General features: G+C 35.9%; 1 pseudogene; it reads right to left on the bottom strand.

Moving 5' to 3' along the window:
- Positions 1–20,474: 20,474 nt before the first annotated feature.
- On the bottom strand, positions 20,475–64,374 carry LOC122755021 (annotated as a pseudogene).
- Between the last annotated feature and the right edge of the window lie 7,715 nt (positions 64,375–72,089).

Raw genomic sequence — 72,089 nt, 5'->3', positions numbered from 1 at the left:
AATAAAGAATGCATTGATTTTTTTAAAAATCTAAAAAAAAATGTAACATTCCATCTTTTACAGGTAGTCCTTCCCGTAATTCTAGTGACTTCTCTCTGTTAATTATTTCTTATTTATTCTGTATATAGCTTACTTGTACATATATGTTCACTTGTCTCCCCCATTTTGTGAGCTCCTTAAGAGCATGACTGTTTTGTGTGTGTGTGTGTTTGTTTTCTTTTTTATCCACAGCACTTAGCACAGTGCTGGTACTTAGTAGATTCCTTTTTATAAAAGTGTTTGTTGACAAAATAGTTATTCTATCCTTCACTACATGACTTTATTTTCTTTTTATTTTATATTTTTCCTTGACTATATTTTTTTACCATTCTTTTCACTATTGGAAATAGATTATAGCTTATTTGAACCTAACAGGCATCCTTCCATTATCCCCTTTGAGTCATCTATAATGTTAATTCCTCAGAGACAGTTATGTTCCAAGATTCATAAGTATACTTCATCTAGAGAATATATGTATATATTTATATATGTGTATGCATGTGTGTTTATTTGTATATGGGTGTCTATGTATGTATATATACTTTTTAGTTTAGTTCAGTTATTTTTCTGAGAAACAGCATGGGATCATTGAAAACATAGCACAATTTCCCAGATGCAATTCCGCCTGATTTCTTTTTTACTATTCAAGATTTCATCCAACTCATTCGGTTTTTGCTGGGAAGCAGCCTGAGATCATTGAAGACACAGAACAATTTTCCAGATGTAAACCAGCCTGATTTCTTCTTTCTATTCAAGGCTTACCCCAAATCTATCTGTAATGCCTGAGTCAGATAAATATTTATCCGTGTATTAGTTCAATAGGCTGTCCCTGCAAATGAATGCACATTCATTTTTCATACATTAGGTTTAAATCTTTTGAGTAATCATGTTTCTCACTGAGGAGGTCTTGCAATTTTCTGGGACTTGATGGAATGAGATAACAGGAAAATCTTGAGACCTGTCACTATCCATTAGAAATCACTCTTTAATTTGTACCTCCTATAGCTCATCTTCTATGATAATGGTAAATAACTTTAAGAAGCATGAACCTCTCTGTTATTCCTTTCTTGATGGTAATAATGAGAGAGTTATTGAACACTTATCACTGTTATACCACCTATCAAGGAATCTTGCATGGTTTTTTAACATAGGTGCATGAGAGTCCTTAAAGAAGGAAATCCTTTAAGGCTATACTCTGCTTAACAAGTCAAGTGTTTTTAAAAAATACGAACAAACAATAAGCAGAGAGGGATTTTATATTTTTTAACTTCTTAGGCAATTGTGTACTTTTAGATATTTTGTATATTGTAGAAGATTATATGTAAAACATATATTTTCCCATCTCATAATTTCATTAAGAATATTATCAGGGGGCGGCTAGGTGGTGCAGTGGATAAAGCACCGGCCCTAGATTCAGGAGTACCTGAGTTCAAATCCGGCCTGAGGCACTTGACACTTACTAGCTGTGTGACCCTGGGCAAGTCACTTAACCCCGATTGCTCCGCAAAAAAAAAAAAAAAATTATCAACATGTTTGTACATGATTCTCAGAATGACTTTATAAATATTAGAAAGGAGACCACTATGCAGATATTCCTTTCACTTTTAGTTAATATCTTCTCTAATTTTTTCCCCATTAGTTTGGTATCATACCTGCCTTTGAGTTACCTTATAAACAAATCTCTTATTGCTTTCAGGACTATGCCACCAGCATGGATTTCTTCAGTGAATACTTGATCTTGGTCCAACTTCTTTCTAGGACTTTATCTACTTAAGATTTAATTTTTTCATATGTCACAAATGGTGTTGAGTCCAATCCAAGTAATTCTACTGATTGTGAAAATAAATAGCTGTATGATAAAATGGGAAAATGACAAATGTTAGAGGAGTGGTGGAAAAATTGGGACACTAATACACCGTTGGTGGAACTATGAACTGATTCAACCATTTTGGAAAGGAATCTGGATTTTTTCCAAAAGAGGTATAAGACTGTGTATACCCTGTGATCCAGAAATACCGGTATTATATCTGTTTCCAAAGGTGATCAGGGGAAAAGTAGGAGGGCATATATATACATGCATACATACATATAATACACACATGCATATATATATGTATGTGTATACCCACATACCCCCCTATATATATTCTCTCTTACTATATATACATACATACACACTGATGATGCAGAACCAGAAGAACATTGTACACAGTATCATCAACATTGAGTGTTGATCTACTGTGATGGACTATATTCTTCTCACCAATGCAATGGCACAGAAGAGTTCCAGGGAACTCATGATAGAAGATGATCTCCAAATCCAAGGAAAAAAAAAAAAAAGAACTGCGGAATATAGATGCTGAATGAACCATACTATTTCTTTTGTTTTTGATGCTGTTGTTTTTTTTTTTCTATTTTGAGGTTTTTCATCATTGCTCTGATTTTTTCTCTTATAACATGTCTAATGCAGAAATAGGATTAATGTTATTAAGTGTATATATATATATATATATATATATATATATATATAACCTATATCAGATTACCTGCTGTCTAGGGGAGGAGGGAGGGAGAGGAGGGAGGGAGAAAAATCTGAAATTGTAAAGCTTGTATAAACAAAAGTTGAGAACTATCTTTACATGTAACGGAAAAAAATAAAATACTTTATTAATTAAAAAAAAAAAGATGGTATGTTTCTGTCAAGGCTCACACACTAAGCTTTTGTAGTCTTAGTTTTACTTCCAAAATTTTATTTTGCCATTTTATGAGTGAATAATTGCTTCTAATCTTTTGCCATTCTGTTAAAAAATAAGTTTGTATTGTCTATGTTGGAATAAAACAACACAGAATGCCCTTCCAACTCTGTAATTCTGTATTCTAAACCAGTGCTCTATTTGTCTGCTATATCTCTGGTTGGTAAGGAGATCAAATGCTTGCTGGCTGAGGTGCATTAGAGGCTCTTTGGCCTTCTTCACTGTGGATTTTGTGGTATTAAATTATTGTAGAAAATGGCCTTGGTCTAAGAAGTCGGTAACTTTGCCAATTTAAATATATTTCCTATAAATAAACCAGGCTGAAGTTATTGTAGTTGTTCACAGCATCTTCTCTTTGTTCTCCTAATTCTGTATTTTGATCTTTGCCCTAGTCATCAGTGGTCTGACTATAGACCACTGATTCTTATATGGCTCTCACATCAGTACTCGGTCATTTCAGTCAGTCAATAAACAATTATTGAATACTTTCTATGTACCAGGTGCTATGCTGTTATTTGTTCTGTGTCATGCCCAGTCCCTTCCAATTCTTTTGTGTTTTGGAAGAAAGGATTCATTACACATAGATATGGATCCAAAATAACAGAATTCCTTGGGCTGCTGGGAAATCAAAGACTTCTAGTAAATCAAATGGCAGTTGAATTAATTGAGAGGAGAAAAAAAAATAACTTCCAAAACCATGCATTATTTTTTGATTGAATAATTAATGACTAGTAAGTCATATAGTGGATATATGTTTAATCTACTTTTATAAAGAAAGTTTCTAGAGTAGAAAACCAAGGTGATATAAGTGATTTGTATTTATTTATTTATAAAATTTTTAATTATTTTATTTATAGTTTTCTATTTCTATCTCTATCCCTCCTTCCCTCTCTCCATTGCTCCCTCCCTGTGGTGGCAAACAGTCTGATATGAGTTATAAATGTATGATCATGCAAAACATCACCACATTTGTCACTTTTTTTTGCAGGGCAATGAGGGTTAAGTGACTTGCCCAGGGTCACACAACTAGTAAGGGTCAAGTGTATGAGGCCAGCTTTGAACTCAGGTCCTCCTGAATCCAGGGCTAGTGCTTTATCCACTGCACCACCTAGCTGTCCCCATTTGTCACTTTTTACAAGCAAATTAAATAATTTTAAAAATGTAAAAAAAAATACAAGAATCTGAAATATAGCATGCTTCAGTCTGTTCCACCAATATCTGTTCTTTCTTTGGAGGTGGATATTATGTTTCATCGATAGTTCTTTGGGATTGCCTTGAATCATTGTGTTGCTGAGAACAGTCAAGATATTCACAGTTTTTCATCAAACAATATTGCTCTCTGTGTACAGTGTTCTTTTAGTTCTGCTCAGTTCCCAATACATCATATCATACATGTCTTTCCAAGCTTTTCTAAAATCATCCTGCTTCTCATTTCTTATTTCACAATAATATTCCATCACTATCATATAACACCAATTGATGGGCATTCCTTTGATTTCCAATTCTTAGCCACCACAAAAAGAGCTGCTATAAATATTTTTGTACAAATCAGTCTTTTTATCTTTATTGGGATGTCTTTGGGATATAAACCTAGTACTGGTATTGCTGGTTCAAAAGGTATGCACAATTCTATAACCCTTTGAGCATAATTCCAAATTGCTCTTTTCACAACTCCACCAACAGTGGATTAGCATCCCAGCTTTCCCACATCTCCTCCAAACAACCAATATTTTCTGTTTTTATTATATTTGCAACTCTGATACGTGTAAGGTGATACCTCAGAATTGTTTTTTTTAATTAATAAAGTATCTTATTTTTTTCCTGTTACATGTAAAGATAGTTCTCAACTTTTGTTTATACAAGCTTTCCAATTTCAGATTTTTCTCCCTCCCTCCCCTCCCTCCCCCCCTCCCCTAGACAGCAGGCAATCTGATATAGGTTTTAAAATATATACACATAATAACATTAACCATATTTCTGCATTAGTCATGTTATAAGAGAAAAATCAGAGCAATGACGGAAAACCTCAAAATAGAAAAACAACACCAAAAACAAAAGAAATAGTATGGTCCATTCAGCATCTATTCCACAGTTCTTTTTTTTTTTCCCTGGATTTGGAGATCATCTTCTATCATGAGTTCCCTGGAACTCTTCTGTACCATTGCACTGGTGAGAAGAATATAGTCCATCACAGTAGATCAACACTCAATGTTGATGATACTGTGCACAATTTTCTTCTAGTTCTGCACATTTCACTCATCATCAGCCCACACAAGACCCTCCAGGTTTCTCTGAACTCCTCCTGCTCATCGTTTCTTACAGCACAATAGTATTCCATTGTATTCATATACCACAACTTGTCCAGCCATTCCCCAATTGATGGGCACTCCCTCAACTTCCAATTCCTTGCTGCCACATAAAGAGCAGCTATAAATATTTTTGTACATGTGGGTCCCTTTCCTCTTTCCATTATTTCTTTGGGCAAAAGACCCAAAAGTGGTATTGCTGGGTCAAAGGGTATGCACAGCTTTATAGCCCTTTGGGCATAATTCCAAATTGCTCTCCAGAATGGTTAGATCAGTTCACAGCTCCACCAACAATGCATTAGTGTTCCAATTTTTCCACAACTTCTCTAACATTTATTATTTTCCTTTTTTGTCATTTTAGTCAATCTGATAGGTGTCAGGTGGTACCTCAGAGTTGTTTTAATTTGCATCTCTCTAATCATTAGAGATTTAGAACATTTTTTCATATGGGAATAGATAGTTTTGGTTTCTTCATCAGAAAACTGCCTGTTCATATCCTTTGACCATTTCTCAATTGAGGAATGACTTGGATTCTTATAAATTTGATTTAGTTCCCTATATATTTTAGAAATGAGGCTTTTATCAGAAGTAAGGGCCATAAAGATTGTTTCCCAGGTTTCTGCCTCACTTCTAATTTTGGATGCATTGTTTTTAAATTTAATGTAATCAAAATAATCCATTTTACATTTTATAATATACTCTATCTCTTGTTTGGTCATAAACTGTTTTCCTTTCCAAAGATCTGATAGGTATACTATTTCTTTCTCTCCTAATTTACCTATGGTATCACCTCTTATGTCTAAATCATTTATCCATTTTAACCTTATTTTAGTATAAGGTGTAAGATGTTGGTCTATGCCTAATTTCTGCCATACTATCTTCCAGTTTTCCCAGCAGTTTTTGTTAAATACTGAGTTCCTATCCCAGAAGCTGGAGTCTTTGGGTTTATCAAACACTACATTACTAGTGTCATTTACTACTGCATTTCCTGTGCCTAGACTATTCCATTGATCTTCCACTCTATTTCTTAGGCAGTACCAGATAGTTTTGATGACTGCTGCTTTACAGTAAAGCCCCAGGTTTGGTACTGCTAACACACCTTCCTGTGAATTTTTTTCATTATTTCCCTGGATATTCTTGATTTTTTGTTTTTCCAGAAGAATTTTGTTATTATTTTTACTATCTCTATAAAATAATTTTTAGGTAGTCTAATTGGTATGGCACTGAATAAGTAAATTAATTTAGGTAGTATTGTCATTTTTTACTATATTAGTTCTGCCTATCCATGAGCAATTTATATCTTTCTAATTATTTAGGTCTGACTTGATTTGTGTGAAGAGTGTTTGATAATTGTGTTCATAGAGTTCCTGGGCTTGTCTTGGCAAGTAGACTCCTAAGTATTTTATATTATCTACCGTTACTTTAAATGGAATTTCTCTTTCTATCTCTTGCAGCTGGATTTTGTTGGTCATGTATAGAAATGCTGATGATTTATGTGGATTTATTTTTTATCCTGCTACTTTGCTAAAGTTGTTAATTGTTTCAAGTAATTTTTGAGTTAATTTTCTAGGATTCTTTGAGTATGCCATCATATAATCTGCAAAGAGTGATAGTTTTGTTTCCTCCTTGCCTATTATAATTCCTTTAATTCCTTTCTCTTCTCTGATTTCTAAAGCTAACATTTCTAGTACAATATTAAATAATAGGGGTGATAATGGACATCCCTGTTTCACCCCTGATCTTATTGGGAAGGCCTCTAATTTATCTCCATTGCATATAATGCTTGCTGATGGTTTTAGGTAGATACTGTTTATTATTTTAAGAGAAGCTCCACCTATTCCTAAGCTCTCTAGTGTTTTTATTATAAATGGGTGCTGTATTTTGTCAAAAGCTTTCTCTGCATCTATTGAGATAATATGGTTTTGGTTAGTTTTCTTATTGATGTGATTGATTATGTTAATAGTTTTCCTAATGTTGGACCAGCCCTGCATTCCTGGTATAAATACCACCTGGTCATAGTGTATTATCCTGGTTATCACTTGATGTAATCTCCTTGCTAATATCTTATTTAAGATTTTAGCATCAATATTCATTGGGGAAATTGGTCTATAATTTTCTTTCTCTGTTTTTGCTTTGCCTGGTTTTGGTATCACCACCATACTTGTGTCATAAAACGAATTTGGTAGAACTCCTTCTTTACCTATTTTTCCAAATAATTTGTATAATATTGGAATTAATTGTTCTTTAAATGTTTGGTAGAATTCACCTGTGAAGCCATATGGCCCTGGGGTTTTTTTCTTAGGGAGTTCATTAATGGCTTGTTCAATTTCTTTTTCCAATATGGGTTTATTTAAGGATTTTATTTCCTCTTCAGTTAACCTGGGCAGTTTGTATTTTGGTAAATATTCATCCATTTCATTTAGATTGTCAAATTTATTGGCATACAGTTGGGCAAAATAATTCCTAATTATTGATTTAATTTCCACTTCATTAGTGGTAACATCACCCTTTTCATTTTTGATACTGGTAATTTGGTTTTCTTCTTTCTTTTTTTAGTCAAATTAATCAATATTTTATCTATTTTATTGGTTTTTTCATAAAACCAACTCTTAGTTTTATTGATTAATTCTATATATTTTTTTTGCTTTCAATCTTATTAATTTCTCCTTTAATTTTCAGGATCTCTAGTTTAGTATCTAATTGGGGATTTCTAATTTGTTCTTTTTCTAGCTTTTTAAGTTGCATGCCCAATTCATTAATCTTCTCTTTCTCTTTTTTATTCATGTAAGCATTTAGAGCTATAAATTTTCCCCTAAACACTGATTTGGCTGCATCCCATAGATTTTGGTATGTTGTCTCATTATTGTCATTCTCTTGGATATAGTTATTTATTGTTTCTATGATTTTTTGTTTGGCCCATTCATTCTTTAGAATGAAATTATTTAGTTTCCAATTGAATTTCATTCTACTTTTTCCTGCCTCTTTCTTACATGTAATTTTTATTGTATCATGATCTGAGAAGGATGCATTTACTATTTCTGCCTTTCTACATTTGACTATTATGTTTTCATGCCCTAATACATGGTCGATTTTTGAAAATGTGCCATGTACTGCTGAGAAAAAGGTATATTCCTTTCTATCCCCATTCAATTTTCTCCAGACATCTATCATGTCTAACTTTTCTAGTAATCTATTCACCTCTTTCACTTCTTTCTTATTTATTTTTTGGCTAGATTTATCTAATTCTGAGAGGGGGAGATTCAGATCCCCCACTAGTATAGTATTACTGTCTAATTCCTCTTGTAACTCATTTAACTTCTCCTCTAAGAACTTGAATGCTATACCACTTGGCGCATACATATTTAATATTGATATTACTTCATTATCTATAGTACCTTTTAGCAAGATGTAGTTTCCTTCCTTATCTCTTTTAATGAGATCTATCTTTGCCTGCGCTTTGTCTGAGATAAGGATTGCTACTCCTGCTTTTTTTACTTTAGCTGAAGCATAATATATTCTGCTCCAGCCTTTTACCTTTACTCTGTGTGTATCTTTCTGCTTCAAATGTGTTTCTTGTAAACAGCATATTGTAGGATTCAGATTTTTAATCGACTCTGCAATTCACTTCCGTTTTATAGCAGAGTTCATCCCATTCACATTCACAGTTATTCTTACTGACTGTCTATTCCCCTCCATTCTATTTACCCCCTTTGTACGTTTCCCCCCTTCTTTCCCCCTATTCCTCCTCATCAACGTTTTGCTTCTTACCCCTGGAGAGGGCTCTTTTTTGCTTCTTACTCATTATTGCAGCTTATTTATTTATTTTTTAAGTTGAGGTCTGCTCTGGGGGCATGAGGGTCCCTGTTTTGGGCTTCTTTTGCAGGGGTATAGGTGCTGTGTGACCAGCTTTTTACTCTGAGGCCTTTATAGTGTGTGCAGTTCACCTCCCTGCACTTCCTGTCTGTGCGCATTCGGCCAGGCGCCTGATCCTGCCTGTCCCGTTCATGGCCCTGCAGCTGGCATCCTGCCCTCCCAGCTGGTGCAGGTAGGTTTTTCCATTGTCCTTCTTGGCCACCAAATTTTTGTGCCAGGTTCCAGGGGCCTCAGTTGTTTGGCTGTGGCCTGCAGCTCCTGCTGACTTGCCCTGACCCCCTCAGCGTTGGGCTACTCCCCTGTGCTGGGCCTCCCTTTTGCCCGAATCAGAGTGACCTTTCCCTGAAGTCTTCTAAATTATCTCTGGTTGGAAGACTGTGTCTCTCTGTCTCTTTGCAGGTTTTGTAGTTTCAGAATCTGTCCAGAGGCTTTATTTAATGTTCTTTTTGAGGGAACAGAGGGAGAGCTCAGGCAGCTTGCTGCTTCCTCTCCGCCATCTTCAGAATTGTTTTAATTTGCAGTTCTCTGATCCATAATGATCTAGAACATTTTTCATCTGATTATTGATAGCTTTGATTTCTTTGAAAACTGCCTGTTCAAATCCTTTGACCATTTATCAACTCGGGAATGACTTGTATTTTTATAAATTTTATGCAGTTCTTTATATATTTGAAAAATGAGGCCTTTATTTGAGATACTTGTTTCAAAAATTCTTTCCCAGTTTTCTACTTCCCTTGTAATCTTGGTTACATTTGTGCTGTTTTTTGCAAAAGCTTTTTATTTTATATAATCAAAATGATCTATTTTACATTTAATTTTATTCCTTATATCTTTTTGGTCTTAAATTCTTCTCTTGTCCATAAATATGACAGACAAAAAATTCCATACTCCCTTAATTTTCTTATGGTATCATCCTTTATGTGTAAATTATGTATCCATTTTTACCTTATTTTTGTATATAGTGTGAGATGTTCGTCTATACCTAGTTTTTGCCATACTGTTTTCCAGTTTTCCCCGCAGATTTTCTTAAATAATGAGTTTTTGTTCCAAAAGTTTGGGTCTTTGGGTTTATCATACTAGATTACTATAGTGTAGTTTCTACCTATTTATTCTATTCCACTCATCTGCCTCTCTATTTCTTAGCCAGTACCAGACTGTTTTGATAATTATCACTTTATAGTACAGTTTAAAATCTAGTACTGCTAGACCATCTTCTTTTGTAATGTTTTTTCATTGTTTCTCAAGATATCCTTGAACTTTTGTTTTTCCAGATGAATTTTGTTATTTGTTCTAGTTCTATAAAATATTTTTGATAGTTTAATTGGTATAGCACTAAATAAATTAATTAACTTAGGTAGGATTTTCATTTTTATTATAATGGCTCTGCCTACCCATGAGCAATTAATATTTTTTTCCAGTTGTTTAGATCTGACTTTATTTTTGTGAAAAGTGTTTTGCAGTTCTGATCATATTGCCTCCCTGTCCCAAGTATTTTATATTGGCCACAGTTATTTTAAATGGAATTTCTCTTTTTATCTGTTGTTGCTGGATTTTATTGGTTATATATGCGTGTGTGTGTGTGTGTGTGTGTGTATATGTAAATGCTGATGATTTATGTGGATTTATTTTGTATACTGCAACTCTGCTAAAGTTGTTAATAATTTCAAGTAGATTTTTAGTTAATTCTCTAGGATTTTCTAAGTATAACATCATATCATCTGCAATGAGTGATAGTTTCGTTTCCTCATTACCTATTCTAATTTCTTTAATTTCTTTTTCTTCTCTTATTGCTATAGCTAACATTTCTAATATAATATTAAATAATAGAGGTGATAATGGGAATCCTTGCTTTACTCCTGATTGTATTGGAAAGACTTTTAGATTATCCACAATTACATATGATACTTGCTGATGATTTTAGATAAATAGAACTTATCATTTTAAGGTAAGTTCCTTTTATTTCTATGCTTTCTAGTGTTTTTAATAGGAATGGATGCTGTACTTTGTCAAAGGCCTTTTCTGCATCTATTTAGATAATCATATGATTTCTATTGCTTTTGTCATTGATATGGTCAATTATGCTGATAGTTTTCCTAATACTGAACCAGCCCTGCATTCCTGGAATAAATCCCACCTGCTCATAGTGTATGATTTTTTTTATATATTTCTGTTTGTTCACTACTAATTCTTAGGCAATTATTTTCTTCACAGCGGTTTTATATCAACTTTTCCATTTAGCTTTTCAAGCTGTTGATTTTTTTTATGTCTTTCTTGCATTGCTCTCATTTCCCTTTCCATTTTTTCCTCTACCTCTCTAAATCTTCCCTCTATCTCTCATACTTTCTTCTCAAAGTCCTTTTTGAGCATTTCCATGGCCTGAGACCAATTCATATTTTTCTTGGAGTATTTGGATACAGGAGCTTTAACTTTGTTATTATCTTCTTCTGAGGGTGTATTCCGATCTACCTTGCCCCCAAAGAAGCTATGTATGGTCCGCTGCTTTCTCTGCCTACTCATCTTGATGGCCTATTTCTTGGCTTTTAAAACTCCTTCTTAAAGAGTAGCACTGGTTCCAGGATGCACTGTCCCAAGCATGGCCCAGGGGTTGATTGGGCTCATTCTCAGCCTGCCTGGCCTGTAAGTAACTACTGCCTACTTTCTCAATGACCTGGAAGCAGATGTCTGATTGAAATCTGATTCTCTCCAGTCAGAAGCTTGGCCTGCCTGTTCCCCTCCCCGACTGGGTGACTGCTGCTAGAGTTTGCTTGCTGGTTCAGAACATGGGTGCCCTGCTCCAGTTCCAGCAGAGAATGTTATGCTGCTCTAGGAGTTTTCTTCTGGTATTATTTTTGGAGTGTGTGAGAGTGGGAGGAGTCACAGCCTTTCCTCTGCCATCTTGGCTCTTCCCTTGTGATATATTTCTATAATCTATTTGTTATTATTCTATTTAAAATGTTTGCATCAAATGGTACAGAAGAGTTCCAGGGAACTCATGATAGAAGAGGATCTCCAAATCCAAGAAAAAAAAAAAAAGAACTGTGGAGTATAGATGCTGATTGAACCATACTATTTCTTTTGTTTTGGGTGCTGTTGTTTTTTTTTCTATTTTGAGGTTTTGCATCACTGCTCTGATTTTTTCTCTTGTAACAGGATTAATGCAGAAATAGGATTAATGTTATTATGTGTATATATATATATGTGTGTGTATATATATATATGTATATAGATATATAGATATATAGATATAACCTATATCAGATTACCTGCTGTCTGGGGGGGGGGAGGGGAGGGAGGGAGAAAAATCTGAAATTGTAAAGCTTGTATAAACAGAAGTTGAGAACTATCTTTACATGTAATGGAAAAAATAAAATACCTTATATATATAAAAAAAATGTTTGCATCAATATTCATTAGAAAAATTGGCCTACAATTTTCTTTCCCTGTTTTGGATTTTCATGGTTTGGGTATCAGAACCATATTTATAAAAGGAATTTGGAAGGACTCCTTCACTTATTTTTCCATATAATTTGTATAGTATTGGGATTGTTTTTTAAATGTTTGGTAGAAATCACTTGTATATCCATCTGGTCCTAGGGATTTTATCTTAGATAGTTCATTGATGAATTGTTCAATTTCTTTTTGTAAAATTGAGTTACTTAAATATTTTACTTCTGCTAATCTGGGTAATTTATATTTTTGTAGAAATTCATGCATTTAATTTAGATTGTCAAATTTATTGCCATATAATTGGGCAAAATAATTCCTAATAATTGTCTTAATATTCTCTTCTTTGGTGGTTAGTTCACCCCTTTCTTGTTTCATACTAGTAATTTGTTTTTTTCTTTTATTTTTTTGATCAAATTAAACAAATATTTATTTTATTGTTTTTTTTTTCATAAAATCAACTTCTAGTTTTATTTATTAATTCCATGGTTTTCTTACTTTTGATTTTATTAAACTCTCTTTGATTTTCAGGATTTCCAATTTGGTGTTTGGTTAGGGATTTTAAATTTATTTATTTTCTAGGGTATTTTTTTAGTTGCATACCCAAATCATTGATCTGCTTTTTCTCTATTTAATTGATGTAAATAGTTAGGGATATAAATTTTACCCTAAGAACTGCTTTGGCTGCATCCCATAAATTTTGTTACATTGTCTCATCATTGTCATTTTCTTTAATGAAATCATCAATTTGTTTCTATGATTTGTTCTTTGACCCATTTGTTTGTTTTTTTTAAATTTCAAATTGGTTTTTAATCTCACTTTCAATTGTACATTATTGAATGTAATTTTTATTGCATTATGATCTGGAAAGGATGTATTTATAATTTCTCATTTTCTGCATCTGGTTGTAAGGTTTTTATGCCCTAATACATTGTCAGTTTTTGTGTATGTCCCACGTACTGCTGAAAAGAAGGTGTATTCCTTTTATTCCTATTCAATTTTCTCCAGAGATCTATCATATATAATTTTTCAAGAATTTTATTCATTTCCTTAACTTCTTTCTTGTTTACTTTTGGTTAGATTTATCCAGTTCTGAGAGGGGAATGTTAAAGTCCCCCACTAAGATAGTTTTATTATCTATTTCCTCCTGTAACTCATTCAACTTCTCCTTCAAAAATTTAGATGCTACACCATTTGGTGCATATATATTAAGTATTGATATGGCTTCATTGTCTATGGCACCTTTCAGCAAGATATAGTTTCCTTCTTTATCTTTTTAAACTAGATATATTTTTGCTTTTGCTTTTGCTTTTGCTAATCCTGCTTTCTTTGCTTCAGTTGAAGCATAATAGATTTTGTTCCAGCCTTTAACATGTACCCTATGTGTATCTCTCTGCTTTAAATATGTTTCTTGTAAACAACATATTATAGGATTTTGCTTTTTTTTTTTTTAGCAACAAACATTTATTTTATTTTCCATTTACACATAAGGGTAGTTTTCAACATTCATTTTCATAAGATTTAGAGTTCCAAATTTTTCTCCCTCCCTCCCTCCCTTTCCTCCCCCTTCCACAAGATCACAATCAGGTTATATATGTACAATCCACAAGTGTTCTTTTTATCAGTTCTTTCTATAGGGGTGCATAGTAAGCTTCCTCATTAGTTCCTTGGGATTGTCTTGGATCATTGCACTGCTGAGAGTAATTAAGTCATTCACAATTGCTCACTGAACAATACTGCTGTCACTATGCACAATGTCCTCTCAGTTCTGCTCACTTCACTATACATCGATATTCATTAGTCTTTCAAGGTTTTTCGGGGATCATCCTGTTTGTCATTTCCTGTAGCACAACTCCATTCCACTACAATCATATAACACAGCTTTTTCCATCATTCCTCAATTGATGGACATTCCCTTGATTCTCAATTCTTAGCCTCCACCAAGAGTTGCTATAAATATTTTTGTACAATTTTTCCCCCTTTTCTCTTTTTCATGATTACTGTTGTTAACTGTTTCCCTTCCATCCTATTCCCTTCCCCATGATATTTATTCTATTATCTATCTTCTTTCATCCTATCACTCTTCAAAAGGGATTTGCTTCTGTCTGTCCCCTCCCCCACTCTGCCCTTCCTTCTTTTGCCCCCTCTCTCTTTATCCCCTTCCCCTCCTATTTTCCTGCTGGGTTATAGAGATTACTCCACCCAATTCAGTGTGTACATTATTCCCTCCTTGAGCCAATTCTAATGATATTGAGGTCTTTGAGCCAATTTTGATTGGTGTTAGGCTCATTTACTGCCCAGATTAAATAGATTACTCCACCCAGTTGGGTGTGTCTGTTAGTCCTTCCTTGAAGCAGTTCTGATGAGTTTAAGATCTTTGAGCCTTTTCTGATGAGTGTAAAATTCATTTACTGCCCTGCTCCTCTCCCATCTCTTCCCCGACTCCATAAGCCTTTTCCTGTTACTTTCATGTAAGATTTCACTTCTACCCTTCCCCCGGTGAATTCCCTTCACCCCTCAATTTAACCCTAAAGATGTTATCATCTAGCTAAGTGACACAGTGGACAAATTATCACCCCTGGACCCAGGGGGATCCCAGCCAAAACCCAGCCTCAGACACAAGATAGTCGCCACTGTTTGACCCCAGGTATGTCCCCCAGCTCCAATTTTTTATGGTTCTCTAGGGTCTTGTATTTGAAAGTCAAGTTTGCCATTCAGTTCAGGTCTTTTCATCACAAATATCTGAAAGTCTTCTTTTTCATTAAAGTCCCATTTTTTCCGCTGAAAGATAATGCTGAGTTTTGCTGGGTAGGTGATTCTTGGTTATAATCCCATTTCCTTTGCCCTTTGTAATATCATATTCCATGCCCTCCGGTCTTTTAATGTAGAAGCTGCTAGATCTTGTGCTATCCTGACTGGGGCTCCACAGTACTTGAATTCTTTCTTTTTGGCAGCTTTCAATATTTTCTCCTTGACCTGAGAACTCTGGAATTTGGCTATAATATTCCTAGGAGTTTTTTTTGGGGGGGATCTCTTTCAGGAGGTGATCGGTGGATTCTTTCAATTTCTATTTTAGCTTCTTATTCTAGAATTTCAGGGCAATTTTCCCTGAGAATATCTTGGAAGATGGTGTCTAAGCTCTTTCCTTGATCATGGTTTTCAGGTAGACCAATAATTTTCAAATTACCTGTCCTGGACCTATTTTCTAGGTCGGCAGTTTTTCCCAGAAGATATTTCACATTGCCCTCTATTTTTTTATTCATTTGGATTTGCTTTATTGTGTCTTGGTTTCTCATAAAATCACTGGATTCCATTTGTTCAATTCTAATTCTTAGGCAATTATTTTCATCAGAGAGCTTTTGTACTTCCTTTTCCATTTGATTTTTCAAGCTGTTGACTTTTTTCTCATGTCTTTCCTGCATCACCCTCATTTCTCTTTCCATTTTTCCTCTACGTCTCTAATTTTATCTTCAAAGTCCTTTTTGAGCACCTCTATGGCCTGAGACCAATTTGTATTTTTCTTGGAAGCTTTAGATATAGGGGCCCTGATGTTGACATCTTCCTCTGAGGGTGCCCGTTGGTCTTCCTTGTTACTGAAGAAACTTTCTATGGTCCTCACCTTTCTCTGTCGGTTCATCTTGCCTTTCTTTTACTAGACTTTTAGCTCCTTAAAGTGGGGCACTGTTTCCAGGTTGCAATATCCCAAGCTTAAGAAATCCCAGGTGGTATGATTTAAGGAGAATCAGGTTCTTCCCTCACCTGGCCTGTTTCCTGGTCCTAGATGATCCCAGACCAACTTGCTAATCAACCAGCTTTGTGTGTTGTTGTTACTTGGGCCACTGCTATTTGAGCCTACCTCCTGGTTCTCTGCAGGGGTGTAAAATCCAAGTTCTGCCTTAGCACCAGCATAGACCCCTATAGTCTCTCCCCTGCCCAGGGCTCAGCCCACTCACCAGACTGTGAACTTAGTTCCAGACAACACTGGTGCTTCAGCTGATTCAGAGGCTCTGGGGGTCTCCTTCTCTGGTGAGGACTTACTGAGACTAGATCTGTGTCAGGGTGACTGTGGGGTTGGACCCGACTCCTGTATCAGCACAGTAGCTCCCTCCTTCTGACCTTCTAAGCTGTTCTTGGTTAGAAGATGATTTCAGCACATTCTTCTGTGAGTTTTGCTGCTCTGGGCATTTTCCTATGGTGTTATTTGGATGTTTTTTGGAGTGATCGTGTCATGAGTTTGGGAGCTCACTGCCTTTCCTCTGCCATCTTGGCTCCAGGATTCTGCTTTTTAATCCATTCTGCTGTCTGCTTCCATTTAGTGGGTGAGTTCATCCCACTCCCATTTATATTTATGATGACTGTTTATTTCTCTCCATGCTATTTTTCACCTGTTTATCCCTCTCACTTTCACCCCCCTACCCTATCCCTTCCCACAGTTGTTTTACATAAGATCACTGCCTTCCCCAATATCCTTGTATCATTTCCCCCTCCCCCTTCTATTATCACTTACCCTTTTTTTAAATGAACTTCCTTATAGGGGAAGATAGATTTCTATATCCAACTGAGTGTGTTTGTTATTACCTCTTTGAGCCAACTTTGATGAGAATAAGGTTTCATCTTTGTCCATGTCACCCATCTTTCCCGCATTATATTAGTTCTTTTATGCCTCTTTGTATGTATGCATGTGTGTGTGTTTGTGTGTTCACCCCATTCAGTTTTTCCCCTCCTTCTTCAATTCTTCCATTCAATTTCTTTTTACTCTTTTATTTTGTTTTCTTGGGTGTCATACCATCAATGTCACCTTATGACCATACTCTCTGTCTACATATATTCTTTCAAATTATTCTTATAGTACAATTTATAAAACCTAAAAAAATTATCATCCCTTCAATATTACTTTATGTCCTCATCCTCATTACATATACTTCTAATTGCTCTAATAATTGCTCTTATAATAGAGTTATTGAGACTTACAAATGTTATCATATGGAACTAGGAACAGTTTAACCTTATTTAAATGTCTTACAATTTTTCTTTCTTATTTATTTTTAACCTTTTTATGTTTCTCTTGAACCTTGTATTTGGAATTCAAATGTTTTATTAAACTCTGGCCTTTTAATCACAAATGCTTGAAAGTCCTCTATTTCATTAAATGTCTTATTTTCCCTTGAAAGAATATATTCAATTTTGTTGGGTATGTGATTCTTGGTTGTAAACTTAACTCCTTTGCTTTCTGGTACATTATATTCCAAGGCCTGCAGTTCTTTAATGTGAAAGCTACTAAATCCTGTGTAATTCTGACTTTAGTTCTGTGGTATTTGAATTGTTTCTTTTTGGCTGCTTGCAATACTTTTTCTTTGATTTGTGAGCTTTTAAATTTGGCTAAGATGTTCCATGGAGTTTTCATTTTGGGGTCTCTTTCAGGTGGTGATTGGTGGATTCTTTCAATTCTATTTTGCCTTCTGGTTCTAAAATATCAGAGCAATTTTCTTTGATAATCTCTCTCTCTCTCTCTCTCTCTCTCTCTCTCTCTCTCTCTCTCTCTCTCTCTCTCTTTTTTAGTGAGGCAATTGGGGTTAAGTGACTTGCCCAGGGTCACACAGCTAGTAAGTGTTAAGTGTCTGAGACCGGATTTGAACTCAGGTACTCCTGAGTTCAGTGCTCTATCCACTGTGCCACCTAGCCACCTGATAATCTCTTGAAAGATATTGTTTATGGGTTTTTTTGTTTTGGTTTGTTTTGGGTTTTTTTGGTCATGGCTTTCAGTTAGTCCAATAATTCTTATATAATCTCTCCAGAATCTATTTTCTAGATCAATTGTATTTCCTATGAGAAATTTTACATTTTCTTCTATTTCTTTTTGTTGTTGCTTTTTTGCTTTTGTTTTATTCTATCTTGGTGTCTCATAGAATCATTAGTTTCCATTTGTTCAATTTTATTTTTAAAGAATTATTTTCTTCATTGACTTTTGTATTTCTTTTTCCATTTGGCTAAATCTGTTTTACAGAGAACTATTTTCCTCAGTAATTTTTTGTATTTCTTTCTCCAATTTGTCTTCTAATTTTCTAATTTGATTTTTAATCTCCTGGTTAAGGAATTCCAGGAATTCAATTTGGGCATGAGACCAATTTGTATTTTTCTTTGAAGGTTCACCTGTTGCCATTTTGTTACTGTTCTCTATATTTGTGCCTTGATGTTTCCTATCACCAAAAGTAACTGTCAATAGTTAAGCTTTTTTGTTGTTGTTTTTGCTCATTTTTGTGCCTTGATATTTTTATATTGATTTGGGCTTACTTCCTATAAGTGTCCCAAGTTTTTTGCTGAGGTTCCAGGTCTTATTGGTGGTTTCCCTGGGCTTCAGGGTTTAGCTGCTGTGAGAAATTATTAATAATATGGGTTTTGGGACTTCCAGGCACCACCCGCTGAGAGAGCCTGGCCTGACCTTTCTTAAGGTCAGCTCAGAGTCAGGAAGTTACCTCACCCAAACCACAAGTACCTGAGAGTTTGGCCCTCAGGGGGTGTGTTCTCTGAACTCTGGCCTCAGACACATTCTGCTCATGGATTGCCCTCAAGTCCAGTGAACCAATGGATTTGGGTGATGCTAGCCAATTTACCTTGAAGCAGTGTGTAAGGACTGCCTCCTGTTGGGAACTGCAGGAAGCTTCCAGTCACACGGGAAGAGAGACTTCCAATTTTGGCCTAAGACTCATAGGTGAAGGTACCTTTTTCTCTCTTCTTCCCTAAATCCTAGCAAGGCTTTCCTAACTTTCAGTGCAATGTGCTCTATCTTTACTAATACCTAATATGCTCTAATAAATTCATAATGCCCCAAAACTGGTACTAAAGCTTCTAATTTATAAGTAATAAATATATTAAAAACCCCAGCTAATTTTCTCTAAACTTGGGACAGAAATAATCTATTCAATTCCATAATTCAGTATCCCTTTTAATTGCCCTGATAGAGTTACTTTAGCTACCCCTGTGAATGTAATTCTACTGCAAAATCTAGGACCAATCATTAGAGCCCTACACATAGGAGCCCTACAGTCACTGTTCTTTCCTGTTTCAATATATATGATCTTCACGTTTTCCCAATAACCAAACTCCTTCTTTATATGCAGGTACAGTGATTACAACCTTACTTTGTCGACTAGATTGTAATAGTAAAACACTCAACTGACCTGGTGTCAGTCTCCGATATACTTTAGAATTTGCTTTTTAAAAATCACTATCAACTACCAAAATGACTGTTAACTTTGGCAACACAGTAGGCAGTGTGGAGAGTAAAACTATATGTGGTTGCCTTATTTCTGTCCCAAGTTTGCAATATTCTTATGCTGCAGGGAAATCCTTTGCCTTTCCTCTTATCAAAGTTAACCTGTTAAATGACTAAACAACAATGACAACAACAAATATTAAATTTGGACATGTGATTAGAAAAAATAAAATGCACTCTTAGGGAGGGGGGGTGATGGAGGGAAGGAGAAATATTTGAACATGTATTTGGGAAACAAGGTATGCCTGCTGTCTTTATTTTTAGTAGAGTCTTGAGATTTACAGTAGGAGGGGAGGTCCACCCAATTTTTTTAAAGGGTTCAAAAATTGCAATATCATTGTGACTTTATTGTTTTCCAGTGATCCTATGCACTCATCCCCTTCCCTTGACCCCCACCCCCCCCAAAAAAGAATTTTACTTGGAAGAGCAAAAAACCTTAATAGATTTCCTACAAAGACTCTCTTGTATAAATGTTCAAATCATTCACATTCTTCATAAATGTTAACATACAACTCTGTTCAGCTTTTCAATGGCTCTCTAATTTATTGCCATCAAGAAAGATATAACATAATGAGATGTATGCTTGCCGAAGGTATTCATCACTTTAATGGAAGGTATCCTAAGTTAGATGTAAATAGAAGAGAGATTGCTTATAGATCATGAAAGCTTCAAGATGCTTCTGTTTGTGAACAGTAATGTCTTGATAACAAGTTCCAGATCTTTATGAGACCTCTTAAGCAAGTTCCATGATTTGAGAGGCAGTGTTTTGTTTTTGTTTTTGTTTTTTCAGAAGTCAAAGAGCTTTATTCCAATGCAACAAACTTTAGGGAGCAATGGTGGGGGCTGGCACTTAATCTTCCTCTCGTCAGCGCCAGTGCCGGCCTCTCCCTGGCCCTTCTTGGCATTCTTCCTCTTGACCCTGCCTGCCCAGCCCCCTCCGTAGGGTGAGCGCAGGGAGAAGTCGATGTGTTTCTGGGAGTCGAGTCGTAATATGAAGGAGGGGGATGTTCACCCCCAGCTTTCGGACCCTGATGTGCCTCTGGCGGATCAACAGTCGCGCGTGGTGGATGGACTTGGCCAGGCCCAGCTTGAAGACCTGCGTCTGCAGGCGCCGCTACAGAAAGTCCTTGATCTTCAGGCCCAGCGGTAATCCAGGTTCATCTTGCCCTCATCCAGGACGCCGATGCGCACCAGCCTCCGGAGCAAGGCATTGCCTTCGAACAGGCTTCGCGTGTCCTTCTAGTCCAGCGTCAGCAGCTCCTGCGCGGCCTCGCGGATCTTGGCCAGCGTGAACTTGATCCGCCACACCTCGCGCTTCTTGCGGAGCCCGTACTCGCTGATCAGCTTCAGCTCCTAGTCAAACCGCGACTTCTCGAAGGGCCGCCGCGGTGTCACGTACGTCTTGCGATACACCTAGGCCTAGCAGGGCGGTCTGGCTCGCGCCTCCCGCACGTTTCAGAACCGGCTGGTAATGCGAGAGGCGGTGTTTTATAATCGAGCAAGCTAGCAATAATTTTTTATTAAGTATTTACTATCTGCCATGTTTGTGCTAAATGCTGAGGATACAAAAAGAGGCAAAAGTCAATCTCTGCCCTCAAGGAGCTTAGAACAAAATGGGGGAGACAACATACAAATGAATATATGCAAAGTGAGCTATAAACAGGATAAATGGGAAATAATTAACTGAAGGAAAGTACTCGAATTAAGAGGGCTTAGGGAAGGTTTCATGTAAAAGGTAGAATCTTAAATGGGATTTTGTTTGTTTCTTTTATTTTTTTTTAATTTTTCTTTTCTTTTCTTTTTCTTTTTCTTTTAAATGTGATTTTAAAGAAATCAGGGAGGTCAGCATTCAGAGTTAGGAGGGAAAGCATGCCAGGAAAGGGGGACAACTAGAGGAAATACTGGGAACCAAGAGATGGAGTGTCTTTTTTGTGGAAAAGCCAGGGGGCCAGTGTCATCAGATTGAAGAGTAAAACACTGGAAATACAGGAAGCAAATAGGTTATGAAGGGCTTTGAATTCTGAAAAACATTTTGTATTTGCTCCTGGAGTCAACAGAATACCTCTGAAGTCCATTGAATATTGGGAAGTGCTTTAGGGAAATGACTTTAGTAGCTGATTGGAGGATGGATTGGAGTGGGGAGAGACTTGAGGTAGACTCACCAGCAAGTTATTGCAATAATCCAGCTATGAGGTGATGAGGGATTGTAGAAGAGTAGTGGCAATGTCAGAGGAGAGAAAGGGATATATTCAAGAGATGTTGCAAAGGTGAAATCAATTGGCTCTGGAGACAGTATGAATATGGTGGGGTGAGAGTGAAAAATCCAGGATGAAGGATGATTTCAGGTTGTAAATTTGAGGGACTAGGAGTATGGAATTATCTTCTACAATAATAGGGAAGGTAGGAGGGCAGAGGGTTGAGGGGGAAAGTTAATGAGTTCATTTTCTAGACATAATGAGTTTAAGATCTCTACTGGACATCCATTTCTAAATTTCTGAAAAGAAGTTAGAAATCCAAGATTCAAGGTCAGCAGAGAGATTGAGGAAGGAAAGATCAATTTGAGAATCATCAGCATAGACATTATAATTAAATCTATGAGAGTTGGTGATATAGATCACCAAATGAAATAGTATCCAGAGATGGAGGAGAAGGCCCAGAACAGAACTGTAAGGGATACCTAGAGTTAGAGGTTGTGATCTGGATGAGCATCCATTAAATGAGAAGGGAGTATCAAGGAGGAAATAGTGATCAACAATGTCAAGAACTCCATAGAGATCACAGATAATGAGGACTGAGAAAAGGCAATTGGATTTGACAACTAAAAGATTGTTAGTAATTTTGGAGAGAGCAGTTTCAGTTGAATGCTAAGGTTAGAAGCCAGATTATAAGGCAGTAAGAAGAGAGCCAGAGGAGAAAAAGTATAGGCACCTATTGTTAATGGCCTTTACAAAGAGTTTATCTACAAAGGGCAGAAGAGATATAGGATAATAATTAGCAGGTATGGAAGAAGCAAGTGAGGATTTTTTTTTCCCAGGATAGGGGAGACCTGGGCATTTTTGTAGGCAGGAAGAAATGAGTCAATATTTAGGGATAGATTGAAATAAGTGAAAGACTTGGGATGACAGAATGCAATCTTTTGGAGATGCAATAGAATGTATAGGGCAGTGGCCTTGTGGTCAGGAAAATCTGGGTTTAAATTCTGCCTCAAATACTTATTAGTATATGACCTTGGGAAATGACTTTACCTTTTGTGCCATATTTTCCTCATCTGTAAAATGAGGGGGTTTTGCTTAGTGGCCTTGTAGGGTCCCTTCTAGCCCTAAATCTATGATCCTATGAATCTGGGTACTTTGACTCCTAATTCATTGATATTTCTACTACAGCATTACTTTCCAGCTAGATGGCATTTTTCAAAGTAATTTGCCATGCTAGGCACCATTAAGGCTTAATGAATAAAAACATCTTAACTTGCTGATCCAGGAATAGTTGTATTTGAAAAATTTGACTCCATGAGACAAAAATCCTTGCTCCCAATGGATGAACCTCTGTTAGTGGAATTCTACATACCACAAGTAAACCAGTAAGAGAGAAATATTTGGATAGAGGAAGCCTTAACAATGTCGTTTGAACCATATCACATAGTCATGCACTTAGGCATGAGATCAGTCCTGACGTTATGGCATGTTTTGCACAATGTGGAAGCTCTCATCTAGTCAAAAACTCACCATGATTGAGGGCAGATGTCTATGTCCTCAAATTCTCCTTCAGGGCCTCTTTATTTAGCGGGATGTCCAATAGCATGCTTTATGCCGCAAATAGCAGTATGTAACAGTCCACAATTACAATTATAGTCATAGAGTAGATCAGAACCAATGTGCCAAATATGGTAATGTTGATATAACATTGAACTTAGAGTCTTGGATGAGAGGTTTCTCAAAATTGTATCAAATCAAAGTTGAATTTAGAAGAAATCTCATCTATTCCCTCATATGGCACCATGCAGAGATGCACATTAAGAGAAAGAAAATCAAATCAGGAAGATGTCCTTTGGAGACACCCAGGTAGTATCAATGAAAAATTCACTAAGTGTAGAGTTTGATTAAACTTTTCATCTGGTAATTAATGAGGAATGAAAATACAGTCTGAAGAGAGAGATTTATGATTTTGTTTTAGTCAAAGAAAGGAAAAAAACATTTATTAAATACTTACTCTGTGCCAGGCACTGTTCTTAGTGCTGAGCATACAAAGGAAGACAAAAAATTGTCCCTACTTTACTCAAATCATGGTCTAATGGTAGAGAAAATACACAAACAACTATGGAAAACAAGCTATACAGGATAAATTAGAGATTGTCTCAGGTCAAAGGTACTAGCATGAAGGGAAATCAGGAAAGGCTTATTATAGAAGGTAATATTTTAAGAATACTTGAAGAAAAAAGCCAAGTTGCCATGAAGCAGGGATGAGGAGGTAGTAGGGATAGCCAGTGAAAATATCTGGAATCTGGAAATATAGTGTCTTATTAGGCCAATAATAAGCTTAACAGCCTCTTTTCCACAAATGAATCAGGTTTTATTAATGGGAATAAAATACACAGAAAAGGTGAAATGAATAAGGTCAAAGATGAGGGAATAGGGAAAAAGACAAGTGGATTATCCCCTAACTATAACAAAAAGTCTATACAATCCTCAAACTCGCTTCCAGCTCAGCTAATTTCAAAGAACCGGGCTTATTAACTCACCACCTGGGGTCTGTAGCTTCAATGGGAAACAGGTATGCAGCCAAGGCCCACAGGACAAACTGCCAGGAAAAGCCTTTCTCTCATCTGCTCCCGCCACCTCACCCAACCAGAAAGAGACTGAGACCGGAAAAAGACTAAGCTCCCCTCAGCAAGCATTTACTCTCTTTCCCCCAAAAGGGGAGGTCCTTCAAACTGCCTGTGGAGAGTGGTTTCTCCTGATGACATCAACAGCATACATCACTCAGGACAGGCCAGCTGTGGCCCATCCCAATCAGTCTGCCAAATTCCATTATTTTACCACATTCCCTCCTTTGTTTCCTCAAGGAACACAGAGTGTTTCCTTGATGAAACAGTAAAAGATAACAAAATAGAATACCCTATGCTAACAAACAATATGTTTATAGCAATATAGAAAAGGGAGAAAGGGGGAATTTTGTCCAGAGGGGTGGTCCCTCATGAACCCACACTTTGACACTGTCTACAGAGGGAGGGCCTTTGCAGAGAATACATATTACAAATGGTGTATATAATAACAGAAGGAAAAAAAACAAAACAAAACAAAACTGTTCATTTAAAGTCTTTGAAATCTTGTCTTCTCTGAGCTAAGATGCCAGTGTCACTGGTTTGTAAAATATATGGAGGGAAATGAGGTATAAGAATCTTGGAAAGGTATGAAAGAGCCAGGTTATGAAATTCTGTAAATTTTAAAGGATTTTATATTTGATAGTTGAAATAATTAGCCATAGAAATTTATTGAATTATGGTGATAACATGATCATGTCTTCACTTCAGGAAGATCACTTTGAGAGCTGAGTGAAAGATAGATTGGGGTGGGAAAAGACTTGATGGAGGGAGAAAAACAAGTTTTGCAGTAGTTGTAAGGTGAAGTGATGAAAGTTTGTATCAAATTGGTAGCAGTTTCAAAGGAGAGAAGGGAGTATAAACAAGAATTGTTAGTAAACATAGAATTTATAAGATTGGCAACAAATTGGAGACTTGGGGGTGCATGGGAATGAGAAAGAGTGAAGAGCTGAAGATGACATCAAGGTTTCAAACTTGGGTGACTGGGGGGATAGTGTGATCCTTAAAAGTAGAAGGGAATTTTGAAAGGAGAGAGTGTTTAGGGTAGAAGATAGAGTTCAGTTTTGGACATGTTGAGTTTAAGATGTTTATAGGACATCCAGTTTAAGATGTACAGTAGGTACTTTGGAATGTGATACTGGGAATCAGGAGAGAGGCTAGGGCTGAATAAATAGATCTGAGAATTATATCTATCTAGATATATTTTTGAAGAAGAGAAAATGAAAAAATATATACTGAACTTATAATTAGATCTGGGTTCAAGTTTTGCTGTTCCTATTTATTAAGAAGCATCACTAATCAAGTCAACTATGAATTACTATTTCTTCCTTTGTAAGATAGGAACAGATGCCCTATTGACCTCACAAGGATTATTGAATCAGATGAGATTATGATTATGGACATGCTTTTTAATAAATCATTCAATAAACCTTTATTCAGCATCTATTCTGTGTCATGAACTAGATTCTTGGGATACAAAGACAAAAATGGAACAGTCCCTGTCCTCAAAGAGCTTCTATTTTATCAGGAGATGACATACATATAAATATTCATTCAAAATATATAGCAATAAAGTATTGAACCAGTGATTTCTACTTTGGGTTTCTCCTCCTTCCTCCATCATTCAGCAGTCTCTTTCTTTGCAGTTCATTCTATTCATGTCTACCACCTTATCAAATTCCTTATAGCTGTTGTCTATAGAACCTGAGGTCATTCCTCTTCCTTCCTTCTTCTATGAACCCCATACCTGGCTTACAATTTTTCTCTCCTTCTCAATTACTGTCCTCATACTGCAGGATTTCAACATACATATTAATTGTCTTTCAAATACTCAATTCCACAACCTATTCACCTCCCATGAGCTACCCCACAATCCAACCTCAAACACCCACAAAGATGGTCATACACTTGATCTTGGCATCATCCACCCATGAAAATGCTACCTTTAGAATCAAGTATTCTGAACTGCCCTTATCCATCCATAATCTTTTGCATTTCACTTTCCCCGCTGCCTCATTCCAATCTTCTAGGATTCCTATTCTTGGGACATTCTCCTCCTCCATTCTGACTACTGACCTCCCTAGGTCCTTTTAAATACAGACAAAATGCCTGGAGCCACAAGATGGAATGTTTTGCTTTTGGAACAGTCAGGACACCAGTGTCACTGGATCAAAGAGGACATGTTGGGGAGTAAGGTGTAAGAAGACTGGAAAGGTAGGACAAAGCAAAACAAATGCTTTTTTGTCCTCAAGGAGTTTGCATTCTAGTGGGAGAAACATGTTTCATATGAGACAGCATGACAGTGGGAAAAGTGCTAGATTTGGAGATATAACCGAGGTTCAAATTCTAGCTTTATCACTTACCAACTATGTTACTTGTCCTTTCTGCTTCTGAGTTTCATCTTTTCTCTAATGTGGGAATTGAACTCAATCATCTCTATGGTCTTTTCTAGCTCTGTATCTACAATCTTATGAACACAAAAAACCTCAGAGAGGTGACTAACTGGTCAAAGTTACACAGTCAATTAGGTAGCAAAACTAAGATTTGAACCTAGATCTTTTAACTATAAAGTACACTGTATTTCCACTGTATTATAAAATGTCCCCCAAGTGTCATTTCCATTAAAAAACCCACTGTTTATAGAGAACTCTTTCTCTTCAGAACAACCCTATAAGAAAGGTAAGAGATTCTGTAGAGCCAGTGGAGAGAACTCTGAATCAGAAGACCTGGATTCAAATATCAGTTCTGACACTTTTCTTTGTAACCTCGGGTAAGCCACTTAATTTTCTTGGACCTCAGGCTATTAGGATCATAGAATAAGTTTGGAGGTGGAAAAGACATTATATGCCATCAAGTCCAGAGTCCAAATCCTTTTTTGAAAAATTTTAACAGATGAGGAAAATAGGGCTGTGATAAATTATGTGAATTGCCTAGGGTTAATTTATACATAGAAAGTGCTTGTCACTAAGTGTAGTGAGCTAGTAAATGTCTGAAGTAGGATTTGAACTTAGATGTTCTGGGCTAACTTCAAGCCCAATTCTTGAAGCCACTAGCAGCTTCTATAACTGTACTATTGGGGTGTAGGACTAGATGGTTCCTAATATTTCTGCCAAGTCTAGATCAATTATCTCATAGTGTTATTTTCCTTATTATATTGATGAGAAAACTAATCTCAATGGAGTTTATTACTTATCCACCAGATATTTACACACACACACACACAAAAATCATTGTAAAAGGACAGCTGGTAAGTGGAGTTGCTAATGAGATATGGGTCTCAAATTATTTTTCAGGAATTGTACCACATTGCCTGTTACTAAACATTGCCATGCCTTTACACTATCAGTCTTTCCATGCCTGAAATGCCATTCTATTTCAATTCCTCCTGGAAGAAACCCTCTCTTCCTTCAAGATCAAATGGAAGCATCACCTTCCTCATAAAGCTTTTCCTCATCCTAGTTGTTAATGTCTTTCCTCTAGATTATTTAACTGCCTTGTATTTATCTTCTTTATATTTATTCAATTTGGACTTATATATGTTCTTGCTGTCTTCCTCATCAGGATGTAAGCTTCCTCTGAGTAGAGAATGTTTCTATTTTTGTTTTTCTAGTATTTTGTATCTCCAGTGCCTAGCATAGTACATGTTACCTAGCAAGTGCTTGTTTGTTTGCTTGATGTATATGGGGGTTCATGGTCAAATATAACATCAACAACCTGGTTTAAAGGCCGCTTATACAGGTGCTGATCAAACCTCAAGGCTTCCAAAAGTGACTTTGTGTTCCCTGATGGATGAATCTTGTGACTTTCGTCTCCTCTCCTTTTCAGATGGAAGTAGAATTTTCTATTTGAAAATAGGCCATTCTCATCTTCTCATTGCCTCTGTCCTTTTTGACAAACTTCCTATCTCCCCTTCAGGGAATGGAAAACATTTTAGGACTTTCATTTTCAAACTCCGCTGGGGACCTTGGTATGTCTGCTGTTGTTCTCTATTTCAGTGCACTTTAAATAGTTAAAATATTGACAAGAGAAGATGTTATGTTAGAGTTTAAATCAGTTTGACTCAGAATCTGGGTTTTGCTGAAGCCCCTTCAGAATTCCATTGTGAACTTAGTTTCTTATGTCATGATTCTTCAGAAAGAGAATAAAAATACACAACTAGAAGAATATTGATTAAAAAGGCTGCATATTGTGCTGGGAAGGGCACTGGATTTTGGAGTCAGCAGACCTCTTTCAGCCTCAGTTTCCTTTTTCATATTTTTGTTTGCCATCTATGTAATTCCATCACTGTTAGGAAACCTCCCCTACCAATGCAAAGACATAACCTATTGAATGATTTATAATAAAATATAATAAAAAATGGTGTATCTTCAGTAGTTATGTATGTCTTAAATGATTCCATTGTATTTTGATCTTAGCAAAATCTACTGACTAGTCTTGTATCAATAATTCCTTCATACCTGGGATTTAACATTCATATATTTTCCTCCTATATCCACCATGAAAAGGAAGGTTATATCATTTTACTTGTGGCATTTCCATATATTTATGGGTTTTGTACATTTATGTTTCTCTCTATGTATGTGTATTCCATACACTTTTAATTTTTGTAAAGCAAAATATTTGCTTTAGTGTACTTGAGTAATAGGAAATGCAAGTATTATAATAATCATTTTACAGATAAAAAAACACCCAAGTTTCTGAGAAATTGGGTAACTAATCCAAGATCACACAGCTAATCATTGTATGAGGCATCATTCAAACCCAGCTCTCTGGACTCCAAGTATTCTCTCCTAGCTATGTTCTTCAAAACCATTATGGTTCTGGTGCTCTGGTCACCTATAGGCACCCAATAAGTTTTTTTTTTTATTGCTTCTAAAGGGTAAAGTCATGTCTGGGGAAGTTAATGTTGAAGAATAGAGCACTAGCTGCAATGAGATAGAAGACAGTATGATGCAGTTTGGCTCAATGTGGCTTCTGTATCTGCCCCTGCCCTCCAGTGTGTCCCTATGGGACCTTGTTTATTTAGGCCCACATACTGGTAAAGAGATGCCACGTAGCAATTCTCCAGTTCCTTTAGAGGAAGGGAGTTTCTTCTCTCTCTTCTACCCAGATGTTGCCATCCTCTTTCCTTTCTTCCCCTGGGGGTTGGAGGTAGTCAGAACCACTGAATATTTTCTATCTCAAAAAGAATATCAGATGATGATATTCTTTAACCAGCATGGCTTATTTTTGTTTACATGCATTCATATGTTTAGCTTCCATATCTAGGGCCATATTTAAAAATAATTCTCTTCTACTAAGTTTTCTCAGTTAATTTCCTGGTTGCTTAAGAATATTTGGCAGTTTTTCCTGCTCTCAAAAAGCTAGTAAATTCCTGGTGCTCAGTTTTGCTGGGCTCTTAAAATTTATTATCATGATTTTTAGATGTTCTTTCTGTCCTATTTTTATGTCAATATTGCATTTACTTTCCCATCACTAATACTCCTTGCTACATTCTGCTTGGTGTATCACTGCTGGGGCCAATAAAAGGCATTCTTTTGCTAACAGATCCCACTCCCCAGCAACGAAAATAAAGCTGCCTAAATGGAAGAAGGATTCATAACTAAAAAGAACAGTCTTCTGTGTAAGATTTCCCAGTGAGGGGCTTATTAAATGACCAGTTTTGCTATAGCGAGTCATGCTAGATAGAAGATTGCTAGTCAGGGGAGAAGAAAGTTGAGCTGCATTTTGGCATGACCAAATCATTAGCTTGGCAATACACTTTTATGAGTATAGAGTGAAAGATTCTACACTCTTTTAGTCTAAACATCACTTTGAGCTCTAGTGCCATAAATAGACATGAGTCTTTTCAAAGGTGGGGTCTAAAGAAGACCTAGGCAATCTTATTAGCTGAAGCAAAAAAATATCCTATTTAACCAATAGTTGTAATAAGCATTTGGTTTTTTGTTTGTTTGTTTGTTTGTTTTGGTTTGGTTTTTTGTAAGGCAATTGGGGTTAAGTGACTTGCCCAGGGTCACACAGCCAGTAAGTGTTAAGTGTCTGAGGCTGGATTTGAACTCAGGTCCTCCTGAATACAGGGCCAGTACTCTATCCACTGTGCCATCTAGCTGCCCCATAAGCATTTATTTTTGAAACAAATATCTACAAAATTTCTTAGTTTAACCAACTCACCATTTGGAAGGTATCGAAAGTCAAGATTATCAAATTTTGTCCTTTTTAGTACTGAGTAGCACAGGAAACAATGAGCGCAGATGCACTTGACCTGGATCTCTTTCATCATCAAGATTAAAATATCATTTTGGAAATTATCTCACAAATTGTATAGTAAAATATATGCCTGAAAATTAATCCCTTCAACTCAATTCAACAAGTATTTTGGAATGAAAGGATTTGGGTTCACACACTAGCTCTTTCACTTATTAATAGTATGATTTTGGGCAAAGCATTTAATTTTATTAGTCTTCAGTTACCTCATCTATAAAACAACAACATTACAACAGATGAATTGGAAGGTCGTCAGTATTTATTGAGTTTATTGAGTGATTGTTATGGTCATACCTGTGATTTAGGGAAATCGTTTTGAGAATAGTGAATGGAAAGAATTGGCATGAAAAGAGACTTCAGATAAGGAAATTAATTAGGATGCTATTTCAGTAGTACATGTGAGAGGACTGAGGCCTTGAAGTAGGTGGCTGTGTGAATAGAGGAAAAGACAAAAGATTCTTATCAGATAAAGGAAATTCCGTTTTTTATCAGAGAAATAGAGTACCTCTGGGACAGACAGACAGAGAGACAGACACAGTCAGACACAGACACAGAACGACAGAGACAGAGTCTAGGGGCACCCACAGTAAGTGAGCTAGTGAGTATTACATGGATTCAGATCCCACCAAAGAGATTGAGAACAAAAGTCAAATGTGTAGGAGAAGAATAAAAGAGAACAGAATCATGAAAACCCAGAGAGGAGAGATTGATTATTCAGGAGGACAGGATTATCAATAGTATCAAAAGCTGTACATATGTTAAAAGGACAAGGAATTAGACAACACAGTCAAATTTGTCAATTAAGAGATCACTGAAGGGCAGCTAGATGGTGCAGTGGATAGAGCACCGGCCCTGGATTCAGGAGTACCTGAGTTCAAATCCGACCTCAGACACTTAACACTTACTAGCTGTGTGACCCTGGGCAAGTCACTTAACCCCAATTGCCTCACCAAAAAAAAAAAAAAAAAAAAAAAAAGGTCACTGGGAAGGAGTTTAAAAGAGAGTGAGAAGAGAAGAGGAGATATTTACCATAAATGGCTTTTAAAGTAATTTAGCTGAGAACGGGATGAGGGATACAGTATGTTAGTTGGTAGACATAGTAGGATATGGTAAGTTTGTTTAGTTTTGTTTTTTAAAGTAGGAGAAACTTCAACATATTTGTTGGTAGGAGTGAGAGAACCAGTATGAATGGAAGGATTAAAGATTGTAGAAAATTGCGGGATGATGTTAAGAGCAATATAATAGAGAAGATAAGAAGAGATGTGATCAAGGGTCCATGTAAAAGGGTTGACCCTGCCAAGCACAGAGACATCATCAGAGATGTGAAGGAGGGTATGGTAAGGGCAGTGTATGACAGATATGAGACGAAGAAGACAAGACAAGGAGCTCTCTATAAAGAGCCCCAATTTTTTTCTACTAAGTGTGATTTAAGGTCTGAGTAGTGATATGGAAACCCTCAAGAGAGAAGAAAAGATGTGGAATAGCAACTGGAGCATATGCAAGTGAAAAATTATTTAGGGATGAGCAGTAGGATTTCCTTTTTGCAGTGACGGCTCTGTTTAGATTGACTAGCATAAATATGTAGTGGACGTAGCCAATGTGGTTTCATAATTTACTCCAGTTCCATTCAGGAGAACATTAGTATGTTCATAGGCAGCAGATGATAACAGTATTCCAGGGTTGAGGTTTGGCAAGGATTGGTCAGTGATAGGACAAAGGAAAAAGGCATTAGGTGTAGAGGATTGTGTGCACTTAAGCTGTTTCATCAAAGGGGCAAGAATGGTAAGGGAGAAAAGTATCATTTAAATATTATTGATGTCTTGATACAGTACTAAGGAGTGGAGGAAATGGATGCCATGATGACGGGTAAGAGTATGTTTTGGAAGAGTGACTCAAATGGAGAGATGGAAAGACAAAATATTATGATCAGATAAAGGAAATTCAGTTTTTGATCAGAGAAATAGAATACCTGTGGATCATAATAAGTTATAACCATCCCTATGTGTAGCTGAGATGGAGTAGAAGAGCAGTATAAGGGATTTACTCAGATTGAGAAAATGGGAAGCTAGGGTATTTGAGGAAACATCAATATGTATGTTGAAATTCACTAAAAGGGGGAAGGAATTGTCTTAGAAAAGAATACTATGAGTAAAGCGCTGAACTATTGGGGAAAGGAGGGAGAGAGACTGTTGGCCAAAATGGCTGAGTAAAAGTAGGAAAAACACTTAGCTTCTCAAAACTACTCCAAAAAACAAACAAGCAGGAAAAAAACCTGAAATCTGGACCAGATTGAATAATAATCAGGTAATCCAAGGAGAAACTACACTGACTACTTCCAGCCCTACCCACCCACCACCTGCTCCCCCCCCCCCAAAAAAAAAGAAAAACAAAGATGCCATAAAGCAATAGGAAAGGGGACAGCTAGCCAAGCCAGTTTCAGAGCAGGCAAAGAAACCAAGCTTTTCAGAACAACCAGTGACAAGGGGAAAAAACCAAAAACAAAAAGTACACAGGATTGTGTGTCTGGAGACAGAAAGAGCAGAGGCCTCCTGAGAAAACCTCAGGAAAGTAACAAAGTTGTAAGGTAAGGACCTTGGAAGCTGTGAGGAACTGCAGCAACTAGAGAAACAGAAAAGCTCTGAATGGGATAGCTCAGGGACTCTGAGACCTTTGGATTTTCTCCTGAGGTGCTGTAGAGAGTCCTAAATATCTAAAACTCTGAACTTCAAAAATGACAGAGGAAGGGAAGTAGAATTCAATGAAGAAACCCAGGGAACACAGAGAGATTAACCAGGACTCCAAACCTAAAAGCATCAGCAGGGCTGCAGACTGGATTTGGCATAAAGCCCCAGTTCAGGAAATAAAGCTTGAGAGATGAGTAAATTAAAGAAAATATCAACCATTATAAACTTTTAGATACAGGGAAGCACGGCAAGATTTACATAAATTGATGCAAAGTGAACTCAGCAGAGTCAAGAAAACAATATATGCAATAACAGCAATCATATAAGTGAAAAGGACAACCAAAAATTACAATTGAAAAATTTATAAAGAACAAACTTTTCTACAAAGAAGAGATATGAGAAGATATTTCCTCACACTATTTTGCCAGCCTGCAGTGGGAGGTACACAGATGGGAATCTTTGGATATAGTGTCATATTTTTCTTTTCTTTTTTTTTTTTGCAGGGCAATGAGGGTTAAGTGACTTGCCCAGGGTCACACAGCTAGTAAGTGTCAAGTGTCTGAGGCTGGATTTGAACTCAGGTCCTCCTGAATCCAGGGCCGGTGCTCTATCCACTGAGCCACCTAGCTGCCCCAAGTGTCATATTTTTCAATCTATTGGCTGGTTTTGTGGAAATATTTTCTTTCTTCTTAAAAAAAAAAAAAACCTGAAGGGCAGCTAGATGGCGCAATGAATGGGTCACCAACCCAGGATTCAGGAGGACCTGAGTTCAGGTCCACCCTCAGATACTTGACACTGGTTTTGTGACCCTGAGCAAGTCACTTAACCCTTATTGCCCCATAAAGAAGAAAAAAAACAACCAAAAAACCCAAAAACAAATAAATAAAAAAACTGGATTTGAAAGATGATGTTCAGAATAAGGAGGGGACCTGATAGGTGGGTAGAGGAAGGGGATAAGCATTTTTATAGTGAATATTATGCACCAAGAACTATGCTAAGCAATCTTTAGAAACATAGCAAAACAAAGAAACAAACGTATTATCTCATTTGTTCCTTACAACAACACTGAGAGGTAGGTGTTATTATACTCATTTTTCAGATGAGGAAACTAAAGCAAACAGGTTAAATGACATACTTAGTGTCATGCAACTAATAAGTGTCTAAGGATAAATTTCAACTCGAGAATTCCTGACTATATACTCTATACTCTATCCACTGTGCCATAAGCTGTTTCACAGTGTCACAGGTAAAAGACTGATAAAAATCTATAAAAATTAGTGTAGATACAAAGATAAGGGCAACTAGGTGGCACATTAGAGGTCCAGACCTGGAATCACGAAGACTCCTTTTCCTGAGTTAAAATATGGCCTCAGACACATAGGAGCTATGTTTACCTCAGTTTCCTCCCATGTAAAATGAGCTGGAAAAGATAATGGCAAACTACTCTGTAATCTTTGCCAAGAAAACCCTAATTAGGGGCATGAAGAATCAAAGGTGACTGCAAAATGAGTAAACAACAACACAGATATCCCCAAAAGAGAGTAACTGTAACAACTTCAAGCATTAATTCATTTTGTGTGTTTTTATGTTCAGAACACACACATATTTGTTATTATTTAGTCATAAACTTATACATATATGTAAATATGCATATCATAATTGTATGTGTGTGTGTGTGTGTGTAGATAAATAGGTAGGTTGGTAGATGGACAGACAGACAGATAGATAAAATTATCACCCAAACCAAAACCTATTGGTTATTACATACCTATAGTCAGGCATTCTCTCTCCTTTCTCTTCTCTCTCTCTCTCTCTCTCTCTCTCTCTCTCTCTCTCTCTCTCTCTCTCTTTAGGATAAGTCCAACTATTGGAATTTAATTACCAATAGCTTTTGGGTTGGGTTACAATTTGGATTCCCTGAACCTCACAGGAGGAGAGGTTGCTAGGTGATGACAATAGAGAATCATGAAGTGGCAGTGGGAAGCAAGTAAAATTCCAACTCTCCCACCACACCCAGCAAATGTTTATGGGGGAGGGAAGTGAGAATATGAATTAAAGTGTCACCACTACCAGACGGGGTGTAGAGGAATGCAATCTTATCAGGAGGGAGCCAGGTTTCATTAAGTGCCAGAAGACGGAATAAGCAAAAAAGGACAAAGTTTAAGATGAATATACTTTTGTTTATCATAGAGCAGACATTCTATAGAGCACAGTAGAAAGCCTGAATATATCTGGAGTGAGACTTTGAGAAGGTGTGGAGAAGTAAGAGGGGTGAGAATAAGTGAGCAGATAGCTTTGGTGGGCTTTTCAAGGGGAGGGGTTATTGGCAGTTAGGGGTTCAGCACAAGAAGGATGAGAAAGGATAGGAGGTGATGGAAGAAAGTTAACCACTGGGGGACTGTATTCTTGCAGAGTACCATTGAGGTCTGATGATGAAGGCAGATAATTAGGAGGTTCAGTGTCTAGTTTTGAGCTGAAATAGCTAGCCTTTAATGACTATAGCTACCTTATTGCTGTGAATTGGGGTAAAATTTGCACCCCAATTTCCTTGTGTGCTTGGACCAGTCAGAAAGTCTTGTAAGGTGCTAAGAGGTGGTTTCTGCCTGTGTTTGAACTATTCATAGTAGTTGCCTGAGGGGGAAAGATGTTGAATTAATTGTAGAAGTAAATTATACCCATAATACCTAAGGATAGGTTTATTGTAAACACCAAAGCTTTGTCTCTTGGTTTTTAACTTTCCAAAATGCCAGAGAACAACCTTTTGCTTATTTCTATAGAAACTGGTCCTGTTCCTAATACTGTTACATTTTTTCTCAATTCATTGAACTAAGAGTACTTAAACAGAGGACCCAATTTATATGATATCTTCCTTCTCCTAAGTAGTGGCATTGGGGGAAGATAGCAGGTGTGCAACTAATTTGATGCCAAAACATAGTGTACAGTCATACTTATTAGCAACTCCCAATACTTGGATCTTGCTTAAATGGGGCCAGCCAATCTAGAAAACAATTGATAATTATGCCATGAAAGTGAGGAAAATGCCCATATGCCTTGTCCAAAAGATTCCACTGTCAGGCACATTGACAAAGCAAGTCAATGATAAAAAAGAAATATATATGTGTATGTGTGTAAAAAACAAAATATTTTTCCAAGTACTTTTGTAGTAGCAAAGAACTAGAAAGAAAGTACATGTCAATGTAGGGGGAACAAATTGAAGTTAAGCTAAAATAAAGGAATATTTTTGTGCTATAAAAAGAATGATTATAATGAATAGAGAGAAACATGGAAAGATGTAAAATGTTGAAATGTAAAAGTAACTCATCAAGAAAAACAATATATGTAATGATTACAACATATAAATAAAAAGAACTATAACCAAGCAATCAAAACTGAATACTGTGAAATTATAATGAATATGATTGGACCAAAAGAATAGATACAAAGAAGGCACAGTCTTACTTTCTTTTGTCTCTCAAGGATGCAATAGAGATGGATATATTCGCAAATGTATGTGATTTAAAAATAAAAGATATTCATAAAAATTTATTTTAAAAGCCTAGAAATTCAAACAGCTTATTACTTTAGTCACATGAGCCAGTTAAATGAGAAAAAAATCACATGCTATAACCATTTATATGACTAAAAAAATAACGTATGTAGATACTTCATAAGTTGAGATTCCTTCTTTTTTTTTTTTTTTTTTTTGCGGGGCAATGGGGGTTAAGTGACTTGCCCAGGGTCACACAGCTAGTAAGTGTCAAGTGTCTGAGGCCAGATTTGAACTCAGGTCCTCCTGAATCAGGGCCGGTGCTTTATCCACTGTGCCATCTAGCTGCCCCGAGATTCCTTCTTTTTCATGGTAGGGTTGTGGAAATTATTTTTTCTCTCTTTTTTTTTTTTTCTTGTTTGTCTTTGCTTTTCTCTCATTGGTATCTGTGCTCATGACCTTGTCTGCTTTTGTTTCTCTCTGGGTTCTTGCTTGGCTTTGTCAAACTGTCCCATAACTCATGAGGCCCCTTAGTTGAGTTTCCCTGACTATTAATTAATATGACCATATGATATATCAGGCTTTTTCATTTGTTAATTTTCTAGATAAGCCGGTTAGTTTTTTTTGCATAGAAAACTGTCATAAGAAAAATCCTTGAGTATAGGTAGTTTCATTTTTCTTTATCCCCTGGACCTAGTATAGTGCTTATCACATAGTAAGTAATAATTAATAAATGCTTATTGAATTAAATTGAAATATTGAGAAGTCATATCTATTCAAGGCCTATAATATTTTAGTCAGGGAAAGATAGACCACTCTGCTACAGAATGGATTTTTTCCAGGTCCTAGGCTATACAGGTTGGCTGGTCAGTAGCTTTTTGTTTTTTAAGAACTTAAAAAAATTTAGATAAAATTATTATATTATATCAATATCAAAAGTTCTTAAGTTGGGTCCCATGAATTTTAAAGAAAAATTGATAACTTTATTTCAATATAATTACTTTCATTTGTAATCCATTTTCTTTTATGAATTTTATGAATTTGTAATTCATTTTCTTTTACACTTTTAAAATATTATTCTGAGAAGGGGTTCATAGATTTTGACATACTACTAAAGGGACTGCTATACATAAAAGTTTATGAATCTCCATCATTCCACCTCCAGTCTATGCGTTTATGATCTAGTCTTCTACAGAATGGTGAAACTAGGCCCTCAACAACTTATACCTTACATCTATACTAATGCACTCTCCTGCTGATTGTTTTCACTGATCCAAATCTTTCCCCAATTAAGTTTATCCTCCACTTGTCTGACAAAGTAATCTCCCTAAAGTTCAGTGACCACATCACTGACCTATTCAATAAAATCGCGTGGTTCTTTATCACTTCTAGGATCAAATATTAAATCATCTGACATTCAAAACCCTTAACAACTTGCCTTCCCCCTATCTTTCCATTCTTCTTATACCTTACTCCCATTCCTCGCTCCTACCCTTTGAGTGCTCTTTGAGCCCATGACCTTGACCTCCTTGCTGATCCTCGAAGAAGAAATTCCATCTCCAGACTCAGGGCATTTTCACTGGCTGGTCCTCATGCTCAGAATATTCTCTTTTTATTTTTGTCTCTTGAATTTCTTCAAGTCCTTGATAAAATCCTGTCTTCTATGAGATTGATTGATCTCCCTCAAAGAATTTAAGATTCTCCAGCCCTGAATTTACCTGAGCACTGAAGTCTCATTGTACCTACTGAGATGCATTCCACTGAATCACCAGAATACCTGTGATGAATTGAATATCCCCTTCCTCCTGTGAAGTATGATGCTCTGTATTGCTCACATATAGAGTTTGCAGAAGCTAAAAATATTGATATAATAAAAAAGAAATATACATTCATATATCATATCCATTATGGGAAATTATGTAAAAAAACATGTGTTTGGTGGGGTATGTCTTTAATTTATTGAAGCTAGCATTTTTTTTAAAATGTGTTTTTATTGTTTGTTTGTTTATTTTTTTGCAGGGCAATGAGGGTTAAGTGACTTGCCCAGGGTCACACAGCTAGTGTCAAGTGTCTGAGGCTGGATTTGAACTCAGGTCCTCTTGAATCCAAGGCCAGTGCTTTATCCACTGTGCCACCTAGCTGCCCCCGAAGCTAGCATTATAAAGGACAACCATACCCATCCAAAACATACCCTATGAGGAGTCTAAACTATGAAACTTTTCATTAAGTAACACCTATAATCTTTTTTTTTTTTTTTTGCGGGGCAATGGGGGTTAAGTGACTTGCCCAGGGTCACACAACTAGTAAGTGTCAAGTGTGTGAGGCTGGATTTGAACTCAGGTACTCCTGAATGCAGGGTGAGTGCTTTCTCCACTGTGCCACCTAGCTCCCCCCAACACCTATAATCTTAATACTATCTTCTTCTTTATTTGGGGCAATGAGGGTTAAGTGACTTGCTGTAATGATTAGAATGATGCCACCTGCTGGAGAACTATTGTAGGAAAGCTCCTCCATGACGAGAAGGCTTCTGAGGGCAAGCCCTGTGGTCAAGGTTCTTGGAATCAGGAGGTGACATTTGCTCATGGGTACTGTCAATCAAGGCTACCAGCCAATTAGCTTGGATCTGTGTATGTGGGGGGGGAGGGGGATGTTCCCAACTTCAAAGGAGGCATTGGGCCCTTTTTTGTTCCTGACCTCACTGTGGTGGTTCAGATGATGGGGTCTCTTAGAAATAGTTAGATTTTTACCTTTCTGGAGGACCTCAGGGGGGAGAGGAGCTGGAGACATTAGCTCCCTGAGACAGACTGCTGAATCTAGGCCTCTCTCTCTCTCTTCACCAAATTCTTGTTCTCCTTAATAAATGCTTAAAAGTCTAACTCTTGCTAGAGCTTATAATTTGTTGGTGACCACTCATTAGATATTTTAGAAAACTAGCTAGAATTTTAGCCCCTTACACTTGCCCAGGATCATGCATCTTGTAAGTGTCAAGTTTCTGAGACTGGATTTGAATTCAGGTCCTCCTGAATCCTAGATGGTGCTTTATCTACTGTGCCATCTAGCTGCCCAAATACAATCTTCTTTTGCTGACATGAGCTTCCATTCCACATGAATTCTCCAAATGCATCTCTGATCTATTATCCAAATAACTCTTTTTTTTTAGTTACAAGAGATAACCTTTGCTCTCATCTCTATTACAATGATTTTTGAAAGACCAGCTTGAGTTTCATGTAGAAATACATTATCTAATAACATGAAAATAGGAAAGATAGCTACAAGTTCAATGAATTAAATCATGATCCTAAATAATTTGGAAATGGTAGAAGGATAAGCCCAATTTACCAACATGATATTTAATCTGGGTACACATACACACATACATGTATGTATATGTATACATATATTCATATATACGTATATTTGTATCTCTATCTCTATCTCTATGCCATACATTTGTTAATCTAACAATCAACAGTAAAAATAAAAGATAGGAAGTTGTTGTTCATCCTTTTTTCTTGGAGGACCAATGACCTTATGAAGGTGATGTCTTGACTTGCACATGAATTGGATTTAATTGAGGCAGAACTGCACAAAGTCATCAACTTCACTCTCTCTTCCAGAGTCATTAGAGTCCAATTGGCAAGACAAAAATCTAGATAACTGTTGATGGCTCCAGAAGTTTCATTATAAAACAGTTCATGGAGGGGAGAAGGTAAAAGATCTAGGGATTTTAGCAGACTGAAAGCTCAATCAGTCAATAATCTCATATATCAACCAATAAAGCAAATCATCCATTCTTTTATTCAAATGTATTAAGCCAATACCAGTCAGAGTTAGGGAGATTAACGGGGAGACTAAGGTGGATGAAGAGTCACAGTAAGTATTGATAGTATTTTTACTCTAAGTTTGAATGGGAGAGAAGTAAAGATAGGAGGCTAGTATAGAGGTATATTGCAAAATACTGGGTGGGATCTTAGAGGTGGTAATCTTCCCACATGGTCATATGTGTGACTGTACTGCTTCATGACTAAAATGAAATAGTGAACCTGAGTAGAATAAAGATGTTTGAGGAATTGTATTTTAAGATTGTTAGAGGAGCCATCCACATGAATACTAATTTATCCAAGATGATTATAAAATTCAATGAAATTATTAAAGTCAAAATAAAAATTTTGATTATTTAAAGCTTTTTCATGAACAAAATCAATGTGTCTAAAATAAAAAAAATACAAGTAATTGATTGGGGAAGGTTTTTGTTTCAAACATCCTGATATGGTTGATATAAAAATTCATAGGAAATTGAAAAAAAAACACCTTTATGAATAAGAGCCATTACCCAATAGAACAGTAGGCAAAAAATAAGCAAAATGTTTTGAAAGAGGGAATGCAATTAGAACGTGGAAAATTTCCCTAATAATTAATAAGATAAATGAAATTTTTTTAAAAAATAGTTTTTACCTTATATTCATTAGACAGCAAAGATGGTCTTTCATTTTCCAAGTTCTACAAAGTCAGATTACAACCTGTATAAAACATATTCTTATATATTTAACTGAGATTCAGGTTAAATGATATGTAGAATTATAATATCATAGACAGAGTGAGAAAGAACATTGGCAGCCATCATTTTATAGATGAAGAAGTTGAGACAGCAGAAGATTTTTAGTTACTTACTTGCGTTAAAGACAATAATAAATAGAAGCACTGGGATTCAAATGCAGGTCCTTGTAACTCCAAATCTAGTCCTATTTCTACTGTACCTCCTTGCCTCTCTGCTCATGGTCACATAGCTAGTAAGTGTCAGGAGCAGGCTTGGAACCCAAGTTTTCCTGACTTTAAGTTCAGTACTCTATCCACTATATAAGGATGATGAAACAATGGTAAAAATTGGAATTTGTCAATGTAATATGGGCTGCAGAAATACAAGCAAACTAATACATTTTGTTTGACTGATATGGGATGCAAACTATTCTGAAAAACAATTTACAGTTACTGTATAGTATATAAGAAAAAATTATTGAACTGTTTGTACCCTTTAATCTTCCCATAACAATTCATATTAGATTTCTACTTCAAGGGTCATTGATAGAAAAAAATTCCCATATGTGCCAAAATCAACACTATCCAAAAGTAGCAAAAATCAGGTATCAAATTATGTACACAATAACTGGGTAAAGAAGTTGTTTTTGAAATGTAATAAAATAGAATTTTATAAAAAATTATAATGAATATGAATAAATTCAGAAGAACATGAAAACCTGTGTAAATACAGAATTAAATAAGCAGCACTAAAAGAAAAATATCCACGGTTATAATACAGCAACAATATAAATAGAATATCATTAAAAGGGAGTAGGATTTCAACTGCCAAGTTGGTGATAATCCTTGAGAACAAATAATTCAGCATACCTCCTCTGTATTACCAGAGAGGTAGGGGAATATAAAGGCATCATACTATATACATTGTCAGACAAGGTCATTGATTTAGTGTTTTTGCATGACTGTTTTCTTTATTCAACTATGTGAGGTGAAGATATGTTAAGGACAATTTATATAAATTTTCCTTGCCCTATCTCTAAGCATTTTTGCTTAGCTCCTTTTCAAAGGAAGGTTCTTTGAGAAGCTTGACTGATTTATCACACTTACACACACACTAGAAAGCCCATTAATAAATAAATAAATAAATATATATGTGTGTGTGTGTGTGTGTGTGCATATATATATATATATATATATATATATATGGATGGATGTGTGTGCATATATATATACATACACATACATATATCCATCCATCCATCCATCTATCCATATATATACTATATATATGTATTATATATATATATATATATATTTTTTTTTTTTTTAAGCTGAGGATGAGGCAGAGTTGTAGACCATGAATCATGTAAAGGTATTACTTGAGAATATTGGTAGAATTGCCTGGGAGTGTGTAGATTACATTAAAAAGATGGAAAAATGGTGGTAAAAATGAATTTTATGGACCTCAAAAGGGGAAAAAGTTGAGGTATCATGGTAGTGAAATGATCTGGAAATGATGGTAGTGATGATCCTTTAAGTTGGAATAGGCAGGAGGAGTATCTTTTACTTCCTTCTCACCTTTTATTTTTCTTTATGTCATTTTTGCTTAGTTTTCCATGCCTTTGTTCCTTAGTTTATTGTGACCTTTTTTTTTTTCATCTTTTTCCAGCCACACTTTGCCATTAAGAAACTTTCCCCAACATCTCCCTAGAGTGATTGTCTTTGCCAAACTTCTGGTCTACCTTTTCCGGTAAACTTACAGCCCACTCCTTCCCTAGGCACTGGGGAAGGCTTACAGGCTAATTATTAATCATCTCTTTTCCTTTCATTTGGCCCTAACTCGGTTGGCTTCCTTGCAGCCCAAACACATTAACCAGCTCTATATGCTATACAGGCAATTGAAGAAAGGAATCATCAAACTGAAAAGAAGGCCCCTAAGAGAACATTTTCTTTTTGAAGCCTTCAGCCCACAATCATTCCTCCTCTGAGCTCTGTGCCACTCTTCATGGCTCAAGGAGGGAATAACATACACACCCAATTAGGAGGAATAATCTATCTAACCCTGTAGGAAAGTAGGAGGGGAAAGGGATAAGGAGGGGAGGGTAAAATAAGGGAGGGCAGAGCAGGGGAGGGGGAGTCAGAATCAAAACACTTTTGAGGAGGAATAGTGTAAAAGAAGATAGAAAATAGAAAAAAATATCATGGGAAGGGAATATGATGGAAGGAAACAGTTATGATGATTGATTGATGATAATGGCAAAACATATGGTACTTACTTTGCTGGGCTCTTGTGAAGAAAATTCTTTGTCAATTTTAAGGTACTATATAAAAGTCGTCTATTACTGTTGTTGCAATAATCAACCTCATGGGTTTATTGTAGGGAAATCTCTCTTTAAAGTACTATATAATTGTAGTTTACCAAAAAAAAAAATGATGAGCAGGATACTATCAGAAAGACCTGGAGGGACCTGCATGAGCTGATGTAAAGTGAAATCTACTGTATAAAAAACAACAACCCAGTATTATTATTAGATGATCTGCTGTGAATGTCTTGGTTATTTTCAGCAATGCAATGATCCAATATAACTATGAATTACTTAGGAAAATTTCAATTCATCTACAGAGAAAGAACTGATGGTATCTGAAAACAGATTGAAGCATAATTTTTTTGATAGCTCCTTAATCTGAAGTTTTGTTTTTGTCTTTTTTCTTTCACAACATGGTTAATGTGGAGATGTTTTGCATTACTACTCATGTATAACATATTTTGAATTGCTTGAGTTCTTGGGGGTGTGGGAAGGGAGGGAGGAAGAGAAGTTGGAACACAAAGTTTTAAAAAAATGATGTTGGGGCAGCTAGGTGGTGCAGTGGATAGAGCACCGGCCCTGGATTCAGGAGGACCTGAGTTCAAATCTGGCCTCAGACACTTATCACTTACTAGATGTGTGACCCTGGGCAAGTCACTTAACCCCAATTACCTCACCAAAAAATAAATGAGGTCAAAATTTGTTTTCACATGTAATTTGGAAAATAAAATTCTAAACAAAAAAAAAAGTAAAATGGTTTCTAAATTTCAAAGTGCTATATCAATGATAGCTATCACCATCATCATCAAGTATAATAGATATGAAAACTCCAGATATTATGAGGGAGTAAGTGATGAAAATCAGGGGAACAAGGTATCAAATGAGGAATGCTAATAGAAATACCCTCACATATGATATAGAATTTACTTCTATATTATAAGATAATATATAATGTCTATCAAGGTCTAGCCTAGCTAGGTTCAGAGAGTCCAGTGACCAGAAAACTGACCAATGGGTGAATGGATTTTGGGATCATAGAAACATTATGCCCTCATTGATGAAGTAGCAGATCTTTTGAAGCATTGAAATAGTACTGACCAAGCAGAGTCACCAACCCTAACAATTGCTTGATATTTGTTCATTATTTGTGAATTTTTTTTGCATTCACACATAGTCAGATTCATAGATTCAGATATATAAAGGACCTTAAGTTATTTAGTCCAATACTTTTGTATTAAAGACAATGAAGCATGTCCAGAGAATTTAAGTGATTTGCTCAAAAGCATACAAAGATAACTGACTGAGCCAGGATTTGAAACTGATTTTGAATCCAAAAACAATGTTCTTTTACATTATACTATGCTGTGTCTCAAGTCAGTTACTTGGTGTGGGATTAGAACCCGATGCTATCACAGAGAAGTAGAGGTTCAAAAATCAGTAGGTACTCTCTAGTGCAGTTTCAGTAGAATCCATTAAAAATTCCATTTTCCTAAATTCTTTATATAGTTCACAGGGGGTTCATATTTATAATTCATAGATCAAGAGCTAGAAGGGACCACAAATGTCATATAAACCATGGTATAATATAAAACACAGCTGTTTTTAGCTGTGTTATAACTGGCCATTTTGGCACTTACAGAAAGTAGCATACAACTTGCCCCCTAATCAGTTCATAATGTGAAAATAGTACAAGTTTCAGGGACAGGCAATAATGTGGGAGAGACACTGCTCCAAGTTTGGGTGTCCTGGATATCATCTTTGTAGGAGACAGTCTTTAGGACACCATATGACCACTGAGGCAGGACTTGAAATTAGGTTTTCCTAATTCCAGGAATCTGGGGTAGGAGAACCAAGTTGCAGTTGGGAAGGAAAGAGTTAATTGGACATAACATCAAAGTGTGGTGAGAGGAGTAGTTTCCTATATGTAATAATTATTATTAATAGAATAGATATTATTTCTACACTGTTAGAGTATGAATTCTGTCAAAATGTTAATGTAACAAAATTTTAAATTCTACATTCCCTAAAAAAAAAAATTTGAAAATTTTTTGCTCCTAAATTTCAGTGCACCAAGAAGAAGCTCCTTTTTCATTGCTTTGGTTATAGCTATGGTCTCAGAGTGCCCCCCCCCCTTTTTTTTGGCTTATTTCTGCTTACAATGCATAAATTCTGTCTACTTTTGCTCACCAACCTAGTCAATGGTAATTCTCTCTGTTTTTGTGGGATATCCTTGGTGGTTGATTGCAGTAGTTCAATACTTTTGTTTTTCCTTGTCTATTGTTTTATATTTCCTAGAATTTCCTGTATTGATTGTCATGCTAGCTTAGTCTTACCATAATTCTGCTATTTCATATCATACCTACTTGCCTAACATAAAATTAAATTATAATTTGCTCTTACAATTACCAATGGATCCATTAATAGGAAATGAGTTTCAGTTCATTATTTCTATTGTTATTATCCTATAACCATTATTATATATCAGTTTTAATCTTATCATCATATCCCCTATAAGGAAGGGGGAGGAGTATAAGATTGGGGAAGGAACCTGAGTAGTTCTTTAGAAAAAGTTACAACAGTTAGAAATAACATTAGAAAATAATGAGGTAACAGTAGCAAAATGCATGTTTCAAGCTTCCAATTAGACTGAATGCAAGAATTAATTTGTTGGGCATAAAATGGGACAGAACAAGATGACCCAAATTCAAATATACAGATTAGGTTATCTTGAGCCCAAATTTTGAGTTCAAGAGTTTGATAGGACCAGTGATTTCTAACAGTTTCACTCTCCCTGACATAGCTTCCTCTCCCATCTTACATTCTGATTGATTCAAGTTTCCCTGATGTAACTTCCTCTTTTGGGGGCAAAAAAGGTCCCAGATCCTTGAATCTGGTGCTTCTTTCAGACTTGGTGTGTGCCGAGAACATTTCAGTCATCCTTTTCTGATAACTGACTGACTAGACCCATTTCTAGATTGAGATGAGAGGGACCACTAGTGCCATTATATTATTTTTGTATATTCTTGCTGAGTTAGGGCAAGCAAACTCCCGATTTGTTAAATGTTTCCTGACTTGTGACTGCCTCATTTTGTCCCAACATCAAACCTGAACTAAGAGGGTGCTGGCTTTAGAGCTTTGTCTACAGCTAAGAATAATGTTCCATGTCTGTGTAGTTCTTTACAATTTTATAAAGTTATTTCAAGTGCATTGTTTTATTTGAACCTTACCACAATTCTTTAAATTAGGCAGGGAAGGTATTATTGTCCCCATTTTATATCTCTTCCACAAAGTCCTACACTGAATACTCATAATGCTGTTAGAGTAGAGCCTCAATTCTAAAAGATGATGGCAGCACAGCATAGGCTCTGGCACATTATAGTATTCTTGAAAAGGATTCATTAATCCTAATAACAAACCACTCTTGCTTTATGAATATCAGCATAGCTCTGAAGACTTCATTTCAAATTCCATCTATGATGTTTTCTTTCTACTTAACCTTAAGCAATTATCTATGACATCCTTTCCCAGTCCTTAATCATAGTGACTTCCATCATATAATTTCCAAATTATCCTGACTGTATCTTGTTTCTATGTTTGCATATTTCATATTTTTAAAATTTATTTTAATTTTTTTCAATTAACAAAAATATTGTTTCTTTCCCTCTAAACTTCTTACCCCCAACATGGGGAAATAAGGGAAAAAACAAATATATGTTGTTAAATAAATCCCTTCATTGGTCATACACAAAGAATATATGTTTTATTCAGTACCTTGGGTACATCATCACATCTCTGTCCAATAGCATGTTTCATCATAAGTTGTCTGGAATCATGGTTGATCAGAGTGCTTACACTTTTGAAAAGTGTTTCTTTCTACAATGTTGTGATTGTATACATTGTTCTCCTCGTCTTATTCACTTTATTCTGTATCAGTTTATGTACATCTTCCTACGTTTATCTAAAACAATCTCCTTCATCATGTTTTATGATACAAAAATAATGACTTACAGCCATAATTTATTCAGTCATTCCCCAATTAATAGGTACCCATTTAGTTTCTATTTTTTTGCTACTACAAATAGAACTTCTATAAATATTTTTTGTACATATGGGCTTTCCACCCTCTCTTTGGAATAAATATCTAATAGTGGTTTCATAAGGTCAAAAGGTTTACACAACTTAGTAAGTTTTAGATATGAATCCAAATTTTTTTTCTTCAAAAATGGCTGCACCAATCAACATTCCCATCAATAGGTCATCAATGTGCACGTTATCCTGATGATTCTTCAACAGTTTTCTTTTCTTTTTGTTCAACTTTGTCAATCTGCTGGGTGTGCAGTGGAACCTGAGTTACTTTAATTTTCATATCTCTAATTATTTGTGATTTAGATCATTTTCGCATGGCTATTTATATCTTAGATTTCTTCCTAAGAAAATATACTTTGACCATTTATCAGTGGGAAAGCAATGTTTTAAGAATCACTAAAGTTCATAGTGAAAATTGATTAATATCACAAAACATAAAACTAATTATATTTTTAATTGCCAGGAAAAAAACTTATTACCAAGGTGGAAATCATTTCTGAATCAACTGCATAAAATCAGATTTTTTCTTTATTAGAGAAAACATAAAAATCCATACATTACTGTGGGAAAGAAGAAAAACGAGAAAAGGTTGTGGCTGGAATTAGAACAGTTCCAACCAGTTTTATTAAAACAATGTGGGGGAAGAAAACAAACAATGTGTGAAAGAATGACAAACACCAATTAATTATAAGAATTTCTTATAGAAGTATAACCAATATAAATCATCTATCCCAAATAGGAGAACAATAGGGCCTAAAAAGCAAATAGGGCCTTAGTCAGCAAATATTTAATTAATAAGTAGAAAGATATAGCAGCCAAGAGCAGAAATTCTTGAGAAACTAAACTTCCTTGAAAAATCTTTCAGAGATGGATAATCAAAGATTATGAGTAGTATTACTTCATAAAACATTAAGAATCATTATAGACAAAAATAAAGGATTGACAAGAAACCCGAGGTATCAGCAATTCTGAGAACATTTTAAGGTGAAAAAAGGAAGGCAAAACATAAAACAAAGAATAGAAAAGATCTGAAAAAAAATGTAACAAATTATTTTCACCCTTAACCACAATGGGGCCACAATATTTTGACTGTAACATCACCATCCTTGGATATTATTAGAGAGGATGTGGAAATGGCACTGAAGAAATCAATAATTAGAGAAGCAGCTTGGAATAGATCAAGTACACAGTGAGAACAGCTGTTGTGGAGACTACAATTTTGAGAGAATTGAGGGATCAATTCACAAAATATCTGAAGGAAGGGAAGATATCAAAGCATGGGGAAAATACTCAAACCTTATTTATTCCCCCAAAAGACATCTAAAAGAACATTTGTACCTATTGATATCTTTGGCTACATTGGCTTCTAAATGGAAATTTTTATAAGACTAATCTATATATACATCAAGAGATCCTAGACTAGGACATTAAAAAGAAACCCAGGTAATTATAAGTGATATTTCTACAGTAGACAAAATTTTCATCATCAAATGCATATAAAGAATACAATCTTAAAAAGAATACAATCTTGCTGTGATTTTTATTTCATATATATATAATAGTGTATAAATATATTTATCTATATATCTGATTAGGAAGAGCAAAATGTTACATTAAAGGTTCTCCTCTAAAGAGACATCTTCCATACACATGTTGAAATAATGCAAGAATCCTAGAAAACTTTATCTCCAGAGATAACTTTTTAAGAATTCTCTCATTACTAATACCAAATGAAGCATGAGGCAAAGAAACACTGTTGGCTTGCCAATGGTGAGCAAAGGCACCACTGTCATGTAATAGATTCAGTGTAGAGTCCATTTTGAAGAGTAGATTTCCCCAGATGGTGAGGTACTGCAGATGCTTCTTTTTGTTTATGAAATTGTGCTCATTGTATCAAGTCCTACAATATTGCTGACTCTCTTGAATAAGATCCCAAATTGCTGAAAAGAGTTTCATCAAAATATCCACACAGGAATAACATAGTGGAAAAAGAATGCCTATTATCCAGACAATGATATGCAGTTGGCTGGAGTACCTATAGAGCACTTGCACACAAACATTGTAAATGGACAATGAATTTGGACTGGAATTGAATAGGAAGATAAGAATGGACTCAATTGGATTTGAGAACTTGCCACTCTCTTAATGACCCAAAACTTTTCCATGAAAAAAAAGCCTACATTTTTAATAAAAATATTCTCTCAATGCTGTTTTTATGGCTGCAAGTCATGGAATGCAATAGTTTTGGAAGAAATGAAACTTGAGCTAATACAATGGACATACATGGTGGGTATGAGCAAGCTGCAAAAGATGCAAGTAATTATGAATAGGAGAAAAGAAAGAAATTATATCATAAGAGAAATGTATGAGAGAAGCAGAAGATGAGCTTGTCAAATAATGAGAGCAAAGTATATTAGACAGCTTATTAACTATTGTGCATGTGAAGAGATAGTGAAGCCTTTATTACATCTTGTGGAGACCTTATGGGAGGACATGTCCAAGAGTTACATAGGTTAGGCAGAGATAATGGACTAATATCTGAATCACTGAAGAGAATATCCATGTCACTGTAACCTCAGATACATTTTAGTAATTGAATACTTTACAGAAAAAGACTTGGCCCTAGGTCTCCTGGCTCTTTGTACACTGTTCTTTAAATATACTTAAGCTGGGGCAGCTAGGTGGTGCAGTGGATAGATAGAGCACTGGCCCTGGAGTCAGGAGTACCTGAGTTCAAATCCGGCCTCAGACACTTAACACTTACTAGCTGTGTGATCCTGGGCAAGTCACTTAACCCCAATTGCCTCACTAAAATAAAATAAAATAGAATTAAATATACTAAGCTACCACCAGTATGCACTTTTCAATCATTATATTCCTTGTACTTGATTGGTATTCAAGGTGAAGCAAAGAATTAAATTACAGTCACAGTTCTGTCTAGGTACAGATGAGGATCTGTACAGATCTAGGTACTAGATCTAGGTACAGTCACAGTTCTGTCTAGGTACAGATGAGGCTCTGGGTACAGATTAACATTCACCAGGAATCAAAACAGACTTCATACTATGGGGCATCATCACAATAAAGCTGTAAGCATTCCTCCGTGGAGAAGATTCCACATAGCACCTAAAATTAGTGAAGAACCAGCAGACAGAAGTAACAGTTCAGGAGAGAACCAGCAGATGGAAACTCAACAGAGAAAACAACTCAATGGACATCAACAAATGTGCATATTATATCAGCAGCCCAATGGAGAAGTAGGACTCTTTCCAACAGGGTAGGATAATCAAATTGGCCTAAATCACTGAATCAAAGAATTTGAGAATTGGGGGGAATAAAGAAAAACAAAAAACCAAATATCTCCTCAGTTTCCACCTAATCCATCCCATACCCAAGAAAAATCCCTATTATATCATAATTGATGAGTGGTCATTCAGCCTTTTCACAAGTACCATCAAGAAGAAAGAAACTACTACTTCAAATAAGCAGAAAATCACTACCTATACTGGTCAGCTGATAACTTTATTTATTGAGAAGATTTTTTTTAATTTTCATTTTTATTCTGACATTAATATTAAACTTTTGGGGCAGCTAGGTGTCACAGTGGATAAAGCACCGGCCCTGGATTCAGGAGGACCTGAGTTCAAATCCAGCCTCAGACACTTGACACTTAATAGCTGTGTGCCTTGGGAAAGTCACTTAAACCTCATTGCCATGCCCCCCCCCCCAAAAAAAAGACTAAACTTGTCTCTTGGCAACTTCCACCTCTTTTTGATGGCTCTGTCTTATCAGGGCATCTACTCTTTTCTTTCTTCAAATATTTAACCAAAATGAAACGTGGCCTTCCTGAGTCTTCCCTTCCCCAGACTTTAGATCCTGTACAATGTTGGATGCCCTGTTTTACACACTCCCCATCTTACCAATATTTCTGTGGCTTGCTTAAACAGTTCAATTTTGTAACCAGGGTATGCGGAAGTGGCTTTTCTTAGAAATGGAGATATTTGCCTTAATCAAGTTTGTTCTGTGTCTCCAAACTTCATCCTATCTTTCTACTCTTTTCTTCCACTACGATTTTTTAAAAATCCATTTTAAAATAAGGGAATTCCAAGGCAAGCATATCAGAGATTACTTTCTCTTCATTTTTTCTTCAAGTAATTATCACCAGGTAAACAGAAATGCTTTAGAATTTAAATGTATGGGTAAACAGTCTAGGCTTTTCTTAGATATGGAAAACAGGTATCCAAAAGAGTACAAGCTAGTTAATTATGTTTCATCTTATAAATAAAATAGTCCCTTTATTAAATAATTGTTGTGATTGACTATTAATCTTTGTCTGATTTGAAAAGGTAGAAAAACTGTATCCTGATACAATTGTCTATTATTTTATGGGCTTATTTAAGAGCTGTCATGATGTACTTAGGATGGTAGTATGAGTGGTTGTGAAAGACAACCCACTCCTAAGAATATTTAAGGAGGGGGCAGCTAGGTGGCGCAGTGGACAGAGCACTGACCCTGGAGTCAGGAGGACCTGAGTTCTAATCCGGCCTCAGACACTAAATACTTACTAGCTGTGTGACCCTGGGCAAATCACTTAACCCCAACTGCCTCACCAAAAAAAAAAATAAAGAATATTTAAGGAGATTTGGTGTGTGAAGAACAGAGAACAGAAGAATTAACACTGGGGTTTAGTGCAGAGTCAGAGTCTTGAGAAAAGGAAAATATGAACATAAGAAATGGTGGTGTGTGCAAGAGAGCCAAACTGTATTTGAGAAAAGCAGCAGTGCTGAAGAGAACAGATATAATTAAGGGAGTTTCAGAACTTTTGAACAGCAGGGGTTTTGTTAGACTAGAATCAGAATTTGTTAAGACAATGGCCTGCAGGCCATTGTGAGAATGCATCACTTAGGTGATTGAATGACCCTCTGGATTCTTGTTCCTAATCCCTTTTTTAGGCAGAGCTACCAGTATTGGGGAGCTATAATGAGTTTCTGAGTTCTATCTATGTCATCTTCATAAAAGAAGAGTGAAGGGGTAGTGGTGGTCAAAGCCCAAGACATAGGTAAAAATGACTCACCAGCCTTAGGTTCATCACTGATACTTATAGGCTCTTCAAAATTGCTGTACTTTGTTTCCATTATCATTTTTTAATCTACCTTGGAATCTGTCTGATCTGTTCAGAACTTCTTCTCTACTTGCATCTGCAGTTTGCTTCCTGGTACTTTTTTTTTATTTTCTTTTTCTTTTTTTTTTCAAATACACTTAAAGAAATTTGATAACTACATTGTGCAATTTATAGAATCCCAGATGAGCTGAAAGGGATCTCAGAGGCTATTCAGTCCAAATCCTTTGTTTTATACTTGAAGAAACTGATTTGAGGGCCAAAGAGATTAAAAGAATTGTGTAAAAGCACACAGAGGAGCATCAGAGGAGGGTTTTGAACCCACATCCAGATAGTATATTATTATTTCATGATTTGTGAGGAAAGGCTCCTATATAGGATGAAATAACCTGCATATATCTAGCATAATCAAAGTCTATAATAACATTCAGTAATGTGTAGGGGCCAATGATAAGGAACTTGCCTTGGCCTTTGTCGTGAACTGGTCCAGCATCTGACTGTGAGACAACAGGTTGGGGCAATGGTAGTTTCCAGAATATGGCCAATAGCCTGGGGATCAATCCAAAAGGGCTGGAAAAGGATATGGAAATGGGTGATATATGCAGAAGGAAATTACAAAGAGGTGAGTTGATTAATTAAATACAGGTCAATGTTAAACAGTCATCAACCATGGGAAACTGGATTCCAAGGAACTAGCAAATATTAGGCAGATTTTTTTGAACTTTCCCAGTGGCCCATGAGCTTCTGATGTTTCAAGTCATTCAGCTCCATGTGGAGATACCTATCAACAGGAACTGAACTGACACAGAGCAGTGATTAGAAGAAAATTCAAACAACCATTAAATGCCCTTTATTGAATATTTCTGACATACCTACACCTAAAGTTACTAAATTCCCTAACAAAGTTTAGACTGTTTGAAAACTTAGGGAAAGCACTGTATAATGCCAGATCCTGAAAGCCATTTAACCTCTCCAGACCTCACTTTATTTACCTCCAAATGAGGAATTAGGACCACATTACCTCTAAAGTCCTTTGTAACTCTAAATATATGATCCTATGATTACAGGCTAGTTCCTTGATTACTAAACTTCAACTGAGTACAAATAGGTCTCAATTAGTGTAAGTAATGCATCCTATGAAATGGTTTCATGTTTTCAAATTCACATTATTCAGAGTTATAATTATGGCAATTGGTTTGGCACAATTAAATATGTAGTGAAGATTTGAATAACTCAGTCACTTTAGATCCAATTTCTTCAAAGGGAAATATTTATTTGCTTCAATGGACTTTCTGTTCTTAATGGGGTTTGGTTTTAGAATGCCTCTATAGCCTTTCATCCTTGTTCTTCCTCTAGCAAACTGAAAAGAGAAGAAGAGAATCAATGAGTTGAATCCCTATGTTTCTGTTAAATCTTACAGATGTTCAATAAGATTGGAAACTATGCTTTGAATCTCTAATTGAATTAAACCATCACTCTCCTTGTCAATGCTTAATAAGTATGGATTTAAAGGGAACTTCTTTAGTAAAATAGCCTGGCTCTAACTTCTGATATTTTTTTCCTTCTTCTTGAAATCTATACCTTCTTTATCTGTAAAATGAAAGGTTGGACAATATAGACTCCAAGATCCCTTCAAGCTCTAAACATATGAATCTATTATCCTCTGATTTCAGAATATTTTAGACTCTTTAGAACAGAATCTCATCATTTTTAAACACAGCAATAGAGGGATTTACCACATACTCTTAACAACTGAGACTCATCTATCAATGGGTCAGTTTGCCTCAACATTAACATGGTATCTCTTATTATGCATAGATAGGGAAATTGATGAGATTTAGGGTTAGATTTCAGATTCCACAGCTCCAGATTTGCTTGTGTTCTCTGACACATTCTCTATTCATTTTAGACCATTTACAGAAAAATAGAGTTCACCCTTCTCATCTTTGCTGTACCTTCCCTACTTCCACACTACCCCCAGAGGTTTTGCTTGAAAAAAGTCAAACCAAGGTGGAGCCAAGTTGGCAGAGGAAAAGCAGCAAGTCACCTGAGCTCTCCCCAAGACCCCTTCAAATACCATCAAAGAATGACACAAGACAATTCATGGAGCAAAAGAACCCGCGAAATAACAGGGTGAAATAATTTTCCAGCCAAAGACAATCTAGAAAGTTGGCAGGAAAGGTTTGTCACACCCAGGTGAGAGTGGAGTGCAGTCCAGTGCAGGCCACACCAGTGCAGTCACAGCCAGTGCAGACTTAGCCTCAGCAAATCAGGAGCAGGCCTTGGGAGCCACTGAAGTAGCAGAAGCTGCATTGGTAACTGCTTCTGGAATTTGTATCCCTCAGAGGGTAAGAAAGTTGAACAATTGGCTAGAAGGAGATTACAGGGTTCCCTTTGCTAGCACTGAGCCAGGACTTTGTTGCTTTATCCATATTTGGATCCAGGTCCAAGTTCTGGGTGGCAGGCCCAGGGCAGGGAGGAGCAATACCACACCAGAGCTTGTGGCCAAAGTGGATCAGGGACTCTCCTCACAGTTTCAGGGCAGAAAAACGGACTTGCTGTCACTTGCAGACCAGAGCACAGGGTAGGAGAATAGGGAATACTTCTCTCCTTAGATCATAATACCTTGTAAGAACTGGAAACTTACAGATTTTCTAGAAGTATATCTGAATACAGCTCCACAAAGTGCCTAAAGCTTGGGACAGTGCACCATCCATCCTGGAAGCAGAGCCCTACTTTAACAAAGAGTTAAAAGTCAAGAAATAGGCTAGGGAAATTAGCAAACAGAAAAAAAATTCTGACCATTTAAACTTACTATGGTGACAAGGAAGATCAAAACACATCCTCAGAAGAAGATAACAAAGCTCTTATATCCAAAGCCTACAAGAAAAAAAAATATATATATATGTATATATATATTGGTCTCAGGCCATGGAAGGACTCAGAAAGGACTTTGAAAATAAAGTAAGAGAGGTAGCAGAAACATTTGGGAAGAGAAATGAGAGTGATACAAGAAAATTATGAAAGAAAGTCAACAGCTTGATGAAGGAAACACAAAATACTGAATAACATATTAAAAATACTCAGGTTGGGCAGCTAGGTAGCACAGTAGATAGAGCACCGGCCCTGGATTCAGGAGAACCTAAGTTCAAATCTGACCTCAGACTCTTGACTAGCTGTGTGACCCTGGGAAAGTCACTTAACCCCAACTGACTCACGAAAAAAAAATACTGAGGAAATACTGAAAAAAATAACACTTTAAAAGACAGACTAAGCCAAATGGTAAAAGGTACAAAAAGCCAGCAAGGAAAAGAATGCCTTAAAAAGCCCAATTAGCCAAATAGAAAAAGAGGTACAAAAGCTCACTGAAGAAAATAACTCCCTAAAAATTAGGATTGAGCAAGTGGAAGCTACTGACTTTAAGAAACAATAAAACAAAACCAAAAGAATGAAAAAATAGAAGAAAATGTGAAATATCACATTGGAAATCACCTGACCTGGGAAATAGATCCAGGAGGGATAATTTGGAAATTATTGGACTACCTGAAAGCCATGATCAAAAAAAGCATCTGCACATCATCTTACAAGAAATATTCAAGGAAAACTGCCTTGATATTCTAGACCCAGAAGGTAAAATAGGCATTGAAAGAATCCAATGATTATCTCCTGAAAGAGATTTCGAAATGAAAACTTCCAGGAATATTATAGCCAACTTCCAGATCTCCCAGGTCAAGGAGAAAATATTGTAAGCAGCCAGAGAGAAACATTTCAAGTATGGTGGAGTCACAGCCAGGATAACCCAAGATCTAGCAGTTTCTGCATTAAATGATCATAGGGCTTGCAATATGGTATTCCAGAGGGCAAAGAAACTGGGATTACAAACAAGAATCACCCACCCAGCAAAACTGCGTAAAATCCTTCAGAGGAAAAAATGGGAATTCAATTGAAGAAAGAACTCGCATTCTTGATGAAAAGACCTGAGCTGAATAGAAAATATGCCTTTCAAATGCAAGACTCAAGAGAAGCACAAAACAGGAAAAAGAAATCATAAGGAATTTTAAAAGCTTAAACTGTTTACATTCCTACATGGGAAGATGATACTTGTAAATCATAACTGTCTCATTATTAGGGCAGGTGGATGGAGTATATTTAGACAGATGGCACGGATCTGCGTTGAATATGAAGGGATGATATCTTTTAAAAATAAAATTAAGAGGTGAGAGAGGAATGCACTGGGAGAAAGGGAAAGGGAGCATTGAAATGGGGTAAAGTATCTCACATAAAAGAAGCAAGAAAAAGCTTCTACAGTGGTGGGGAGGAAAGATGTGGAAGGTGTGGAGGAGTGAGTGAACTTTACTTTCATCAGAACTGGCTCAAAGGAGGAATAACATACACACTCAATTGGGTATAGAAATCTATCTTACCCTGCAGGAAAGTAGGAGGGGAAGTGAATGGGGAGGGGGCGGTGATAGAAGGGAAGACAGATTGGGTAGTCAGAGTAGTCAGAAGCAAAACAATTTTGAGAAGGGACAAGGTGAAAGGAGATAGAAAATAAAATAAAAGGTGTGGAGAGTGAATAGGATGGAGAAAATATAGCAGTAGTAGCTGAAAAAATTCAAACCATGACCCCCATCAGAACTCTCCTAGTGTCTTCAGAGATGGAGATTTGGAGGGCACTAGAAACTAGGATTAAAATAATTGCAGCTTCCAAACTTTCAGTACATATCCAAGCTATTTGTTTTCTAGCATAAATTTTTATTCTTGAAGTAAGTCTTAAAAATGTAAATCTTGTTTTCTTTCTTCTTTGTAAGGATGGACATAAACATAGTATTAAGAACCTTGGCATTTTTAGTGTTGTTTCTTGCCAATATTGACTTTATATATACTATTTTCTTCTTTTTATATATATACTATTTTCAACCTGCTACTTCATCTGTGGTCTTATTTTACTTGATAACTAAGGCAGTAGATAAAGAAAGATGCTGTCCCGGGGTGTGTGTGTGTGTGTGTGTGTGTGTATGTGTGAGACAGACAGACAGACAGACAGACAGACAGACAGACAGACAGACAAGAGAGATAGAGACAGACAGAGACAGAGAGAGAGACAGAGAGACAGAAACAGAGAGACAAACACAGAGAGATGTTATCTTCTTGCACATTGGTCTTTCTCTATGTCATAGAGACAACTCAAAGAGCTCAAAGGCCTTGTCAACACCACTTCTGGTTGTTCCTACATCCAATTCAATCCAATAAGCATTTCTTTAAGCACTTAGTATGCATCAGGCACTGTGCTAAGCAGTGAGAGTACAATTGCTAAAAAGAAAGACAGTCCTTGCCCTCAAGGAGTTTATAATCTAATATGTATGGGGGATACAACACACAAAAGGAGGCAGTAAAGTGGGAAGAAGTAGAAGGAAGGGACAATAGGGGAAACCACTCATAGGAACATCTTATTCTGTGGAGGTGAAAGCAGGTAGAATAGGTGATTCAGAGTGGAGTGAAGTGAGAGGCCAGTTGAAATTCCTTTATTATTACTATTTTTTTTTTGGTAAGGCAATCAGGGTCAAGTGACTTGCCCAGGGTCATACAGCTAGTAAGTGTCAAGTGTCTGAGGCCGGATTTGAACTCAGGTCCTCCTGAATCCAGGGCCAGTGCTTTATCCACTCACCACCTAGCTGCCCCTGAAATTCCTTTCTAAAGGAAGACATTGGGAGGAGTTTCATATGCCACCCTCCAGCTCTCCAATCAGAGGGGAGAGGAGACTGAGTTAGCAGAATGGTGCTGAAATTAGATATGATGAGCTTAACCTAGGAGAGGCATCTTGTTCTGTGGAGTTGAAACCAGACAGCAGCCAATTGAAAGTCTTTGACAGTGGGTCTTTGATGGGCCATATATCTTTTATTGAAGGATACTATTTGAAAGACTTAGCACCAGAAAGTAGGTTACAAGGTCATGAGTTTCTTGGCCTTGGAAACTCAGGAAACTGTCTGCTGAGGCATGCAGGGAGTGTACCCACAACAATGAAAGAAACAACAGCTAGGCTTTTGAAGTATTATAATATTAAAAGAGTATGGTGTTCCTTTATTGTAGCTGCTCATTTGAAAACAACAAACTTTTTTATTAAAATATTTGGAAATTTTAGTTCACTGAATCCATATGAAGCATATAAATGTGAAGTTATCCTAAGTGTATTCCATTAAGAGACTTTAGAAACACATCTTAAAGTAATTAATCTTTGAAACTTTTCCTTCTCTTTCATTTTTTCCACATAAAACCGCAAGTGGCACCATTTATTTATAATTCTTCAATATTATTAGTAACAGAACTTCTTAGAGATCTTATTTTATTTTCAGATTTAGAATGTCAAAGCTAGAAAGGACCTAACTTTGCCATCACCCAGATCTACTTCCCATGTTCAATGGCTTTGAATTTCTCTATGCCTTACTCCTAAACCTACTTTTCAGCTTCATTATGACCTTCAGTCTCTCCATCCCATAGTACTACCCCAGGCCATTAATCCCTGGTATAGATACAATATCTTCCCTTCAAAATCATGATCCCTTGATTAACCAGTTCAGTTTTGCACCACTTTATATTCTTTTTGCTTCCTGATCAATGATTCCTTTCCAAATCTCAATTTGGGATTAATGCCAGCAGCCACCTCCTAAACTCCTACTCTGGGACTGGAGAAAATTATGAATCTTTATCAACTGGGTCCAGTACAGATTTTTGCTAGCTAATGTAAACTGGGATAGCCTAAAGAAAGGCAATTCTACTACTCTTCTCTAATTGTTTCTCTATTCCATTCTCCACTATGTCTATTCCAAACTCTTTTGTCTTTCCTCAAGCTTCCCACAACCCTTCTTTCCCGCAGCCTTTCTGCCAAGGACCTCAACTCGCACTGCTCATTTCATATCCTTCTGCTATGTTTTCCTTCACTCCATTCACAAATAACGATGTAACATTTCTACATACCAAAGTCAAATCATTTACATGTACATTTAATTCCATCCCCTTCAGTAGAGTGCCCCCATTATCATCTGCAAATTCTTTGTAATCTTCAGTCTCTCCCTATATGCTAGTTACTTTCTTTCTTTTTTTTTGTGGGGCAATCGGGGTTAAATGACTTGCCCAGGGTCACACAGCTGGTAAGTGTCAAGTGTCTGAGGCTGGATTTGAACTCAGGTACTCCTGAATCCAGGGCCAGTGCTTTATCCACTGCGTCACCTAGCCGCCTCCGCTAGTTACTTTCTTGATCCTGCAAAAGAGATCTAAATCTTCACCTTCTTTTAAAAAGGTTCATTTGAGGAGCAACTAGGTAGCGCAGTGGATAGAGCACCAACCCTGGATTCAGGAGGACCTGAGTTCAAATCTGGCCTTAGACACTTAACACTGAATACCTGTGTGACCCTGGGCAAGTCATTTAACCCCAATTGCCTCACCAAAAAAATGTTCATTTGATCTTACCATATCCCTAGCTCTAGTGCTATATTTCTACTCCCTTGTGGTCTTTTCACCTTTTCACCCTTGTGGCCTCTTTTTTCCCTTTGGTGGATTCCTTCTGAAAGCTCCATGTTGAGAATCCAGCCCTGGTATCTTTTGCCAGATGATCCAGCCTGGTATCTTTTCTCCAGCTTCCACCACCATGAAAATACACAGGTATCCCATCCCCAACCACACATATATTCTTTCCCCATCCCCTTTTAAATGTTTATGTTCTAATGGCAGAATTCCCTTTATAACTTTAGCCCTTTGAAGCAGAGATTGCTTTTCTTTTTTTTTTTTTTGTATTTCTATCCCCAGTGCTAATCCAGTTCCTGGCATATAGTAAGAATAACACATTCTGTTGACTTGATGATCCTTGCAAATCTGACATCTCATCTTATGTTTCAACTAAAACTACTCTCTCCAAAATTATCAATCATCTATTTACTACTACTATCAATTTTTTGGGGGGGGCAGGGGAATGAGGGTTAAGTGACTTGCCCAGGGTCACACAGCTAGTAAGTATCAAGTGTCTGAGGCCAGATTTGAACTCAGGTCTTCCTCAATCCAGGGCTGGTGCTTTATCCATTGCGCCCCCTAGTTACCCCCCATCTATTTACTACTAATGGAATTTTCTCCATTTTGTTCCTTGAAATCATTGCAGCATTTGACCATTGATCACCTTATGGATACTTTCTCCTCTCTAGTGTTTTGAGATGCTGCTTTTTTCTGATTTTCTCATCTTTTTTCTCTCCTTTGATGGCTTTTATCCAGGTAACCCTCAGTAACCATGAGCATCTCCCAATTCTCTGTCCTTGTCCCTTTTCTCATTCTATATATCTCACTTGAAAACCTCAACTCCCATATATTCAATTGTCTTCTGTATGCAAAAGATTTCCAGTTCTATACATCCCGACTTTACCTTTCTCTGAGCATTGGTCTCATAAAACCAACTTCTTTTTGAACATCTAGACCTGAATGTCACACAACTATCTCAGAGTCAACATGTCTAAAACATAATTCGTTGTCTTTCCAACCATCTATTAGTGTTGAGAGCACCATTGTATTCCCAGTTATCCAGGCTCAGAACCTCATCATTTTATTTTACTTTTCTGTTGTACTCACTCCAGTTATTGGATCTTTTGTCACATCTTCTCACTTCTACCTTCACAATATATATCTCTTATGTACAGTCTCTTCTGTCTATTCATACAATAACTGTGATGGTGCAGGCCCTCATCACATCATATGCTTGGGCTATAACAATAAGTTTCTGGTTAGTTCCACTACCTCAATAAGTCTTGAGCCATATTAATCCATCCTCTTTGACTCAGCTATCAAATACATTTTCCTGAAGTTCAAGTTTGACCATGTTATTCCTCTACTCATTAACCTCTCATGTGTCCCAATTACCTACAAGATAAAATATGAAATTCTCTATTTGACATTTGAAGTTCTTCACCAGCTGGATCCTTCCTACATTTACAGTGTCTTTGCATTGTAATCCATTTCAAAAAATCTATAATATATCCATTCTGCTATTCCTCAAATATGACATTCCATCTCCTTTCTCCATCCTTTGTCCTGACTCTGTGTCTTTATTGTTTTTTTGTGGGGCAAATGAGGGTTAAGTGACTTGCCCAGGGTCACACAGCTAGTAAGTGTCAAGTGTCTGAAGTCGAATTTGAACTCAGGTACTGCTGAATCCATGGCCTGTGCTTTATCCACTGCACCAACTAGCTGCCCCCTCTCCCTATGTCTTTACTTAGCACTGTCATTTCTACCATTTAGTTCCCCTGGCTTCCTACAAGAATCAGCTCAAGTGCCATTTCCTTTAGGAATTCTACAAGAGTTCCTGTAGTTACTATGGGAATCTCTTCTAAGGCCACCTACCATCTTCTCTGAATTTATCTGATGTATAAAGATTTATATATGTTGTCTCTTCTCATTAGAATGTAGGATTTTTGAGGGAATGATACTTTTTGTATTTTGTTGGTATTCTCAGTATTTAGTATAGCACTGGTGGGTATTAAGTATTTAGTAAATACTTATTGATTACTGTTGAATATCATTAAAAGCTCTTTTATGGCAGAGAATGTCCCTTAAAAATCTCTGCATCTCATCCAATGCTTTGTTCATAGCAGAGACTAAAAAAATAAGGAATTGAACAACCTCCTCCATCCTCTTCATCTGACTAAGAAAATTGAAGCCCCGAGGTATTAAACAACTTGTTCAAATTCTCTGCAAACTAGCAGAGGTCCCACTAATGGACTTCCAATCTAATATTTTCTACTACACCATACTCCATTTTATCAATGTTTTTTAAAGTACCTAATGTGAATGAATCCAGCTTTAAAAGTTAATCATATTCATCTATATTATTCAATTTGAATGAAGCCCAGATGTTGCTTAATTTCTTGTTTGTTGGGTAAATCACACCTTTCAATGGCATTGTTACATTTTTTTCTTCTTTAACATACATGAAATTTGGAAGTCTTCCATGGAAATTCAATTTTTTTTTCATGGGGATATAGTTTGACGTAGTGGAAACAGCACTGAATTTGGATTCAGAAGATTTGTGTTAGGATCCTTGCTTCACTACTGTAGAGAGGTCAGGCTGTGATTGGTTGCTGGGTGGAAGTATTTTTCTGTTGTTCATCCTTCCTTCTTTTTTTTTTTTTTTACATATAAGGTATTTTATTTTTTCCATTACATGTAAAGATAGTTCTCAACTTTTGTTTATACAAGCTTTACAATTTCAGATTTTTCTCCCTCCCTCCCCTCCCTCCCCCTCCCCTAGACAGCAGGTAATCTAATATAGGTTATATCTATATATCTATATAGATATAGATATAGATATCTATACACACATATATATATATACACATAATAACATTAATCCTATTTCTGCATTAGTCATGTTATAAGAGAAAAAATCAGAGCAATGATGAAAAACCTCAAAATAGAAAAAAAAAACCCAACAGCATCAAAAACAAAAGAAATAGTATGGTTCATTCAGCATCTATACTCCGCAGTTCTTTTTTTTTTTCCCTTGGATTTGGAGATCCTCTTCCATCACGAGTTCCCTGGAACTCTTCTGTGCCATTGCATTGGTGAGAAGAATATAGTCTATCACAGTAGATCAACACTCTGCATCATCTCACTCATCCATCAGCTCACGTAAGACCCTCCAGGTTTCTCTGAAACTCCTCCTGCTCATCATTTCTTACAGCACAATAGTATTCCTTGTATTCATATACCACAATTGTCCAGCCATTCCCCAATTGATGGGCACTCCCTCAACTTCCAATTCCTTGCTGCCACATAAAGAGCAGCTATAAATATTTTTGGCTACATGTGGGTCCCTTTCCCCCTTTCCATGAGTTCTTTGGGAAAAGACTAAAAGTGGTATTGCTGGGTCAAAGGGTATGCACAGCTTTATTGCCCTTTGGGCGATTCATTCCCAAATTGCTCTCCAGAATGGTGGATCAGTTCACAGCCTCCACAACAATGGATTAGCGTTCAAATTTTCCCACAGCTTCTCTACAACATTATTATTTTCCTTTTTTGGCATTTTAGCCCAGCTGATAGGTGTCAGGTGGTACCTCTAGAGTTGTTTTAATTGCATCTCTCTAATCATTAGAGATTTAGAGCATCATTTTTTCATATGGGAATAGATAGCTTTGGTTTCTTCATCAGATAACGGCCTGTTCATATCCTTTGACCATTTCTCAATTGAGGAATGACTTGGATTCTTATAAATTTGATATAGTTCCCTATATATTTTAGAGATGAGGCCTTTACATCCTTCCTTCTTGAGAAGACCAGTAACAGCAGGAGTGTGATGTCTTGACTTGCAAGTGAATCATACTGAAGTGTGGCAGAGCTGTGCAAAGCCATTACGCTCACTCTGTAATCCAGAACAATCAGATTCCAGTGGCAAGACATAGATCAGGATGACTGGTGATGGCCCTGGAGGCAGTGAAAGCCCTTGGCCTTTTTAAGCTATAGCTTCACTCAGCTCCTTTTCCATCTGAAGAAATAGACCCTTGGGGATATTTGCCATTGCTAGGTGGAATGATAGGAACCTAGAAATAAAATGGATTTCTGACTGTTATTTGAGAGCTTATGTGTGCATTTATCTTTTCTTAGCCTGCCTGATTCCGATGTATGAAGATAATTAGATACTGGCTCACCTGGACCAAACTATATATTTTCATATTCTTCTTTTGATGAAAATTAATTATGACAAAAGGACATGGATATGTCTTCATTTCTGTCCTAATTTGTTCTCCCTTCCTCTATCTTAATTTTTCATAAAAAACAAGAAAAACCAAAGTCACATTAAAATTCTAAGTTGATCTTTGTTTCTTCTTTTATCCTTAAATATGGTGAATTTTAATATAAATATAATGGTATCTTCTCCTCCTATTAGGAAAGATGTTTATGGTGACCATTTGACCCTTTCAAATTGCTTAAATATATTTCCTTTCCAGGTTTCTCTTGTATCCTAAGTTCTTGTTTTAAAAGTTCTAACCAGCTCTGGTTTTGTCAACAGAAGTGTGGGAAAATTCCAAATTCTATTAAAGGTTAATTTTTCTCCCTGAAGGATTACTCTTGCTTTTGTTTTACAAGCTAATTCTCATTGCAAGCCTTTTTCTGTATTCTATTGGTATAGAATTCTATATAATAATATTCTATTGGTTCAAGCTTTATATTAATTTCTTCATAATTCTGCATGATTATATTTCTTTTGTACTTTATCCCTTTCTTCCTGGCTGCTTGTGGCACTTTTTTTTTGCTTTGAACCAGAAGAAGATCAAAATTTTGGCTATGACATTGTTGGGTATGCCAAATTTTCAGTTTCAATGGTCCTCTATTAATGTTTTCTCTTTTACTTTTGTCATTTGCTTCTAATAATTCTGGAAAGAAGAATTTATCCAATAGACAGGGAAGGGTGGCAAAATGAATTAGAAGGCATAATTCAACCCTATGTTGTTTATGAGAAACACACTTGAACCATAAATATTAGCACAGAGGTAAAATGATGGGCCAGGGTAGAATCTAATATGTCTCGGTTAAATCTAAATAAATTAGGGATGACAATCATGTTCTCAGAAAATGCAAACAATAAAAATAGATATAGTTAAAAGAGATATTCAGTGGAAAATATGTTTAAAGGCACCAAAGATAAATCAATAATACTAAAATACTTAAATAAATGTATGATGTCATGGATTTTTTATACAATGAAAATATGTATTCTCTCCCTTCAACCAAGTTCACTCTCCAATTGAGAAAGAAAGAAAAACAAAACCCCTGTTACATTCATTATCAAGTTAGACCAATTCCTGCATTAACCAAGTTAACAAGAAAATGTAAAAAAAATCTTGTCTCCAGTCAGTACTCCTAGTCCATTGTCTCTATTAAGAGAAAAATTAAATATTTTAATATGATTCCTCTGGAATCATGGTTGGTCATTGCATTGATTAGAGTTCCTAAGTCTTTCAAACTAGTTAGCTTTTCTAAAGTATTTTTGACATCATAATTTTTTTTTTCTGTTGGTTCTGATAACTTCACTCTATGTCAATTCATACAAGAATTCCCAGGTTTCTCTGAAAGCATCCCATTCATCATTTCTTGTAGCACAATAGTATTTTATCACATCCATATGCTTTAATTTGTTCATCTCTTCCACACTTGATGGGTACTCCCTTACTTTCCAATCCATTGACACTGTAAAAAAGGGTTGATCAAAATTATATTTGTATGTCTTAGAATTTGATCTGATTAGGACTAATTACTCACAAAAACTACTCTACTCTCTTTACCCCTTCCTTTTTTCCCCTCTGTTGAATGAAATGTGTTTCTTCAACCCAATTCTCTGTGTGTATTTTCTCTCCTTTGATACATTCAGGTGAGAGTTTTAAGTGCCACTTGCTTCTCCAATCCCTTCCTTCTTTATTGTATAGACTTCTACTTGGACAACTTCATTTTGTAAGATAATTTCCCACATACTTTCTCACTTTTTTCTCCATACCCCCATGTATTCCTCTACCCTTTCATTTCTTTTTTCTTTTCTTTTTTCTTTTCTTTTTTTTTGCAGAGCAATGAGGGTTAAGTGACTTGCCCAGGGTCACATAGCTAGTAAGTGTCAACTGTCTAAGGCTGGATTTGAACTCAGGTCCTTCTGAATCCAGGGCCACTGCTTTACCCACTGCACCACCTATCTCCCCCTAGCCTTTCTTTTCTATTCTTCTTTTAAGAAAATAAAAAATAAAATAAAACAACTGACAATTCTCTGTCTAAATAGATTCTCTTTGTGATATTTGATGATGACAAGGTTTTGTAGGGACATGTGTATCATCTGAATACAAACAGTAGGTTTTTCTTTAGTTAATTATGATTGTTTGCTTAAGTTTAACTTTTTATGTTTCTCTTGATTCCTATGTTTGCACTCCAATGTAGGTTTCCTAAGGAGGTTTGCTCTTTGCATCAATATTGCTTAATTACTGTATATTATAAAGTTACTTTTTGCCTATACAATTATATTCTGTTTTCCTGGGTAAGTTATTCCTGGTTGCAAAATATCATTTGACTTCTGGAATATAATAGTACACTGTCTCCATTTTATAGTACAGAACTTCAAGTGACAGTTATTCCTTCTACCTACACAAGGTCAGCCTCCTTCGTAAGATTTGGGAACTCTTCTTGCCTGGTACCCTGCCTCTTTCCTCACTGGAATATTTGTCATAGGGCTATTCCAGACTAGACTAGACTCTGTACCCAGTGTTCACAGACTTCTTTGTCTGGTTTCCTTTGCTGATCTTGAAAAATTAATGTGATTTTTTCCCCCTTCAGATTTCTCAGTTGGTAATAGTTCAAGTACATTTTCCAGATCAATGCTGAAGAGTCATGGGGTAGAAATTAATGATACTTCTCTTCTACCTCTCTGCCATCTTCATTCTCTTCCCCTTGATAATTTCTTTTAAAAGATGAATCATATATTTTCTGGTGTTTATCTTGGCAGTCATCTCTAACTGGCAAGTAAGTAAGATATTTTCTAACTAATATATTTTCTGGACACTTTTGTTTTCTTTTTTTTGTGGTAATTAGTGTCTTTTGTTTAAAGATTAGATAAAATTATTTTAATGAGTATTAATGCCATTTCTGTTGTATATTTTTACTTAAAAAATTTAAACACTTTTAAAAATAGTTCAAGGTTGAGTTGTTTCAGGTTTATCCCATATCTTTCTTGTTATTATTATTTCTTAAATTTTTATTACTAATTCTGATGAATGAATGAAATAATATTAATATTAAACATACAAGTACTCAGTTTCATGGCATCTAAGTACTTAAAGTAAAAAACTAAATGAAATATATGGAGAAATAATAACATAAAAATTATGGGGATTTCAATGTGTGCCTATAGGCTGAAACAAAAAAAATTGAAATATTAATAATAGAATATTTAGGTACCTGAATTTATTATTCATAAATATGTATTTCTTTCAAAGTTATATATTATGGATATCTCTTCATTAATTATGGAAATTTAAAGTATATCCCTGTTTTTCAACTTTGCATTGCATCTTTACCAAAATTTATCAAATACACGGATATAAAAAATCACCTAAGTAAATGCAGTAAATAAAATTATTAAATACCTCTTTGACCTACCGCAGTGAATAAAATTATAATTAGTAAGATTAATTGAAGAAAGGATTTGATTATAGTGGAGACTAAATTATATTATCTTAGATAATCAGTTGGGCAAAACCAAGAATGAAGAATATTACAGTGGATAAATTAATTTGTTAAAGTTATTTTTCCCCCAAAATAAATACAATGCTGCTAAAGACAGAAATAACTTGAAATAAATTATCCTGGGGTGGGGCAGGGGACATTCTTTGTAGAACATTTCTCTGATAAGGTTCTCATTTCCAATTTATATGTGGAACTAACTTATATTTATAAGAATTAGAAGCATTTTTAAATAAATATTAAATGATATGAAGAAGCAATCCAAAGAAATCCAAGCCAGCTATAATCTTAAAGAAAATACCCCAAATAAATAATAATAAGAGGAATACAAATTAAATAACCCTGAAGTCTATTTCACATTCATCAAATCAGAACAATTGGCAAAAAAGAAAATTTAAAATGTTGTAAGGGTTATGGGAAAACAGACACACTGATGTCTTGTTTATGAAGCTGTAAACTGATTTATCCATTCAGGAAAGCAATTTGGAACTCTACCCCAAAATTTATTAAATTGTACATAGCATTTGACTCAATTATGCCACTATTGGGTCTATTATACTCTTAAGAATATCAGAGAAAGAGAAAAGTTTTAAAGTATAATAAAAAAGTTTACAAACAACTCTTTTTGTAGTGGCAAAGAACTAGTTACTGAGAGAAGTCAATTGGGAAATGGCCTAAACAAATTATTGTATATGAATGTAATGCAATACCTATTGTGCTATAAAAACTAAGAAAGAAATAGTTTTAGAGAAAGCAAGGAAACTTTTATGAAATGATGCAGATTTAAGTGAGAAAGGAAAAGGAAAACAATTTATACTACTAACATCAACAATGTAAATGTGAGCAAAAAATGAAACACTGAAGAACTCTTATCAATGTAAATATCAACCATTATTCCACAAGACCAGTGTTTAAAGAAATGGTATGCCTTCCTGACAAAGAGGAGGTGAACCAAAATGTAAACTGATATAAATATTTTTATATGTAACCATATGGGGAATTTGTTTTTCTTGATTCTGTTTATTCATTACAAGGTTTTTCTTTCTTTTCTTAAATGGAAGGTAAAATCAATAAATGTTTGATAATTGAAAAAATAAAATTAATATAAAAAGAATGAATGGGTCATATAAAAATAAATTTTTCAGTCATTTTCAGTCATCTCTGACTCTTCTTGACCCCATTTGCAGTTTTCTTGACAAAGATACTGGAGTGGCTTGTCAATTTCCACCTTCACCTCATTTTACTGATGAAGAATTGAAGCAAATAGGGTCAAGTGACCTGCTCAGAGTCGCACCAACTAAGTAGGTGTGTAAGACCAGATTTGAACTCATGAAGATGAATCTTTCTGACTCTGTGCTAGAATTCTATGCACTGAAGCAACTAGCTGCCTCCACAAACATATATTATGTTGGGGGGAAATCTCAGAATATTTGTTGAGATTTACTGGGAAAACCTGAAAAGAAGTCTAGCAGCATTAAGTTTAGAACACATCTTATGTCTTATAGCACAATAAATTTAAAATGGATATGTTAAATGTATAATAAGGGTCAAATCATTAAAAATAAAAGAGAAGGGGGCAGCTAGGTGGCACAGTGGATAAAGCACCAGCTCTGGATCAGGAGGACCTGAGTGCAAACCACCGCCTTCAGACACTTGGACACTTACTAGCTGTGTGACCCTGGGCAAGTCACTTAACCCTCATTGCCCTGCACAAAAAACAAATAAACAACAACAACAAAAACAAATAAAAAGAAATAAAAATAAAAAGAAGTAGATATTTTACCTTGCTAGAATTTAAAATACTTTGAAGGACAAAATAGATTATTGCATTTATTGTCACACATGATTCTTTCTCTGTTAAATAATCATAGCTGGAGGGTGATAGTCAAAGAAGGGATGGAAGCAGTTACAAAAAGATATAAATAATTTTACTTTCATTAAGTTGAAAAACTTTTGCTTAATCAAAAGTCACGAAAGTGGTATAATAAGGGGATTCCACGGGAAAAAGGCTTATAAAAAGCCTCTGATAAGGGTCTAAAATCCAAGATATATAGAGAATAGGAACAAATAAGGTCAAAGGCCATTCCCCAATAATTAAGTGATCAAAAGGAACAATTCTTAAAAGAAAGAAATGCAAAACCATTAGCAATTATATGAAATAATGCCCACCATAAACCAAAAGAATAATTCAAATCAAAACTTCACTAAATGTTTACTTCACAATCACACTAAATGGAAAAGATAAAATATGGAATAGTAAATAGTGAAAAGATTATAGAAAAACAGACTGATGCATTTTTGATTGAAATGCTATTTTTTAATAGCTGTTCTAGAAAGCAATTTTAAATTATGCAAAGAAAGTTTCTAAAAGACCTATGCAATTTGACCCAGGGATTGCACTACTAGGTATATATGCCAAAGAAGTTGGTGATAAAGGAGAAATACACCATATGTACATAGAATATTTTATCAGTATTTTTGTAGTACCAAAGAAATATAAAGAAACTAGATACCAAATGCTTGTAGAATGGTTAAACAAATTGTCATGCACGAATGCAAGAGATTATAACTGCATAAAGAAATGATAAATATTGACTAGGGAAAATCATGAACTGATGCAAAGTAAAACTACCTGAACTGGCAAAATAATATAAATGATTACAATGGATGATGGAAAAAATAGCAGGAGCAAAAAATGAAATTGAATCTGTTGAAATTATAATGACCATACTTAGGTACATAAAGACACATCCATCTGCTTCTTTGTAGAGTTTGGGGAGTATGAGTGTGGACTACTAGCTATAATTTCATCCTTTTTTCTGTATTGCAGTTAATTTGGCTGAATTTTCCCCTAACCTTTAAAAAATTTCTTCTTTTTAAGGGACTTTTCTCTGGAAGCAGATAAGGGACAGATACAATAGAAAATCTAGATGATGTGAAAGCAAAAGATGTGAGTAGAAACTTATTTTTTTAAAAAAGACTGGATCAAATATAAATAACAAAAGTAATAAATAAGTATATCAAAGAAAGAAAAACTTAAAAAAAACTTTTGAAATGCAGTCAAAGCAGTATTTAAGGGAAAATGTGTATCACAAAAGAAGAAAAAATGAATTTAGCTTGCAACTAAAAGCAAGCACTAAAAAGCAATAAAAAATAAATATACAAAATTAAACATGAAATTGAAATTCTGAGAAACAAAACAAATAAACTGTATTTTAAACAGAATAAAAGTTGATAAAACTAGGGCCCATTTAAAAAATTATACTTAATTTTGACATTAATTTTCTTTTAAATTTAGTTCCCAATTCTTTCCCTTCCTCTAGCTTCTCTTCACCCATTGATCATGATCTTCTTTACAAGATCATGATCAATGATCTTCCTATGAGCTGCTCTGTAGACAAAACACTGAATCTAGTCTAGCTATTCCAGTTCACAGACAAGTGTGCCCTGCTTTCTAGAAACCTGGGAGTGACAAGATCCATGATCAAACAAGATATTCACCCGATCTATTGAGAAGCCAAGCATTACGATATCAGTTATACATGTGGAATTATGAAAAGCATATTTCTATATTAGACTTTTTAGAAATTAGATCCACTGGACCTATTTTTTGAAAAGACATTCTTTTCAGCAGAAGAAATCAAAGCTAACAACTACATGAAAAAATGCTCCAAATCAGAAAAATAAGAGAAATATAGTTTAAAGCATTTTTGCCCTTAGGACAAATTTAACAGATTTTCAAAAACATCAGATGGACTCAAGCCCCAAGGGTTTATTGTCATACAAACAAACATTGTTAGCATAGCACTTGGTTATTAGAATGAGAAAGAGAGACACAACAGGCCCAA

Source organism: Dromiciops gliroides, chromosome 4 (genome assembly GCF_019393635.1).
Source record: "Dromiciops gliroides isolate mDroGli1 chromosome 4, mDroGli1.pri, whole genome shotgun sequence".
Lineage (NCBI taxonomy): Eukaryota > Metazoa > Chordata > Mammalia > Microbiotheria > Microbiotheriidae > Dromiciops > Dromiciops gliroides.
The sequence above is the reverse complement of the archived record's forward strand: the minus strand, read 5'-3'. Positions and strand labels throughout refer to the sequence as shown.